The 65747-nt window shown below is 41.6% G+C and overlaps 1 protein-coding gene and 1 pseudogene across 1 annotated transcript; one reads left to right on the top strand and one right to left on the bottom strand.

Moving 5' to 3' along the window:
- The first annotated feature begins 1650 nt into the window (after positions 1 to 1650).
- Positions 1651 to 30226, top strand: LOC149322501 (uncharacterized). The gene is made up of 9 exons (XM_089508278.1): positions 1651 to 1899; positions 8441 to 8672; positions 12639 to 12815; positions 14298 to 16699; positions 16733 to 18549; positions 22224 to 22416; positions 25272 to 25459; positions 26954 to 27142; positions 30172 to 30226. The coding sequence occupies exons 1-9, from the start codon at positions 1651 to 1653 to the stop codon at positions 30224 to 30226; spliced, it is 5502 nt and encodes a 1833-aa protein (XP_089364404.1).
- Positions 30227 to 50182: 19956 nt separating this feature from the next.
- Positions 50183 to 53034, bottom strand: LOC149322502 (uncharacterized; annotated as a pseudogene).
- Positions 53035 to 65747: the final 12713 nt, after the last annotated feature.

Consider the following 65747-nt stretch of genomic DNA (forward strand, 5'->3'; position numbering starts at 1 on the left):
TTGTCCCCAATGGCAGCGCAGCCACATGCACTTGCCGCCACAGGACAACAGGGACTGTTCCTAATGGCGGCATGGACACATGTATTCACTGTCACTGAGGATGACACAGCTTTGAGCATATGCAGATTTTGGTATCCACAGTGGGGTCCAGAATGGATCCCCCACGGATACTGAGGGCCGACTGTAATCTATACCTACTGAATGTTCCATTATGTTCATTTATTAAAAGCCAATTCTGCCACTTCTTAGTTTCTGGGGAAGCTGCATTTAATCCTGTTTTGACACAGCATCAATTGGATACAGTTTATTTGAGGCAGGAGGGGACAGAATTCTAATTGATTCCCACCCCTGTGTTCAGATGTCTACATTCAGATATCAGGTTTATAAAATTGACCATTGACTGTACAAAGGCCTTTCATGACACCTTGCTACAGCTAATACTTCTGGTGAAATGAAACACAATTGTGTGTTCCATGAGCAGAATGAAAAACAAGGGTTGGATCATATTGTTATTGGACCATTAAAATAATAATAATACAGACAAGCTTTCAAGTCCTCCAACACTCTTCATTAGTCTGTTGTTACAGAACTTGAGATGGAGGGGCAGGTGAATAAAAGTCCCCAAATCACCCTAGCTAGATAATCTGTGCTTACACAGAAGTCCCAAGACAAAGACTGCAGGTTTGGAGAATCCAGCTATTATTATGATATCAGGTTTCATCTCGAAACATATAGAGGTTTTCCATTTCTAGAGACAAAGGGCTGCCTTCTGGGCATGCAATAAAGTATCTATTGCCTTTCATATATGACTCCTGTCTCAGTTTGAATCAAAAACATTGTGCAACATAGCCAACTCTGTATCCCAAATTCTATAGCCCTTTATGGAGAGGACTGGAAAACTCACTTGAATGGTCAAGTCAATATTTTAGCGGTCCAATAAAATTACAATGACACTCTGATGTCTAATAACAGCCAAACAATTATATCTTTATTGCACCAACCAAAATGCACAATTGCATGTTGCAAGCTTTCGAAGTCACACTGGCTTCTTCATCAGGCAAACAGGAGAAAGAAATCGAAGATGTTAGTCATAGGCCTGTATTTTCTGTTTCTGGTCTTAGTTCAGATGATAGGGAGGTCTATCTGCAGGCTGGCACCTCCCCCTTTGGCCATGCAGTCACTGGTAGATTTTCAAAGTCCAGGAAATTTAGTGTCCATTTGCAATTCAAAGAAGATGTTTCCTTGGAATCCAGCACTCTAGTCTCTAATTATAGTTCAGAAAGGCAGTGGCTATTGAGTTGGAAGGCTCACTTTCTCTCCTCCTGATATACAACATGGTGCCATATGTACTCTTTTAAGATACTGATGTATTCTGGGACACATTATATAAGGAAATCATTCTTGAGTATGTTGAGCTTACCTTTTCCTGGGCCACCTTTATATGCAAATGGATGTGTTCTGTCCAGTGATGTCATGGGTTAGAAGCTGTGGAATGGCTACTGTGGCAGCAACCGCACAAACAGAATCTGCACATATCCTGGTGATGATTTTCTTCTGTTTAACAGCAGCAAAAGCTAAGCCTGTCTTTCTTCCTCCACTTGCTTGCCCAAAGTGCAAGGAAATTTACATTGCTCATTGTATGCTGCAGTCATGGATGTCTTTAAGTTAGCATGGGAAAATCTGCCATCCCCTGTTCCCAAAAAGGATGAGGCTGAATTGTCAGCCTCATCAAAATCAGGAAGTGAAAGTGAAGGTGAATCAGAAAGTGATATTGATGCCAAACCCAAAGCTCCAATCATGAAACCCGAAATCACCATATCTTCAGTAATTGAAATCCCCCCTTCTGTGAAGAATGTGTTGGAAAAACTGGAGGTATCACAGCTAGAAAGAGCAAAGAAGGTATGTGCCAAAGTTATTTTTTAAATCAACGGAATACTCACTCTGGAGGAGGGAGAGCTGTTGGAGCAGGAGAACAAGTATGTGTGATTTCTGCCTATCCTAGTTCTGTGGGGATTAACTGGAATAAATTTTAACAAATTTTGAACATAACTATTTTTTATTTAATTCTTACCACAGCTACACCAAGTGAAATGCCCATGTAGAGCTAACTATAGTCTATTTCTCACTAGAACAATGCAATCAATAATCCTTTTGTAGTTCAAAAGAAGAAGTATATAATTCTTGTTTGCAATCATCCAAATGCTCTTGTGGTTCATTAAAATCTTGGTGCTAGCTTCACAGACTTCTCTGCAAACCGCTTTAGTTCCAAACAGCACAGCAAAAACATATGCATAAATTGCAGCGAATCACATCTAAATAACAACCAGAACAAATACCAGGAATATAAAAATTGGTTCTCCATGGTCATGACACTGAGAAACAAGCACAGTTTTACTTGCTTGGGGTTAATACCCCTAGGATCCCTAACCAGGCTAGCTCTGTTGCTAGGGGATTCTGGGGGCTGGAATCCAAACAAGTGACTTTTCTAATCTCTGCTTAGCTTTGTACGTTGGAGTCATCTGAGGAAAGCTAGGACTGAAAAAAAAACCCAGCCTCTTCTGCTGGAAATCTCAATTAAAAACAATGAGCTCTTACTAAATTACATGTATAGGTATGCATCTCTTTATATAACTCTGGAGTGGATTTGAAAAACACATTTAAACCGCCCCTTTTAAAAAGGGTCTTAACCCACACAATAAATGTTCAATATATTGTGTAAATTGACTAGAGCTTGAAAAGGATGCTTTTTAAAAAAATCACAACCCCCAGAATCCCCCTGTGAGAATGAACACTGGTTGTACTGGCTAGAGGATTTTGGGAGTTATAGTCTAAAAGTAGCTTTTAATTATTGACAGTTGCTGTATTTGTACTGGTAAGGAAAGGGAGTGGCACTTGTGAGATTTTCTGCCCGTGGTACCAAAATAATTTATCTTGCTTCAGGTAGTATGTACTTTGCTTTGAAGGAGAAGGAAGATTCCATATATTCAGTTTCAGACGGCTAGTGCCCTCTGATGTCTGGAGGAGAAAAGTGGTAAGATGAGCAAAATATCTGAGGAAATATAAATTCCTCAGGCAGCTGACTAAAAATGCCCAGAGGCAATGTACACTGCAGCCTAAATCCAAAGTATTGTCAAGAATAGACCCATCAAATAAATTAATATTGTAGACATACTGACTTACCAAACTCCCATTGATTTAGTGGGTTTGTTCTAGTTGAGTCAACCAAGTACCATATTTTCCGGCGTATAAGACAACTTTTTGACCCTCAAAAATTGGGTCAAAAGTTGGGGGTCATCTTATACACCGGGTTAAGCCCAGCAACAAGAGAGCCCCGTGGCCTAGCACTCGCGCCCTTGGCCGGCTGCTGGCTTCTTAGGCCTCCAGAGGCCTGGGAAGCCAGCAGCCCCGCGCAGGCTTCTAAGGGGCCTTCGGAGGCCTTTTGAAGCCAGCGAGCGCGTGCATGGCCAGCTTCCGGCTCCTCAGGAAGAGGGGTAGCCTAAACTCTATATTTTTATTCAAAAAGTTGGGGTCGTCTTATACACCGGAAAATACAGTAGTTTTAGACTGTTTTTGTACAGAAGTACCTTTCTACTACAAAACCAACCAACTGCCAGTGCTAGCAATTCTTCTTTTAAATAGGTAGCAGTCTCCCCACCATTGTATTGTTTAACATCAGAAAGTACAGTATCCATTTTTCAAACAGAAAAGGACTTCTGGCCAATTCAGGTTTGGGCTGAGAGGGGGCAATTGGGGCAATCTATGCAGCCCCAAGAAGGGCTCCCATCCTAGGCAGAATATGGGGCCCCAGGCCTGCTGCGATTGCCTACTCTTGGCCTAAATATGCCCTCTTCTGCCCTTCAGTCTTAGGCTGCCTCTGCACTGCAAAGTTTGACACCTCTTTAACTGCTATGGCTCAATGCTATGAAATTTGGGGAGTTACAGTTTTCTGATATCTGTAGCCTTCTCTGAGAGAGAGCTCTGTTGCTATAACAAAGTACAAATCCCAGGATTCCATAGCACTGAGCCATGACAGTTAAATCAATGTCAAACTGTGTTATCTCTGCAGTGCAGGTGCAGCCTTAGATTTCTCTCCAGACCCTTTTAAAGAGATTTTCTTTTCTTTTCTTTTCTTTTCTCGTGGTCTTGTTTTTGTGCCGCACAAATTTCATTGTGGGGTTACCTAATAGGGGCTGGGTGAGAGGGAAGTGGCTTCATTCTACTGAACTTGTCTGGCAACCTTTCTTCCTGCCTTCACTTTCAGATGGGCTGGTGCAGAAGGAGGAGGTTAATGTTTTGGGGGGAAATAGAAATCATTCCTCCCTTTGCTTTCAAAGGCATATATGTCATTCATTCATTCATTCATTCATTTATTCATACATTTATATCTTAAACAACTTTGCCGATATGCGTCTACAGAGTTCTGCAACTGTGAATAACATTTCCCCCCAATAAAATTGTCCCTGCACATCTGTAATGCTTTGTCAGGGTGGGATATCGACTAAAAAGGAGGGAATGTAGGGTATGTACATACAGAAGGTCTCTAAACTGAGGACTTTATCACATGGGGGAATCAGGGGTTTTACAAGGTATTTTCCCAGGACAGTCACGTGATCATGGCAAATTTCACTAGGAAATCCTGTGAATGATTTTGTTGCTGGAGCATTCCTGGTTCTTCTTGGGATAGGTCCTCGCTAAGCATGATGTGTGGGAAAATCTTTGCCATGATCCTGTGACTGTCCTGAGAAACTAACTAGGAAAGTCAGGTACTTAACAATACTACAAAAACGTATTTGTTTTTGTGTTTATTATAATAATACATCTAAAGCTTAACAAATCATGAAGAGAACAAACAGAAATAAGTAAAGTAATGTATAATATAATTGAACGGATTGCCAATCGCACAATGCTCCAAGTGCGAAAAACCATTCCTGGGGCACTCGCGCAGTTGGCAGTCACGTGGTGTCACTGTCTTTTACTTTTATTTAAACCATTTATATCCCAACTTTCTCCCACAATGGGATTCAAGGCAGGTCCCCTCCTCCCCGCTTTCCTTCCTCCCCTTGCTGTTTTTTAAAAACCTTTTCCTTCTATTTTTCACGCAATTCTGGAGCTGTGAAACCCCAAAGTTTTAAAAAATTGTTTCGAAAAGTTTAAACTGGGGCCGCAAAGCTCCAGAACTGTGCAAATAATAATAATTATTATATATATAAAAAATAAAACCATTTAGGCATGCTGGGTAAGGCATAAGGGGGGGGGGGAGGCCAGGGTTTTGGAGTGGGATGGGAAGATGCGATGGGGGGGGCGGGCAGCAGCTCCAGTAACATGAATGGAATAAGTGCAGTGGTGGCTGCTCCAAAATCAATATGTCATTGACCCGTTTTATTTTTGCTTGCCTGACTGCAGCGTGAAAGGGGCTGGAGTGATAACGTCCTAGGTCATTGTTTTCTTCAGAGCAGACACAGGGCTGTGGGTTATGTGGGGATCCCAATAGCATTAAAGTGGGACGCAGTGGTTTTGTATCAGTTTCCAGAGCAGCATGGAGAACACATTTCTGATGAAAGGAGGGGAGAATGGAGCACGAGGCAGACTTTATTCAACTTCTAGAAAAATCTCTGATCAAGGCAAGGGTGGGCAGCTACAGAAGTTTCAGGGGATCAATGTTGATCCTTGCAGTAGGTCACATCACTTTCTCTCCTAAATCAGCCAAGAACAAAAGTAGAGGTGAATTACTGTTTTGGTTTCCCAGTGTCTGGCACTGTTGGGGAGAATTAATAGTCTATTTCAGCAAGCCATCACTCCTACAGACCTCCAGTAGTAGTGAGTTTCTTGTGTTGAGTGATTTCTTCCCCGACTACATGGGCTGTCTGTATGTGATAGGGATTTTGGGGGGAGGGGGGACTGGCAAGGTGTGGGCGGGGCTGGCATAGCAGACTCCATCTTGCAAGGAAACAGACTCCTCCCCTTATGTTCTCTCCCACATGCACAACAAACTTACTCAGGCAAGTGTGGTACAACTGTACCTTTAATAAGAAAATAGCTTTGTATCAAGTAGATGATAACTCAAAACATAAAGTCCAGTCTTCAAGTCAGACATTCCCACTTCCCATTATGACATGGCTTGTTTCTCAAAGCTTCTCATGTGGACTCCACCACTCATCCTCCAAATCCTCAAGGTCTCTGGTTGTCCATTCCCCAGAGCCCGCAAAAGCCCAGGCTCCCTCCTCTTGAGGGTTCTGTAGCCTCTCCTCCTCTTGGGGTCTCTGCTTTGGCCGTAGGGCCCTTCTTGGAAGAGGCACAGGGACTCTGTCCCTCTCTGGCCTCCTTAAACCCTGTTCTTTCCCTTCCCCGGCCGCTGCTGCCCGAACAGCTCTTCCGCATCCATCCTCCCTCCTCGCACGCCTCAGCTCCTCCTCCTTCCTCCACTGGCTCCACCTCTGGGTTAACTTCCTCCTTCCCCTCAACCTCCACCACCTGGCTGCCCTTAGCCCCTTCAGCTCTCTCCACCTGGGTGAGTACCTTACTACACAAGGATATAGTGGGTACAAAAAAGTGCCTGCAGGCCAAATGCAGCTGCAGGTCACAGTTTGCCTGCCCCTGGATTAAACTACAGTGGATCTTGGTTAATGTCCGTGAATTAAATTGTGTTTTTAAAAACACTGTGAAGCAGTTGGGTTCCCCTTCCACTTCTGACATACCGCAAGTGGTACAAAATGACCTCTGGCTGAAATCCTGCTACAAAGTTATACAACTTCTATCAATTAACTTTTCAAACGACCTCCTACTTCTCCTATAATTACAACATATGAATTGGCATGTGGCTTGAAGTGCATGATAAAGACCGCGGATACAGCACTGTATTCATTAGCATGTGCATACCTACCAACAATCGCCTTTTCAGAGGAGAGGCAACACAAAAGGCACTCCCATGGAACGCCGAGTCAAATTAGATCCTGTTCTTTATTTGTTTATGAGTCTTCACTGCTGCAATATTTGATGCCTCTCTAGCTCTTGCTGTGTGAAAATGGAAGAGTGATGAGTTCTACCTGCATTAAGAATATAAGAGCCCTGCCAGAGCAGGGCAAAGATCCATGTAAACTAGCGTCCAACGTCCCACTTCCCATAATGGCCAAGGAGGTGCCTCTAGGAAACCTACAAGCAGGTCACAAAGGCAGTAGGCCTCTTTGCCCATGGCTCGAATAACACACATTGACAGATACACTGCTTCTGAAACTGAAGGTTCCACCTAACCATCTTGATAGGTGGACCTATTTCCCATTTATTGGTCACATCTCCTTTTAAAAACTATCTAAGCTTTTGGCTATCACTTGGCTTGTTTAGTTCACAAACACACACAACTCCACTTTGTGGCTGGATCTGCACTGCAGAAATAATTCAGTTTGACACCACTTTAACTGCCACCGCTCAATTCTATGGAATTCTGGGAATTGTAGTTTGTTGTGGCACCAGAGCAGATCCAGGATTTTATCGCACCTGGAGAGAGAGACGCAGGTTGTAACTGACAGATTTTCTCAGACAGCCTCATAGGTGGGCAGTAGGCAGCCTATATCCAATCCGGGCTTCTCCCACAGGTTTTCAAGAAAAGATTTTCCCATTCTTGAAAAGTTGTGGAAGAAGCCCAGATTGGATATGGGCTATCTACTGCCCGGCCATGGGGCTGTCTGATAAAACCCATTTGTTATGGTTACAACCTGTGTCTATCCTGGCAGGAATTGGTGGTGCAATAATCTCCCCACACTGCAGAAATAATCCAGTTTGACAAAAGTTTAACTGCCACAGCTCAGTGCTATGAAATTCTGGGAACTGCAGTTTGTCGTGGCACCAGAGCTGCAGCATCAGATTATTTCTGCAGTGCAGATACAGCCTGTGATAGGTGTTTTAAGCATACTATCCACTAACCCTACTGCTAATTTAAACAGCTACGTACATACTTACTTTCCTGTTTGCCTCTGAAGAGCCTTTCCATGTTCCTTGCCTCTCCTCACTCATCATGCCCAATGAAATGGAGAGGTCTTTCTTCTTCACACACCACACAGCTCTATGCCTACTCTGAAGAAAACAAAATTTGGAATCTCTTGCAGTAGTATGAAAGACAGGCAGAGTGTTTTTGTGATGGTTTCCACAGGAGAACGTTTTATGAAAGAAGGGGATAGGATGGAATATGAGGTGGGTAGTATGTGCCTCAAGTGGACAGCATGTTAAGAAGCCCTATCAGAATAATACCAAGATGGAACATATCCTAATATTCCAAATTCTTATGTATTAATACTTTCCTCCAGAAGCTAGAATTTACTGTTGGGATGTTTCCAGCAAGTAGAGGCTCAAAGAAGGGTGAGGGTGTCGGATAACTGAGGCCTGGGCTCTCAGGTCACTTCTCTAGAAGTCCACTTGCATCCATCCCATCTCTTTTATGTCCTTCTAGGAGATCGCTAAGAAACTCTGCCGCATTGTGGACAATGTGAACCATACCTATGAACGCTACAGAAAGGATGAGGGAACTGACCCTGAGACAGAAAGGGAATACCAGCAATCTCAGTCATGGGAAGAGAGAAGTCGCCGGTCTCATTTTCTAAATAAAGTTTCTGAAGTGCTTGAAGACAGTGTGTTGAAAGTACAGGACTTACAAATGGTGTTGGAGTCATGCAAAGGCTGGTGTAAGTTTCAGGATGATGTGAGGCTAGGCTTGCCATATCCCGGTGGGGGGCGTGACTTTCCCAGTTTTGGACCATGCCTCACGGTCACGGTCCGGTTTTGCCTCTCTCCCGGGATGGGTCTCCCCCCCCGGTTAGAGCGCAGCCGCTCTTACTTGCCACCGCCATTTTTTTTGTTTGTGCGGTGGCTCTTGCCGCCACCGCCAATGCGGCTGTTGATGTGGCCCCCCCTGGCCGCCGCCGCCACCGTCGCGGCCTTTGGCACCCACCCGGGCCCTGTGCCCCGCGCGCCCACACTCCCAGTTCTGCTGTGGCGCGCGCAAGGCTCTATCGGAGGCTGGAGCTCCTCCTATGGCTGGCAGGCTGGCCACGTGGGCCGTTGAGGGACTGAGGCAGTGGGCAAAGGTGGACAGCGAGAAGCAGCCGCAGCAGCAGCAGCAGAAGCAGCTGACCACCCGCCTCTACCTCCTCCTCCTTTGCTGCCTCCTCCGCACGCTCCCTTTCCATGGCCGCGGCTGCTCATGCAGCCGGCCGGCTACCCTCTTCCTCCTCCTCCTCCATGCCCTTCTTTCCACGCTTCACGCGCCGGCCTAAAAAGGGAGCTTGTCCCCTTAAGGAGGCAGAGCCTCGGAGGAGGAGGCGGAATGGAGGAGGACTCTGGGCGAGGGGAAAGGGCTCTTTCCTGGCCCCATATGGCTCCAAGCAGCAAGAGAGTGCTTCCTACTCATTTAGGTTTTTAGGACTTCAACTCCCAGAAGCCTCAGCCAGTTTAGCCAACTACCAGGGATTCTGGGAGCTGTAGTCCAAAACAGCTGGAGAGCCCAAGTTTGGGAATCACTGACAAGACGAAAAGCAGGAGGAGGAGAGTGGTCATTTCCGGTCAGCCTTCTTTATTTATTTCTTTTTTCAGGGCAGGGTTGTGTAAAAGAGTCAGTCTGGCTTCAGTGTATTTATTTTTATTTTATTTTATTTGTGGTTAATTTGATTACTAAAAATATATAAGTTTCCCTTGGTTTTTTATTTTATTTTTGGTTAATTTGATTACTAAAAATATATAAGTTTCCCTTGTTTTTTATTTTATTTTTGGTTAATTTGATTACTAAAAATATATAAGTTTCCCTTGGTTTTTTATTTTATTTTTGGTTAATTTGATTACTAAAAATATATAAGTTTCCCTTGGTTTTTTATTTTATTTTTGGTTAATTTGATTACTAAAAATATATAAGTTTCCCTTGTTTTTTATTTTATTTTTGGTTAATTTTATTACTAATAATATATAAGTTTGCCTGTCTAGGAATAATGCCAAAATGTCCTCCATTTTGATCACACCTAAGAAACATGCATTTATATTAACATTAAAAAAAAAATCATCAAATTTTTCGCATGTCCTTCATTTTTAAAAAATGTGCCCTACATTTGAAAATGTTGTCCTACATTTGTCCTACATTTGTCCCGGTTTAGAGGTCTTGACTTATGGCAACCCTATGTGAGGCAGGAAATCCCAGGATAGCTCAGATGTGTTTCATTTTCCGGAAAGCTAATAAATTATTATGATTTCTATCATCATTATATTTATTTATATCCCACCCTTTTCCCAAAACTGGGACTCAGGGCGGCTTACAATATTAAAAAAAAGTACAGTGGTCCTTCCCCATTCACTAGGGTTAGGGGTGAAGGATTCCCGTGAATGTGGAAAAACTGATATAACTTTTGACCTTTTAATTTTTTAATTAAATATGACATGTAAGATAAATACTTAGATGGGGAAAAAAAGCTTACTTGTATTATATTGTATATGGTTACTTCTGCAAGGATCTTGTTTGCTAAATATTGGGGGGAAACCAAGCTCCATCTGACGAGGAGTAGATAATTAAATTGAGAGAAGCTATGGACCTGGATATTTTGACAATGATTATGGGAGAAACACCAAGAAAAAATACGGAAAATGTCTGGAATTGTCTTAAATTATATGGGAATAAGAGAGGTTGGAACCTTGTTTAAATAGAAAATTGAACAATACTTTTGAACAATTTTGAAATACCGTTCAATGTTTACTTTTTTCTTTCTTCCTTCTTTTTTCTTGTTTCCTCTCCTGACAATAATGAAAGCAAGGGAAAATATAAAATAAAATACCTAAGAACTGATATTACTAGATAGACATATTCTTTATGTATAGAGACTAAATTAATGACTATATAGAATATTGAGAAAATCCAGGACCTTCTAGACTTCAAAATGATTTAGAAGGTATATGATAGAAGAAAATTAAAAATTATATTATTATTATTATTATTATTATTATTATTAACCTTTATTTATAAAGCGCTGTAAATTTACACAGCGCTGTACATACAATCTTTTAATTAGGCAGTTCCCTGCCCTCAGGCTTCCTCCAGAAGTGGTGCTTATGTTTTATTTTGTAATGTAAATACATTTTTAATGTATATGTCTATGTATGTAGGTGTTTGTATTTGTATTTTGTGTTACTAAAAAATAAAATAGGTAAAATGAAGAAATAAAAAGTAAATCAAAAAAATCTGAAAATAGAATAAAAATAAATTAAAATTAAAATATAACATACAGTATAACATATAAAATAAGATAAAATAATATAAACACAGAAATAAAAAATTAAAATAGAATAAAAATAAAATAGTTCAATAAAAATATAAAATAATAAATAAAAATATAATAAAATAAAAGTGAATAAATAAATAAATAACACATTATATTAAATTAAAATAAATTAAATTAAAATTAAAAACAAAACAAATAATAAATAAAAATAAAAAGTAATATTATTAAAATAAGAATACAAAGAACAAAGAAATAAAATTGCATTATACTCAGTAAAAAATTAAATTAAAAATAAAAATGAATCAAAATAAAAGAAAATATAATAGAAAATAAAATAGAAACAAATAAAAATAAAAAATAAAAATAAAGGATCAATGCAAATAAAACAATATATTATATTAAATTAAATTAAAAATTAAATTATGTAAAAAATAAAATAAAATAGAAAATAAAAAACAAAATGAGAAATTAAAACCAAACTATAATAAAATTATTAAAAGAAAAAATAAAATATAAAATATATAATAAAATAATATATGAAGTATAGAATAAACTAAAGTAAAAAATAAATAAAAATAAAGATTTAATTAGAAAAAAATAATAATGTACAAATGAAAAATGAAATACAAATAAAATAAAATATAAAATTACATAATAAAAATATAATGCATAAATAAAAAGAAAAACAACATGAAAAAATAATAAAAATGAAGTATGACAGTAATAAATAAATAAATATAAAATAAAATTGAATAAAAAGTAAAACAAATAACAGTAATAACAATAAATAAAAATAAAATTCAATTTGAAGGCTATAAAATAATAAAATAATAAAAGTAAATTATATTAAAATAAATTTAAAAATAAAAATACATGAAAATAAAATATATATTAAAATAAAAATAAATGAAAATAAAAAGCAAAGGAAAAATAAAATAATATAATATAATTAATATAAAAATAAAATGCAAAATAAAAATAAAAATAAAAAATTAATATTTAATTAAATAAAAATAAAATAAACAATCACATAAATAATGAAATAAAATGTAAAATAAGCATATAATGAAATACAAAATATTTTATCCCTGGGACCTTCCAAGGTCTCCTGCGGGAAGCTAATGCAGCCCTTGAGCTTTCTATAGTTGCCCATAGTTACTGAAGGAGCCATATAGTCAGAAATTGTGGTACTTTGCCTTCCCCACCTATTTTAGACATGGAAGAGGGCTCACTCCCAGAACGCAAGGTAATTTGACATCACTTATTTATTTATTTTTAAAGGGATAGGGAAATAGTTTGCCCCTGTTCCTCTCAGACTGTTGTATTGCAGGGTCGTCATTTTTTAATGAATATTTATGTTCCGTCTCACTTGGATGTAAATGTTTTTCTTAGATGATATGCTGAAAACAATTGACTGGAAAGAAATGGAGACTCCCACTGATAGAATGGTTGAGGATTTGGAAAAACGCCTCCTGAACTTTATTAACTCAATTGAAACAAATATTCACCATCTAATCAAGATATTCCACCCACTCTTAGAAGGGAAAGACAAGTCAAGACGGAAGTCAGGTATCTATATCTAGCCATTATAAATTTCGCAAGGAAAGTGCTGTTACAAAAGGGCCTACATTTAATAGGTCAGACCAAGAAATGGAAACAAAAGCAATCTCTCAAAAACCCTTAGGCAAATAAGCCAATTAGCAACATTTGCAAAGAGTTAGACACTTGCCAGCGGAGGGGCAAATCTCATTCAGGTTTTTTTGTGTTGAAAATGCTTACTGATCTTTTTCTCCCTGTCTCCCCCCTGCCCTTCACTAGTGCAACAGTGCCAGCTGTATGCTTCTCTGATTTCCTTGCTGCCGTCATTCAGGGACATTAAGGGGTGAAACAGATGGGGAGAAAAAAAGTGGCTTACAGCCACTTTGAAGGACAGACATTTACATGAAATATGCCTCAAAAGCAAACCGAAATTAAGCCGTAGTCCATGGCTAAAAACAGAGCAAAAAGAAGCCAAAATATTCTGGCTAAGCAAGGGAAATGCACATCTTCATGCCTGCATATACACAGCCCAGTGCCAGTGTGGGGCTGCAGCAAAGCACATGAAAAATGAAAGTGGGACAACTCCAATGGATGTAATTACAATGTACAGAAATCAGACAGTCCAAGAGGGAGGACATGTATGGGGGGGGGGGGGGCTCTATGACTGTGCTTTGCCAATTTATTATTTGCACATTGATTCACCAATGCCCTGTACCAGCCCACCATTGCTCATGAAACTGTGTGGCCAATCAAAAGGGTGGCCATGCATTGGCTTGGCATCTGGGTGGATGTGAAAGGTATTTTGAAGTTTCAGCAATGTGTTGGTCTGACAGTGCACATACATGGTGGGAAAGCAACAACAACAACAAAAATACACAGTAGCTTAGCTTGACTCCATACCGTGTGGTCTGCCCATGGGTGTTCAACCTGTCTTGGGAGCTTGCCATGCAGACAGCAGGGTTTCGACCTGCTTTTAAGGTATAGAATTTTTTATGGTTGTGACAATTCACAGAGTTTACCTGGTCTACAGCGGAGGAGGGGAAACTCTGGGTTATGTGCCTAATCCAGTCCTCCCACATCCAGGGGATGTCCCCCTGCCCCTCCCTGAATCCCTTTCCATAAAGCCTTGGATCCTGGGTCACTTTCTTACTACAAAGGTGTAGCACTGTGATTTCAGTTTAATTGCCATGCAACATCCTTTGAAACCCTGGAGAGGGCAATTTAGAACAAGGCGTTTATTATTCTCAGCCAGAAAGCTCCTTTGGTGCCTTTGACCAAGCCACAGGAGACAGCCATGACAGCTGAAATGGAATCATAGCACTATGATTCTGTTGTGTGAAAGGGCCCTTGCAGTGGGGGAGATTGTCTTTATCTTTAGTCATTAATGTCAGAATGTTTGAAGACTCTCACTGTGATACTAGTTGAAATTTGTGGTCTAGGACTCTTTTATCTTCTGGGCTCATGTCGTTCTGCATATCTTCTAGTTCCTTGTTTTTTGTCTCTTTGCCTCAGCTCCACGATCTGGCATGTTTAAAGCATGGCGAGAGAAAATGGTAGAAAAACCCCATGATGTTGAGCCCTTGACCCCGCAGCAGATGATGGAAGATGAAGCTCTTACTTTGGCACGCTGTCATGAGGTGAACAACATGATACAGGAAATTATAGATTCTACGCTCTTCAGCAAAGTAGAAGCTCTTGGCATCAAGTACATTGAAGCCATTATGACAAGCCTCACAAAGGCTTTCAGCCATCTAAGTAAACAATGCAGAAGCCTTAAAATCAAATGCGAAAGTCTAGCAATCCTAGAAACCCGGAAGCAGGACCCTCAAATTGGGAGCCTGCAGAGAGAACTGAAGATGGCCCTGGAGAAAAAGGCAGCGCTGGAAATACAAGTGCAGAATGTTGAGGAAAGATGCAAGGTCCTCCTCATCACGAATGAAATGATGCAAAGGGAGCTGCAGGATGCCAATGAAAGAGCACTGGTGGGAACTAAAGTCATTTTCCCCAGGGCTCCTCCTGCCAAAGCTCCCACCAAATCTCCCTCAGATACTCAAAAAGCAGTGGTCAAGTCTCAGCCAGATGCTGAAAAAGCAGTGACGACTCAAACAGAGGCTGCAAAAGAAATAAAATCTAAGCCAGATGCTGAAAAAGAAGAGAAAAGTAAAATGGATGAGAAACCATTTACAGAAGTCCCAAGTGGTCTGCCTCAAAAGAAGCCAAGTGTAACCTTTCAAGATAAGGACATTTTTTTCAGTATGCCGGAGGTGAAAACCAGAAGCCTTGAGAAGCTGCAGGTGGTGGTTCCTGAAGAAGAACAGAAAGAGGCTCTTACCCTTCTGGAAGAAATTCTTCCCCCCTCTGAACCATCATTTACCCCCCTTGAGGAATCACTTACCCCCCTTGAAGCAAGGCCTCAAGTGAGCAGAATTTCATTGGCTGGGACGGCTGAAGAGACGGCAGTAATCCAAATGCTGCCAGAGGCAGAAACAGCTCAAACATTGCTGGAGGTACCACTAACTGAAGCACACCCTGACAGAGAACCATCCTCAGAAGAGCCACCACAGGCACCCTCAAAGGAAAAAGCCATAGGTGTTTCTACCAGCACAGAGGATGAGCAATCTTTTGAAACAGAAGTGCTACCCAAAGAGAAAGAACATGTCCACAGTGGCCGACTGAAAGCAGCTCAAATGGCCAAAAGGACCTCCAAGTTAGGTCAGTGGAAAAAGCTGCAAACCTCCCTCTTAAAAAAACCCATAAAATCCCAAGAAGGGCTGCCAACAGCCCCACCTGAAGAAAGTGCTCCTGCAATCATACCTGACAAAGTGTCTGAAATGAAGCCATCACCCAAAACCTTAGAAGATGGTGGTGCACATAAAACGGAGGCTGAAGAGGAGTCCATTAAGGGCAGTTCTCCAGAAGCAGTACCTCCAGTATCATCCAGACAACCTGAAGAAGAAGTGTCACCCACACCCTTAGAAGATGATGGCTCCCCAAAACCTGAAACTGAAGAGGAGTCAGTTAAGGGAAGTTCGCCTGAAGTGGAACCTCCTGTATTATCAAAAGAGTCTGAAGGAGAAGTATTACCCAAACCTTTAGAAGACAAAAGTACCCCTAAACCTGAGACAGAAGAGGAGTCTATTAAAGGAAGTGCCCCTGGAGTGGAACCCCCAGAATTGCCCAAACCACAAGCAGAAGCCTCAGCTCCTATCACTTCTCCTGAGGTGACACGTGGAAAGCGGAAAACATCCATGAGAATCAGCGCAGGGAAAGTTGTTACCACTGTAAAAGTTAAAAGGCTTGTCAAAGTCATGGGAGACAGCATGACTCCGAAGCCTGCAACAGCTCCAGATAGCCCAGAGAAAGGGGGCATAGATTCCTTAGACATTTCACAACCAATTTCAAGTGAAGGAGTCGAGGATTCAGCCACTGAAACACAAGAAGCTGTTCAGGTACTGGTACCAAAACGGTGGCTGGGCAAGACAAAAGAAGCCAGAGAAAAGAAAGAAACGAAACGCACTGGTAGAGTGCTAGCAGATGTACCACATCCAAAGCAAGAGGAGAAGACAGAAGAGCTCATCCATGGTTTAAGTACAAAGTTGCAGGAGGCTGCCAATGAGAGAGGTGGTGTGATTGATGTTGAAACTATTAAAGAAATTTTTGCAGAAATGGGCATAACAGATCGTGGTGCTTATCTGGGACAAGTATCAGGAAGCCACTCTGCAGACAAACAAGCCAAAAGCAGTGCTGCAAAAAAGTCTTCCTTGCCAGTCCCTGGAGCTGAACAAGCATCTAAGAAGGAAAAGAGAAGCGCAAGTGTTGAAGAATCACCTTCTGGGCCGGATGCCAGCTCTCTACTGCAAGAATTCCAAGCGGCTATCCTTGCTAGCTTAGAACACAAGCTAGAGAAGGCAAAGGCTAGCTTAGAGGACAAGCCAGAGAAGGGAAAGAAGGGTTCCCAGAGCAGTCACAAACACTCAGTCCGATTCCAGCCTACAGACCCACTCTCTCAACAGCTCTTTCAAGTGATAGAGAGAAAGCTAGAGGAATGCTTCTTACTGAAGCAGAGATCCCATACTGGCAGAGGTAGGCCAAAGTCATTGAGAAGCACACATAGTAAAGGAGAGCTGGGAGATGAAGAGGAGAAAGAAATCAAAGTTATTACACCATCCTTTGAAAGTCATTCTGCACTGGACCTATTGCCCTCACCCAGTTCTTTCAGTTTGTCTCAAACCGAAAGGGAGAAGCCCATGCCACATGAAGAATCCTCACATTTAAAGGCATGGCCAGATCAAGAAGAGGAAGGGGAACAAGTGACAAAAGGCCAAGAAGAGCTACCAAGTGGGAAAAAATCTTCCTTCCCACGCCTGCCCAAGGTGGAATTGGAAAAGGAGGATTCTTTGGACAAGATCTCATCTCCCAGGGAAGAAGAGCATCTGCCTGAGGAAAGAGATGTGCAGCGCAAGGAATCATGGAAGGAAGGGCTAGAAGAAGGAAGGAAAGGGCCTTCTGAGGAACAGCTCAGGCACACCTGGGGGAGAAAGGAGCCGGAGCGGAAAGGGAGCAAGGCAGAGCGGGGAAGGAGAGGTTCGCAGGAGATAGACGATCATAAGGGGGACTGGTACATCCAGTTGCAGGAGCAGCTGCAGCGGGAGAAGGAGCAGCTGCAAGAGGAGCAAGGGCGGTTGCAGGAGGAGCGCCAGCGGTTGGAGGAGGAGGAGACGTACCTGAAGCAGTGGCAGGAGATGTTTGAGGAGCAGCGGAAGCAGTGGGAAGCACAGGAGGAGCAGCGGCAGGAGCAGGAGCACCTGTGGCAAGTGCAGCTTCAGCACTGGCACCACCTGCAGCAGGAGAACGAGGAGCGGGAGCAGCACTGGGCAAGGCAGCAGGAGCAGCACAAGGAGCAGCACATGCTCCTGGAGGAGGAGGTGGCGCGGATGAAGCAGGAGTACGAGGAGTACCTGAAGATGCGCGGACAGCAGGCGGAAGAAGTCTGGCACTGGAACCAGCTGAAGGCCTGGCACGAGGAGCGCCAGCAGTTCTGGCAACAGGAGGACGAGGAACGGGAGAGAAAGCAAGCTCAGTGGCAGGAGCAGCTGACACGCCACAGGGAGGAGATGGAGACCTTGCAGCAAGAGCGGGAAGAGAAGGAGCGGGAGCTCAAGAAGTGGCAGCAGGCGCAACAGGAGTGGCACGGAGAGCTGGAGCGCCTTTGGGAGAAGCGCTGGGAGCAGCAGCTGCAGCGGTGGCACCACCAGATGCGGAAACAGCGGGCCCAGCAGCTGAAGTGGCAAGAGCAGAGCAGAAGGTTGATGGAGAGGCAGCACGTAGTGCAGAGAGTTCAGTCTCTGGCTCCCAAGATGAAAGTGGTGGAGGGTTCCATTCTGGATCAGTTTGCCAAGCGTTACAAAGTTTCTCCAGTCCCCAGGGAGAGACGTCTTTCTACCACCCCCCAGATCACCCCCATCCCTAGCAGGGAATTTGAGGAAGATTCCTGGGAGCTGGAAACCACTTGGTTCCCTAAGCTGTTCTCCAAAGCGGAGGAGTTTCCTGCACCTGGTGTCACAGAGAAACGGTATTGGATAAATGTCGAGGCACAGAGGAGAAACCTGGAGCTGTTGAGGGAAGCTGTCCAGAGGTCTGGAATTTCAACAGATCTTTACATCAAAGCCGATGCAATCATCCACCAAGTATTATACAGCAATGTCGAGAGGCTGGCTTTGCTCTTCAGAAAATATGCATCTTTCAGCCATCTCCAGCAGGCCAGGTAAGATACAAAGTCAAGGCAGTTTACTAGGAATCTAGGCATTGATGTTCGGTGTCATTAGGCTACCTTAACAGAGATTGGTAGAAGAGAATTATCCACAACTTTCTGCCCTTGGAAAGGTCCACAGTTGGAAAGATGTATTGTGCTAGGACTATGAAAAGTTTGTGTGTGTATATGTGTAAAATGGATAAATATAAAGGGGAACAGTTTTTCTATGCTTTTTCCCTATGAATTACATCCTTCCATATTTTTTCCTTAACAGAAAAATTGGAATGTTGGCAACACTGGTGATGTCCATGTGTATAGTCTCCTTTCTGGTTGTATGAAGCATATATTTGTAATCAATAGATGGTTGGCCATGCAAAATTCTATCAGTCACTCCCCTGCTTTATTTCTTAGTTTGAGTCTGCCCTTGTTTTTGACTCTTCTTTGCTGTCTACTTTAGCATTCCAGTCACCTATGATTAGTTTGAAGTCTTGTATTGGTATGTTGTCAATTTCTTCCTGGAGACCTTCATAGAATCCTTCAATTTATTCTTCCTCTGTGGTTGGCCCATATACTTGGATTATGGGAATATTTATAAGTTTTCCCTGTAACCTTATTGACATTACAGACAGTCCTTCTTATACACGGATTTTTTATACACGGATTTAAGCATACACAGTTTGAAAATGTTCCAAAAAAGTATAAATTTACCTTGATGTTCCATTTTTTATTAGGGACACCATTTTGCTATATCATTATACTTAATGGGACTTGAGCATACACGGATTTTGTTATACACGGGGGATCTTGGAACCAAACCCCAGCGTATAACAAGGATCCACTGTATTTAATCCCTTTTTGCGTTGTATCCTTCGACTGCTTTTGCTATATCTCTCCTTAGTATAGATGCTACCCCATTTCTTCTTGTCTTTTCATTTCCTGAGTAGAACACCATGTAGTTGTCGAAGTCAAAGTGGCCTATTCCTGTTCATTTTAGCTTGCTCTGTCCTAGTATAGCTATTTTTATGTGTTCCATTTCCTTTTTTACTATGTCAAGCTTCCCCCAGCTCATGCTTCTCACATTCCATGTTCCTATAACTGTATTGTTCCTATAATATGTATAGTGCAGCTTCATTCAAGCTTTGCCTTGTTGAATTTGTCTGCTCCTTGTTGAACTTTGACTCCCCATCTTTGAGTTTATCTGTGTCTCTGGTTACTTCTCTGTGCCACCTCCCAGTATTGCTCCTTTCTATCACTCTGTTTGTGTGCTAGTCTTTCCTTTTGTTTTGTTTGGATTGTCCCATCACAGGTTTTCTTGGTGAAAGGGTCTCTCAAGGAGATTCATATTTTTCTCCTTTCATGCAGTGCTAACATGTATTAGCTATGATCACTGCTGTTCTCTCTGTGAGATCTTACATCAGTGTCACACAGCACTATTGCTTCTGCCCAGTAGTTCTTTATTCCATGCACCCCCTTGTTTTTTGAGTCAGTTGTTTCCTCTCCCAGACTATTCAATTTACCCTCTCTTTATTTTTCAGTTGGTCTGTCTGTCCTTTGTCCTTGCCTCTTGCTCTTCCTTCCCTCATTGATGACCCCCCCTTTAAAAAAAATCTCACCTTCTCTCTCTTCAGAAATACAAAGTTTGGGGAAGCAGTTATATAAAACTACTGGCTGATAGCTCCACTCCCGAAGAAGTCAGTCCCTCAGAAAGCACACAGTCCAAAACAAACTAAAAACCCCACAGAAGCCTTTAAAAGAAACAGTCAGAGTCAAGGATGACTCCCCAATAAAAGCTCACCTTCTTCTCTCTCATATAGAAATTATCCAGAACTGAAAATACGCAAAGCATCTAGAAGTTCATTGCTTGCTAAAAAGAGTAACTGCACTAGTTGTTAATGAAAAGTTTACTACAAAAATGAGATTTATCAGAAGCGGGATAAAAATGGATAACTTTATAACAAATTGGTTTTGTTTCATTGAATAGTTAAACAACTCTGCAGGTCTCCTTTATATCCTATTGCTACAACGGGAATTCTGGGGAGATATTGTTACTGAATAACTGTTGTTGTACTTAAATTTCATCCACAGTGTATTAAATATTGTCTTCCAAATCTCAGATAATCTCAACAGGACTCTCAATTTTAGCCTGGTTTTGTTTATCATGATTTTGTTTGCAATTTATTTTCTGCCTTTACATTTGTGTGTGTGTGTGTGTGTGTGTGTGTGTGTGTGAATTAATCTTCTAAAGTAGGCCCTTGGTATCTGTTGGGTTCCAAGACCCCCATGGATACCAAAATCCATGGATGTTCATCCCATTAAATACAATGGCATAGTAAAATGGTGTCCCTTATATAAAATGGCAAAATCAAAGTTTATGTTTTGCAATTTATATATTTTTTTAAAATATTGGGTCATTAGAAAAGAATGGTGCAAGCATAAGGCTGTTCTTATTCAGTTTTGCACCATTCTTTTTTAATCACTCTGTATTTTCCATCCATGGATGGTTGAATCTGTGGATAAAGAACCCATGGATATGGAGAGCTGACTGTACTTCGAGCTGTTACTTGTTTATCTCCTAATAAAGAAATAAAGCACTAAAAACTGTTTAAAGTAGTGGGGAAGAGAACAGATTGCCCCAATAGCCATAGCTTTGTAGCTTGATCCCAAGTATGTTGACTCAAAGGTCTGTGTTGCTGACTTCAATGGGACTTGTTTTCTAGGTAGAGGAATACAGTGTTAGTCTTATTAGCCTAACAGATAAGATAGAATTCACACAGCCTCCATAAAGGAATGTATCATACATCATTTTCCAGGTCGGTGTAGTACAAAATCTACATGGGATACCACTGTAAGTGGAAGTAAGGGGAATGACCTGCCAGGTGTATGAATATATTTTAAACTGTTTCTTCACCAGGATTTAAGGTGTAAGACATTCAGAAGTGGTTTGCCAGGTCCCACTTTCAGTGAGATACAAACAAGAATTAGCTAAAGTATCACTGCCATTGTCTATTAGTGATCCACTACCAGTGTTACTTTCCAGTACTGCTGCTGCCCAAAAAAAATGGGATCCCTTCTAGAATTTATCCATACATACACCACCGTTGGAACTAGAAGCCATTGTGATCTGTTGCTTCAATGATAGACTGAATCTTCTTGTTGGAATTTAGGTCTAAACACTAAATTTTCTTCCCCACTACCTTGTCATACTATGTCCATACTTATTAATAAAATGGCTATTTTTCCTGCTCTCCCCATAACAACCACTCCACAGAAAATAATAGAAATAGCTGGTTTGTAGTAATGTGCCATAAAACTGATTTTAAAAAAAAGATTTATTCTCCTGCCTTGTGGATTTTATTTTATTTATTTGCCAGCTTTCTCCTGGAGTGGGACCCAAGGTGGCACACAAGAGGATATTAGGATGTTAACATGACTCTGGTGTTCCCTTGATGTTCTGTAAATGGCTGCAGAAAACTGGATATTCTCTCTTACTGAGAAGAAACAGTAATATTATTTGTCCTTACCATTCTACTGCAGTTGTCATATAACTTTAAGAAACTAGAAAAACAATTTAATAATAAATAAATCCCTCACTTATTTTATTATATCCTGTTCAAGCAAATAAACTCTCAGGCTTTAACGTACTTGTACTAAAGGAAGCATTTGTCCCCTTCTCTTTCCATTTGCAGGAGAAGTTTAATTATCCAGCTGTATGCTGCCAAAGATGCTCAGGATGGGGTTAAAATGCAGAATTTGTACAAAAAGATAGATAAGTTGGATACCTACTTTAAAAAAGTTCTGGAAAGCTGGACAGTTAAGCAGAATGCAGTGGAGAAGAAGCGCCGGAGGTGCCTTGAAAAGATGATTGTCTTGTTTGCTCAGGTGAGCCCCTGAGGATGGATTGACAACTCACAGGAGGAATACACTTTACTTTCTCTATTTAATGATCCACACAATGCTCCACACAAACAACCCTGCCCATATTATGAAAACTTTCCTAGGGTGACAAGAGTATGTGGTGAGACTATTTAACCAAAGTCTGTATCAGTAGTGGATCTGTGAAAAAACTTACTGTGTGTGACAACTGCAATTCACACAATGACATCTTCTTGGTGGCAGTTTTCAAGGAAATAGCTATGTTGGTATTTTGAAGCATAAAAAAGGAAACGGAGGGAGGGAGGGAGGGACGGGTGGGTTGCAATGTGAAGAATCTAGCAGCATTTTTAAGAATAATTTATTTTGATATGAGCTTTTGTGGTTTCCAACCCACTTCTTCAGATACGCTGATGGAGGTACAGTCTTAAGATGCATGTATTTTAGAATGATTTCATGTTTGTGATGGTGGGATCAAGTATGATGGGATACATAAAGATGCAAATTATGACTTTCTGTAACCTGTCACATTCTGATCCTACCTCCACAACTGTTTATGGCTTCAAACTAATTTTTTTTTTCCTGGCCCATGTAAGGGATGTTTCAAAGGGAAATTGATAAAGGGCCACTTCAGTACGTTCTGAACTCTGAGCATAAACTAGAACTACCAAAAAATTGGTTACTCCATTTCCACAGGACTGTCCTGGTGAAGATTGATGGAAGATATAACTTCTATCACTATGAGCAGAAAGAAAACCAGATAGGGTGAGGAAGCAAAGTTTTGAGCCAGTGTGTACACCTTGTAGCACACACAGTTGTATTCCAAATAGTTACTACAGTCTATAAGGGGAGAAAAATTAACAGCATGAATGGAGGCAAAAGGATCTGTAGTCACTGGCTGCAGTGTGTATGCAATGTTTGTTTTCTTGCCAAAAAACCTCTCTTGCAGCAAGTGCAAACTGGTGACTCTCTTGGTAGAAAAGACCAGGATACTTTAGCAACAGACAGACACTCTTCAGTGCATCAGAGAACTTGAGAACTTCCTGAACAGAGCAGGGAAAGAACTGATTTTTCAAAATAAACAAGAGAAACTGCCAAGGAAATTGAAGAGAACTGTGTCACTGAGAAAGCACCTTGGAGGACAGTCACAGTCAGGAACAGACCATAGCCAGGGATTCAGAACCACTCCAATTAAGCAATCGCTTCTTACCTTGTCCCGAGGATAAAGCAGTGAAGATGCCCAAACAGGAGTCCAGCATAAGTGACACTGCAAGCTGAGGAAGGTGTCAACTTAAACACGAACTGCAGCAAGAAAAAAAGGAAGGTGCAGGTGGTAGGGGACCTATTTCTCAGGGGTATTGTTTAGGGACCTGTGTGCCAGCCTGAAAAGATGAATCAGGAAGTTTGCTGTCTCCCTGGTGCATGCATTCAGAATGTCACTGACAGCTTGCCGAAGCTCATCAAGAACACAGATCAGTACCCCTTTCTCCTCATCCAAGTGGGCACCAGTGACACTGTGAAAAACACCTTTGACCAGATCACCTCTGACTGTTAAACCCTGGGAAGGAAGATTAAGGGTGATATTCTTGCCGGTTCTACCACTGAAAGACAGAGGGCCACATAGTGACAAGAAGATACTGCAAATGAATGGCTGGCTATGCAGATGATATTGATGGGAGAGGTTTGGCTTCTGGGACCATGGCCTTCATAAAATCATAGAGTTGGAAGAGACCGCACGGGCCATCCAGTCCAATCCCCTGCCATGCTTTTCACTTTTTAGACAAAGGACTATTGACTAGAGATGAGTTACACCCCACAAAGACTGGGAAGAATATATTCCAACTGTATGATTCTATGTGTCTGAGTGCACGGGCCAAAGGGACCATGTTTTCATTGGTCTAGCATCATCCTGTACAGACGACACAGACCAATAGCCCTGGGCCAGAGCACATGTTAGTCTGGTGATGCCAACTCACCCCTGTTCCCAAAAGCTTTGCAATAGAGCTTCCAAGTTTCCACATTGCTGCATGCCCCCTTACCTGCCACCACCATGTTCCTTCCAAAGGCCCCAGTCCTGGTCTGTGATGTTGAAAGGGGGTGCCAGGCCACATGAGTGAATCCAGGCACCCTCTTCTGCCCTTATAGACCATGGTTGGGGCCTTCAGAAGGAATGCAGTGGTGGCAGCAAGTAAAGTGTGCAAGATAGTGGCAGCTCCATTGCATGGTAGTGTGTGTGTGTGTGTGTGTGTGTGTGTGTGTGAGAGAGAGAGAGAGAGAGAGAGAGAGAACACCCACCTTTCGCCATGTTAGCCCAGAAACAGAAACAAGCTAAAACTGTGGACAGGATACCATGGGACTAGCCCATGATACAGTATCCTGCCCAAGTGTCTAGGCCCTATTATTCTATTCAATGTCTTTCCCTTCCTCTTAGTCAAAGCTTGCCTTCCTGTGATTTTTTGTTGTTGTAGTTGCTGCTGTTTATGGAGAACAAGTGGCCCTGAAGATGTCCTTGAACTCTCAGCACTATAGCTAACATAACTAATAGTGAAGAATCATAGGAGTTACTATTTAACAATACCTGGATAGCTACAAGTTCTGTTTTATATCCTCCTGTTTGAAACAGCTCAGTAATATGGGTTTTATTAATTTGCTTGAGTTTGTTCATATCACAGCTTTCTTCTATCATGGAGCTCAAGATGATACACATAGGACCACTAGGCAGTCTTCCAGCCAAGCACTGGCCAAGCCCAAGCTTTTCTCAGTCTCCTCTCTCTTTGCAACACATTTCTTCAATCTGGCTGCATGGTGGATCCTCTCCTTGATGGAAGGAATTGGACTGCTCTTTTTCTCTGCTCTTCTTTTAGCTTCGCTTGAGCACCAAACTCCCTCTCAGTGACCCATGCCCACTGATGGTCAAAGCAGGAGATCTAACAAAAGGGGAGACCCTCCATGTACCCCACATTGGATCTGTTGTCCTGAAGCCCAAAATCTACCGAAGCCCTCTGATCACTGTGAAGAAGCCTCAAGATTTCACATTCTCAGCTGTAGTCAGGTACAGTAATGACAGAGGTTTATAGGACATTCCATTAAGTTGAAAACATAACCATTATTATTATTATTATTTCTCAATCTGTTAAATATTACAGACTTGAGTTCTGGAACATCAGTGATTTGGATTCTATATCATCATCATCATCATCATCATCATCATCATCATCATCATCATCATCATCATCATCATCCCCTTAGTTTAACTGACAATCAGCTATTACTGTTTGGTTTTGAACCATCAGTGATTTTGATTCTACTCAGTAATCTAGGAATCAGTGAAATATTGTTGCCTAATGTGTTCCTGCTGTCGTTGTTGATATCATCATCATCATAATCATCATCATCAGACAGGCCATCAAGGTTGACCATAACACCAGTGCGATATGTAGGGCTGGCCAAATATATTTGGCTGCCTTAGGCAAAGGAGAAAATTCCCTCTTCCCTCCCAGCTTCATGGACAGAAGCAAAGTGGATGGCAATTGAAATTTACTCCTATGTTGTCAATGAGACAATGTCTTCCATCTCACTTGAGGGCAGCAGGACTGTGGATCTGACTGACACACAGTTCTGCCATAGAGAAAAAGAAAATGTTCAGGAAGATGCTACTGCTGACTCTCTGACATCTGACACATGAGACTTTTGCTAATGGCAGGGCCAGTCACAACAATATATAATTTCAACAAGAGATACTTTCCACTAAATTGTATAAAAGACATCCACAACACTCAAAATCTACAAGTACTGTATCAGAAAACCTAGATCAGTCTCCGTAGGATCCCCTTAGAAAGGAAGATTTTTACTTTCCACCTGCATAAATGTTCTTTTGGTGAGCCTCACTGTGAAAGTTGTTCCTATAGTTTCCCCTGATCTCTGCAAGAGCTCCTTCTTTAAATATTTCAGGTGAGTTGACACATCCATCTGAATGTTAAGACTTCTTGAGATCCAAATATCACAACAGGCACATTTATATCAAAGGGTAGACCTAGAACCATTTTAAAAGAGAAAAAGGTGCTGCTAATGGAGCAGAAAAACAGTGTGAAGAAGGAAGCATAAATCCATCCCCCCAGCTGCTCTTTTCCATGCTCCCAGTGGCTTTTCCCCTCCAAAGAGTATCACTGGCCCTTTACAAACAGGCCAAAATAAAGCTTCTTCAGGTCACTTTGGAGGTATGGTGTTTCAATGATGCATGCATCTTAGGAGTCTAGAAGCTGCACCAAAGCTGCACTCCAGTCCTTAGGACTGGAGTGCAGCTTTGGTGTAGCTTCCAGACTGGAGCGTGGCTTTGGTGTGGCTTCTGGACTCTTAGGATGCATATATCATTTAAACAGCATACCTCCAAAGTGACTCGAAGCAGCTTTATTTTGGCCTGTCTGTATCAGGCCAGAGATATGTTTTTAGAAATGCAATTACTGGTTTGGCACTTCTCTCCAAAGTAGTAGCTTGCTCCAAATTATTTTTTATTTGATTATAGTTTTATGTTTCCTCCCCTCTGCAGAGAGCCAAGCAGTGAACAGATAGATTCATTGTGGAAGACAGATATTACAGAACTCAGTATCCCCATCGGACCCAAAACACCTGTGTCTTTATTATGGTCTGAGTCTTGTGGTTTTCCAGATGTCCCTAGACTTTTGGAATTAGACATTTCCTCCATTAAGAAGAAACCTCTTCAAAATATAAAGACTCGGTAAGTAGCCCTGCATTATGACTTGTTTTGACACCAGGCCAACCAGCAAAGGAATTAGTGTAAATAATTCATTCACATAATTTCATTCGTATAATTCATTGTAGGATTTTTCCTGGTATTAACTACAGAATGTTGATATTGGACAGAGACATGCTTTTATTTATCTAGTTTTATGCTTCTGCCATGATTTCAGCCTTGACTTTTATCAGCTGCATTTGTATATGTCCATCTAAGGAAGTCAGAAGAAGATATCATGAGTAAACTGTACCAAGAAATGAGGAAACGAGAGATCCAAACATTTTGGTGCCCAAGACCAAACAGTCAAATTATAGCCTCTCCCAAAATCTAATAACTGGTATCTGGCTGTTCTTTCATAATGCCTTGTACTGTGGTGCCTAAGAGCAAGCTGTCTTGCTCTGCTTATTGGTAAATTTGGCCCCACTTCTGTTATCCAACCAATGTGTCCAAAATAGGAAGAAAAGACTTGTGTAAGTGAGTGCCATGATTAAATGGAGACCCTGAAAGCATCAGATTCCACCTGATATTAAAAGCTATGCAGGTTCAGGCCCGGTTAGTACTTGGAAGAGAGACTGCCAAGGAATACTAGGTGCAGTAGGCTATATGCAGAGAAAGGGAATGGCAAATCTCCATTGAAAAAATCTTGCCAAGAATATCCCATGATGGGATCATCATATGCCACAGTGGACTTGAAGACACATAATGACAATGTGAACACACCCTCCAGCTGCATATTACATAATGGCAGCCATCTTATGGTCTTGAATGGTTAAACGTTAACACTGGCAAATAAGACTCTGGAGATTGGACTCCATAATCAGCTGAAAGTTTTCTAACTCCGACTTAATATTTTTGTAAAATTTTGTAATTTTCCTGTTTATTAAGGAATAGAGATTTTTCCACCATTCTCCACCTTCATCCCACTGGGTTCTTGATGAGCTAATGGAATTGGACACTTTTCTGGCAGGCAGTGTTGGAATTACAAGAGCAGTGACCCCTAAACACATCTTTCTGATACTCATGGCCACGTTAGCTACTGTTTTAGAAGACCATGGAGGCCATGATTCCTGTCCCTGTCCCCACCCCTGATTTATCCACTATGTCTTGTGCAACCTTTCAGTGTTTTGTTTACTAAGGCTGTCTACCCAGATATATTCATGTTATTCATGTTATGTCCCTAGGCAGAATCCCTCTGAGATCTATCTCTCTGGGCTGTAGGTTACACTGTAAAGTTCAAACTGCACCTCACCTTTTCTGATGGTCCCCTTTGTAAGTGTTTCTAGAAAGCTATGTGGAGGGGGGAGTGATTTGCCTAAAACTGCCCTCATAATTCCAATGAGGCTGGCAGGGCTCTAATACGCTAACAAGCTTAGAACTGACTAGTCACAAATAAGTAGTTGCTTGCAATTAATTATCTTTCTCTAAGACTAAAGTGTAACTATATCACATCACAATGTCACTACTCGGGGGCATGAGTGTCACTTTTTAGTTACTCAATTTGGTTACTATAGGTATAGACCTGTAGAAGAGTTGATCACATTGTTCAATGACTGAGTCATGCTTCTGTTTTCTGTTTATGATTTTTTTTTTTTTTAGAAAAGTCAAGTAACTGCAAGTAAGCAACTTAGTGCTAAGAAACTGAAATAGTAAAGATGTGTCTGAGGAAGTAGACTTATGTCTATGAAAGCTCATGCTGCCCACTTCTTTCTTTCAGTTATTCTCAAGAGTGCTACAAGATCTCTCTACATACTGAAATGTAAAGAATCATTTTTTAAAAAATTGCAATCACAATATTAGTTAACTGTTTGGGGGCACGTTGGAGAAAACAACTGCAACTTATTATATTTCAAAAAGTAATTTTTCTGAGCTTTACCTGAGCAACCTTTAACAGTTGCTTGAAACAAAGAAATTCAACATGTGAATGCAATGGAGGCTTAAAAAACAACAACACAATAGCAAGGGCAGTCATAACTACAAAGGACAATAAGAACTCTGTTCAAATTCCAGAAAGACTTTTCGCAGATTCAAGGATTCTTGCTGTCAAAGATCTTGAAACAGAGTTTATTATAGCAAAGTTTGGATTGCTTTGTCTCTCATACACACAGAGACTCAGTCTGCTTGTATACCACATTTTGTTGCTGTTTTAAAAAATGCCCAAAGACTAAGACATTAGTTATCATTGCCCTCAGGTGTTTAGTAACTGAATAAACAACTGAATAAACAAAACATGAGGAATTGGTTCATGAAACTTCTCTGTAAGGACAATCTCCTCAAATGGTTTGTATCAGCCATCCCTAAATCAGTGCCCTCCACATGTACTGAAATGCAGTTCCCATCATTCCCAGTTCTCATGGCCAATGGTTCCCACATTTTGATAACCATGATAGCCATATTAAAGAACATTTGGCTGCACATAAACTCAGAGCTAACTACAGGCTTTTGGGGAAATGTCCTGCAGATGTCGCTGTTTAGTAATACAAACCTGACTTCTTGCTTTCAGGAATTAGGGAACCTGAATATTAGAATGAATAGGAAAGAATTATTTAATCGGAGCCTTCTCAGTCTTTTGTTTTGTTCCACTATCCACTGAAGTGACATTCTGCTGTATTTCTCTGCTCCACATTCATACTGGTTAAATAATTCATCTTCTCCCATCACCAAGATTGTTGTTGCTGTTGTGTACTTTCAGGTCATTTCTGACTTACGGTGACCCTACCATGGGGCTTTCTTGGATGAATTTGTTCACAGGGGTCTCCCCTTGCCTTCCTCTGAGGCATAGAGACCGTGACTTGCCCAAGGGCATTCAGTGGGTTTCCATGGTCAAGTGGGGATCTAAATCCTTGTCTCCTGGACTCCTAGTCCCACATTGTAAAGGCACCTTGCTAACTGGTTAAGGGTGCCTTCCACATAAAGAAATTTCTTGAATTTTTGGGCAGAGAGGAAAAGTTTATGATATTAATGAAATATAATTTTGTATTATACTTAAACTCTCATTCTTTCTTCCCTTGTAGGATTCAAAATATTCCGAGGTGGAAAATATCTGGATATAATTTTATGCATTTGTAAATTAGATAGTAATCTATACATTATTTCAATATGTAAATTACTCCAATAGGTTAAAAAAATATAGATAATTGACTGGTAGTATATTTTTTTAATAAAGGTAAGATATATTCCCAAGTTTCTCAGTATTCTTATTAAGTGTTGTAAAGCTTATTAGGGCCTAAATACCCTAAAGGCACAAGATCCCACCTGATCTAGAAAGCTAGGTTGGGTCAGTCCTAGTTAATACTTGGATAGGAGACTGCCAAGAATACCAGGCTAAATTTCAGAGGAAAGAAATGGCAAAACCAGCAATAAATATGGGGTTACCATAAGTCAACAGGCAGCTTGAAGGCATGTATACACACAGAGACACACAGGTCATAAGCTGCTGGAAGCTGCAGAAGCTATTTATTTATTAATTTACTCCTTGTCCAATAGACAGAGGAGGAAACTTCAGGCATTTGGAATTAGGCATCCAACAAGGTTTTGTACACATGTGTGCATAGTAAAACTCCCACAGCTGTTAATGTTACCAAAAAAGAAAAGGGGGAGGGTCCTTTCCAGTGAGTAACTGGGTGGGCAACTGTGGCAGGGGCCACACCTATGCTAACAACTCAGCTGAAACATAGCCAATTTCATGGCCCAGACATGACCAGAGGTCATTTCCAGTTTCAATTCCTGTTTTTAAAGGCTGTGTTTGTGTGTTTGGAGTTGAGTGACCAGGTCATTTCTGACTTACAACAATCCATAGGGTGAACATATCATGGAGTTTTCTTGGCAGAATTTGTTTAGAGGGGGGTTTGCCCATGCCATCTTCTGAGTATGCCACTTGCAAGGGAAGCATCATGTCCCACTTTTAGGGTTTACTAGAGACATCTAGTTGGGTCACTATGGGAAGAAGTCTGAATTAGATGGACCTCCAGTCTGATCCCCAGGACCTAATCTCTTACATTTTTATATTCATTCCTGCTTTTGGAGGTACAGTTTGCTGTGTAGATAAATGTAATGCCCGTATACCTAAGCAAGAGAAGACTGAGCTACTAATGCACAACCATTGCTGGCTGGGGACAGCTAGCTTTAAACACTGATGTAAGAACAACAGTTGTGCCTAAAGACAACTGCTAATACCTAGGTATCAGAGCCTCTAAACAGCTAGCAAAACTGATTGGTTCATGTGACTGGCCCATGTGGTTGACTCTCACGATAGACCTCAAAATCTATTCATTACGCTGTTGTCCACTGGGTCACACAAGCATTTCCAAATGTCTTATTTATTGACTTTTCCAGACATGTTAATTTGCTGCTTCAGATGGATTAAAAAGAGCCATTTATGATTCCTAATTCTGTGTCTGCCTAGAGAATCTTCAGCACACCACTGGAAAAGAAATCTGCTGGTTTCTCATTTCCCTACAGAAATAAAAAACTTCATTCTGCCTGACACTGGTGCATTTTGCCTGTTCTTTTCTGAAGCTTTCCATATGTGTCAGCACAGAGGTGGGAGAGAATACACCTTAGAACTTACATAAATCTGAAATGAACCAGCTCAAACCGACTTTGAGTGATGGAAAAACTGAACCAACCAAGTATATTAGAAAAATTTATACACTAATAAATAAAAACATACAGTGGGCCCCTGGTATCTAGGAACCCTGTGGATTCCAAAATCCATAGATGTTCAAGTCCCATTATTTGTGATGACATAGTAAAATGGTACCCTTTATATAAAATAGCAAAATCAAAGTTTGCTTTTTGGAATTTATATATTTTTTGGAATTTTTCAAGGTGTGGATAGTTGAATCAGTAGATAAAAATTCCACAGATATGAAGGGCATACTTTACACACAAAAACACATGCACATTTTTATACAGGAAAGAAAAAGAGTCTCACTCCTTGACAGAAAACAAGGATGGAACGAAAATGCCACTGGGATTATGAGAAATGCAATGAGACACACAGATTTTCATATTCATGTACATAAACAATGACCACCACTGTCAGAAAACGATAAAAGTCACGTGAAGTTGAAGGCTTTCATGGCCGGCATACATAGTTTTTGTGGGTTTTTCGGGCTATGTGGCTATGTTCTAGAAGAGTTTCTTCCTGACATTTCGCCAGCATTTGTGGCTAGCATCTTCAGAGCCACAGTTGCTGGCAAAACATCAGGAAGAAACTCTTCTAGAACATGGCCACATAGCCCGAAAAATGCACAAAAAATGATTAAAGTCATGTTGGAACAGGCCTACTTAGTTCAGCCTTCTGCTCACCCAGCAGATGCTTCTGCAAGGTATGAGCTCAACAGGATACTACTGCAGCTGGTATTAAAGGGCATACATATTCAGAAAGTGCAGATAATACAGTGGGCCCTTGGTACCCTCTGGATTTGGTTCCAGCACTCCCTGTGAATACCAAAATCTGTGGATGCTCAAGTCCCATTATATACAATGGCAGAGTAAAATGGTGTCCCTTATATAAAATAGTAAAATCAAGATTTGCTTTTTGGAAGTGGTATCTTTTTGGAATATTTTCTACCCATGACTGATTGAATCTGCGGATAAGGAATCCGTGGATACGGAGGGCCAAATGTATTATATACCCCTTACGATCAATAGCCAAATACAGTCATTCCTCAACATTTGCGGTTTTGACACTTGCGGTTTTGATTATTTGCGAGGTCAACGCTGCTGCACACACACTCCTCCTCCTCATCCCTCCTGGGCTTCTCCCCTGGGGAGGGAAAAAGCCCAGGAGAGAGAAGCTGGGAAAAGTGCACACACCAATCCCACCCCTTTCCAGAATGGAGAGCTGCCTCTTTCCCCATGAATGTCAAGGGTTGACTGCATTCCCTTAATATAAGTTGCTGGAGGAAATAATCAGAAGGTTGCTATCTCCCCACTACTCACTGTGTGGACTTTACACTGGGGCCTTTGGCTGCCCATTGTGGGAACAGAAAGTTGGATTAAATAGGCCCAGGGGTATCACTAGATGGTGCAGGGTGTTCAGGCAGCACCAGGTGACCCCCTAAGGGGGTGACACCATTGCTCCCCAAACATCTGTTTTCTGGCAGAAATTGGCTGTGGGGTTTGCCTGCATCCCTTTAAAACACTGAAGAGATGGCGTGAGTGGGGTGAGGCTCAATGGGAGGAGAAAAGAGAGGCCCCAGGGTTTTTAAACATTAAAATTTAATTTAAAAAAATTTTTTAAAAAATTACTTTTTTATTCTTTTAAAAAATTCTTTAAAAACATCACATCTTACCAATTTTTTATTTTAACCACATGGAACTACAGTATGTACATTTAAATACATTTAGGCTGTGCATATGATATTGTAATTTAAAAGTATAATTTTAATTTTGCTAATTGTTTATGTCACAACTATTACTATTACATTCAGTGTTATATGGGAATTACAATTTATCAGTAACACCAGTATAAAAAACATTATTGAGGATTCTATATGGTGTGGTAGAGGAGGAGGTCAATTGGGGCAGGGGGTTCCTAACACCATGAGTGACTACACCAGGTGATGCCAATCCTACTGATGCCACTCTTAGGCCCTGTCTAACCCAATATGGCTTTTCTGATGTTCTTATCAGCTTTCTTTTGCAAAGAATTCCAGCCAAAAAATACAGGTGTACAGTACTTGTTCGTGTGCTATACTTCCTTAACAGAAACTTTGGTACCAGAGGACCAGAGGTAGAAATAATACAGATAGATTCCTGCACCATGCACACAAAAAGAGTAGTTCAGCATGTTTCAGCAAACTTTGAATTAAAAACTAACATTATGCCAATGTGAAATGAAGCAACCAGGTTATCTTCTAAAGCAGTGATTCCCAAACTTTTGTCTTCCAGGTGTTTTGGACTTCAACTGCCAGCTAGCTTGGCCAACAGTCAGGAATTATGGGAGTGGAAGTCCAAAACATCTGGAGGACCAAAGTCTGGAGGACCACTGTTCTAGAGACCACTTGAAATCTGCTTCCAAAAGGCATCCCAGGGTGTTCTTTCTTTCTTTCTTTCTTTCGCCTCCATTTTGCTTACATGCCAGGGTAGCTGGCGGGGCAGGCTAATCTGCTTTTCTCTTTTCTTTCTGTTTTTCTCTCCACACATGTTCAGTGATTTTGCAGGCAGCTGCTAATCTTGTCTGTTATATGTAAACACACAACTACAGTAGGATCATTTAGAGCAGAATGCCATTCTTTTCCAAGTCAAGGTTCATTGTATTGTTTACTGCAGATATGCTGCTACAACCCAACACTGAAAGTTTATTTTGATCCAACTGTCCTTCACCATCCTCCCAATACTGGCAGGGGGACCCCTTTTACCTAGACAGAGGTAGAAAAAAAAGGGGGGGCTTGTCTGGGCTCCCATAAAAATGGGAGCTTCTCTGTCATTTTGTTAACTAAGGTATGCCTATATTTTTAAAAGGAGATTTTTTGAAAAGATGTAGCCAAACCCTGGGCTCCAACTTCCTACAAAGTGGACACGGAAAGCCTTGTCACCATAGTCATCATTCCTTCATCACATTTCTGGTGCCTCTTGGTTGACAACTGGACTAATAAGGGAACATAGGACCTTACCACACAGGGATTTTTTGAGCACAGAAGTAGGGTCAGTTCGCATTGGTCGATGCGTAGTCACATTATATCGCATCGTTCATTCACACCCCGCTCTCTGAATATGCTTTGCCAATTCGTATTCGCGTCATATCACATTGTTGTTTCACACCTGGGCGGCCTTCCGAATCGAGGTTTTGCGAATCGGCCAATGCGTATTCAGGCAAAGTGAGGCAAGTGCGGATTACCACACCACCCCAATACAATGTGTATTGGCCGATTCGCATCGGCAGCCTTGCACATGCTCTGTGGGGCTCTGAATGGGGCGCAACATTTTTAACTTCCGGGGTGAAGAATTAGGTCACTGTTTAGCACGTAATATCGCGAGAATTGCTGCCTTTAGCCACTTACGAAAGGGGTATGCACCACCTGTATGTGTGTGTGTGTGTGTGTGTGTGTGTGTGTGTGTGTGTGTATGCACACACATAAATACTTACATACATACATACTTATATTATTATTATTATTATTATTATTATTATTAAGCTTTATTTATAAAGCACTGTAAATTTACACAGTGCTGTACATACAATCTTTTTAATTGGACGGTTCCCTGCCCTCAGGCTTACAATCTAAAAAGACATGACACAAAAGGAGACGGGAAAGATGGTGGGGAAGGGGCCTCTCTAGTAGGATAATACATATAAAATACATAGCAATACAGGAAGTGATTCAATAAAACAGACAACAAAAGAACATACATACTTATATATATACACATAGTGGTACAGCCAAAAGTGAGATGCCTTTTTTTATTTGTACACACACATTTGTATGAGTGTTTATACACACACACACACACATATATGTATATAGATATACACACATATACACATCGTGGTACAGCCAAAAGTGTGATGCCTTTTTATGTGTACACACACATTTGTCTGTATGAGTGTTAATACACACACACACACACACACACATATACACACACAAACACACACACATATATACAAAAACACACTGTGTCACAGCCAAAAGTGTGATGCCATATTTATATGTGTACACACACATCTGTCTGCTTGAGTGTTTGTATACACACACACACACAGATATACACACATATACACATATTGGTACTGCCAAAAGTGTGAAGCCGTATTTATATGTGTGTGTGTGTGTGTGTATATATATATATATATATATATACACACACACACATATACATATATATATATATACACACACACACACACACACACACACACAAACTGTGGAGCAGCCGAAAGTGTAATGCTGCATGTATATGCTTACACACACATCTTTGTGTGTGTGTGTGTGTGTGTGTGTGTGTATATATATATATATATATCCAAACACAAACATACATGAGCCCCCACACACAAACACACGCACACACATACACATTTGCACATGTGTAGATGCAAAGAGACATGTCAGGAAATTTCAGCATATTACGAATACACACACACACACATATATATATGCGCATAGCAATAGACCTAAGTGTATACATATATGTACACACACACACATGTTGACATGTATACTAACGAGGAGAGTTAGCAGTATATGCCTGCATCTGCTTGCGTCTTTCCATGTATAAAAAAAATTCATTGGTACAGACCAAGACTTAATGCTTGACACATCTATCTTTATATCTATCTATCTATCTATCTATCTATCTATCTATCTATCTATCTATCAACATATATATATATATATATATATATATATATATATATGCAGATATTTGTATACACATACATGTATGTACACGTGTGCACATTTGAATATGCAAGGGGGCCTATATGGATATGTGTTTGTGCCTGTGCATGCATATGTTTACATGTATAGACAGATACATAGATACATGCGCCGGAGTTATAACGCGACAATACTAATGTAATAAAAACGCTGAATGCTTATTCCCTCCCCCTTGACACAAAAGGTTTCCGTTTTATCTCGTTCAGTGGAAAAACCGCTCCCCAGCCCCGGCGGTTGTCCTGAAAGGGGAAAGGGCCAACGGAAGGAGATGGGGGAAATTCCAGCGCAGCATCATGGGAAATTTGTAACCCAGTGGTCTTCAGGAGAACCAGCGGATTGGATGTACACACCAGCCAAAGCAGCAGAGGTTTCGCACTGGCCATCAATACGGATCCTGTGAATCCACTAATTTTGCACACTCGCAAAACGGAGGAGCCGGCCAAAGCGTATTCACGTTATATTGCATTGGTCAATACGTATTCTGAGCTCACAGGTGTGAAACACCAATGCGATATAACACAAATACGCATCGACCAATGCGAACTGACCCTATTTCTGTGCCCTGTGTGGTAAGGTCCCTTGTTGGGAAAAGAAATGGCCATTTTGCCTTTTAGTCTTGTTTTTATTTCATTAAGACACAAAGAGTGATTAGAAAAGGAACGTTCCTCCTGTTGAGGAGATGAAGAGCGGGACAAATATGGTCAAGAAACCACAAAGTGTGATCAAGTTGGGAAAGATCATTAAAGAGGAGGAACACACAAGCTGGGAGAGTCTGCAACAGTTTCTTTCAAAGCTTCCCAGGAAGGGCAACATTCACCCTTTACCTGCTCCCCCCATATTGCATTAACTGACTGAAAAGGGCCTTGGCACTTTGAACTCAGTTTGCAGCACCTGGAAAGTGGGAGAAAGAAAGTGGGAGGAGAGGGAGGAGGAAAGAGAAACTGGGACCTTTTTTTAATGTTTTATTAAACAAAAAAGATAACAAGGCAACAGAAGTGACGACAAGCCAATGCCAAATACTACAATTAAATGCTTTACCAAACTTTTGAATATGGAAGGACATAAATATTTAAAACATAGTTAAATAATAATGGCAATCATCTTGGACTAACTAGTGTCTAAATCAAATAAGGGATATCTTCAAAGGACTGTATTTTCTGAGACTTTTTTTTAAAGCAGTTGAAAAAGTGGAACCATACAGAGTTGACTGGCACTGCTCCTGCCAAATTGGGACTGTTTAAGGGCATGTGCTGGGAAAACCTTTAGGAAGTCCTGTGCCCATTTACTGGGGAATAAGCCCTCTAGAGCTGAGTGGGATTTAGGTTTGGGTAGTCATAAATGCATGTATGGGAGCTCTGGTGGCACAGTGGTTACATGCCAGTACTGCAGCCATTCACAGCCATAAGGTTGTGAGTTCGATACCAGGAAGGGCTCCAGGGTCAACTCAGCTTTGCATCCTTCTGAGGTTGCTAAAATGAGTATCCAGATTGCTGGGAGCACTTAGCTTACACATTGTAAACCACATAGAGAGTGCTTAAGTGCAATGATATGCAGCACAGAAATGTACTTATTATTGCTCTCTCTCTCTCTCTGTGTATATGTATATATCTATATATATCTATATATATGTGTGTTTGTGTATGTATGAAAGGTTGAGCCAAGCTGCTGAGACCAGTTCTCTTTTTCTTCTGGGTGCTGCTAGCATGCCTTTACTTACCTACATGTCAGGACTCATTGCCTCCAGCAATCCTTCAGCTCTTCTTTCGCAAGAGCTTTGTTTCCCCACCTACAGGAAACTCCACCTCAGAGGCAGAACATCAGGAATTTGCTTCCTAAAGAGGCCAAAAGTTAAAGAGCCTGTCTGCCAAGGCAGGGCTGACAAAGCCAGTGACTCAGCCCCATTGTAATGCCTTTGAGGGCCTTCAGAGGGAGGATCTCAGCAGGGAGAAGGAACCACAGGCTCAGTAACCACAGGCCCAGTCACACACCAGGCAAAGATGGTTCCCACACAAAATTGAGAAGTGCCCAGTTTTCCCAGGGCAGTGCTTGGTAAAAAGTTAATACAGTACACACACACATAGCACACACTTGTCTCTTTCTTATATTTCTCATTGTTGAGTCAGGACTGGCTGGTAGCTTTTTTTGCTACCTAAGGCAACTTTAACGTTTCTTTACTCACTTTTATGTCTCATGCGCTGAGTAAGTTACCAAGGAATTTTCTTTCTTCCCAGAATCTGACAGAAATCTAGCTTTTCTAAGCTCTTGGGGTTTTTTACCCTGTTAATTTTAATGCCTACCACTTCTTTACCTCACTGCCCCCAAGGTGACTAAGATTTCATAGCCACAAAGGACAAGGCATTGCAAAATGTAGAGCGTTCCACAAAAATGTTGGACATTACCAATTCAAAAATGGAAAACGCTAACATAAATATAAATTCATGCCTCTTAGTCATGCACAGAATGGAGGACATTTTGAAATTCCTCTTTGACAGAAGGTTTAAGTGTAGGACATGTCTGGTTATCCTATCCGCCCCACTGTTTTCAAAGGAAGTGCTGCTCCATGTGTCCCTCACGCATTCTTTTGCTCATGTGTAGGAGTCTCTCCCTCCCAGTGCATTGTGGGAAATTAAAATGGTTTTAGACCCAGATACCATTTTTGTTCCCCATAATCCCTCAGAGCAACAAGCTAAGCCAGGTACCCAGCATTACTTGGGGAATTAATTGTGCTGGGGGGAAAATACAGGAGACTTAAATGTGGCAGTGGTGGGTTGTGTCAGGTGCTATCAACTGCCTAATCCCTGCACATAAACAGAGGAGGAAAGATTGTAACATGTGAGGAGCTGACACCATTGTATGGCTTAATAGGGCCAAGACACTGGTTTCTTTCTCACATCTATGCTGTCTGATGTAAAAGGATTTCTAAAATTTGTAATAGAGCCACTGTTTTCTTATTACATTTTTTATTCCACCCCTTTCCCAGTAAACTTGATGTCTTCCCCTCCCCATTTTATTCTCGCAGCAAACTTATGAAGCGGATTTGCCTGGGATTCACAACTTATTATAAATCTGAATATTTCCCCAGTCCAGGTCTGATGTTCTTTCTACCATACCACATCATCAAAATGCAGTGTTCTGGGAATTATGTAATAATGCTCCTCTTTGCTCAAAATTGTGGGGAAAGCAGAATTTTCCATCGGCCCAAGTTTACTGAAATGTGTAATTACACCCCAAATTACAGATCATTCTGATTTAGAGATATGCCACCTGTGGGGTGTGCTATAAGCACTTTTGTCTAGTAGTCCAAGGTTTCTCAACCAGGTTCCCTGAAATCCTTAGGGTTCTATGAGAGGTTGCTATTGGTTCTGCAAAAGATCATTATTTTAAAAGTTTTTTTAAAAAAATTGAGCTGTAGTTATCATAATTTTTATGCAGGGACTCTCTGTGACCTGTAAATTATGTCAAGGTTTCCTTCAGGGTACAAAGATCAGAAAGGCTGATCTAGTCAAAACCAAGAATTCTGAGACTTGTAAAGACCACATCCAGTGCAAATGAAATGAATAAATGACTAAAGGTTTTTTTTACCACAGATTAGCTAAACAAGCCAAACACATAGCAACAGGGCACCTGAGGGCCTGGTGAAACCTTTACATACAGACAGATTCTCTACCAAAAGGCAAACTCATGAGGTCCAAAGTAATTCAAGCTACTGCTCAGAGCAACAATAATTATAGGGCTACTTCAGTGATGCAGCATTTTAGTCCAAGGAGTTTATCAAACGGGACGGGAGGCTCTCAATTTCGAAAGAGAAGATAGTGTGGGCAATTTGAAAATTCACGCAGTGATGTGATTACTTATCACACCTTAAATTCGCTGTAATGGCCTCCTTGAACGCGACCCAGATTCTGTACAAAGTAAGCCATCACATCAGTGGGTTCTTAATTGGAATTTATCAGATGTGAGTTTTTGGCGATTTTTCCTGCCTATCGTGCAACGTTGCGCAATAACGTGAAAGCGCGATGTTCTTCCAGACGCCATTCATTTCTATGGGAGCCTGTTGCGCAATGCTCCCGTAGTTTTAGCGTCATTCCTCCCCTTTTTGGGCATTATGGGAAAAAAGGGAAGTCAGGCCTTTGTCTCCCGTTATCCTTGCGAATGTGTTGCGAAATGGTTTGGTGTGGTAGGCAGCAACGCAACGCAAAAGTTACTGATTGCAAAGTTCCCATGAAGCTGGGCTGCTTTTTCACCCCATTCCCTTCTGGTGGCCTTCCTTTTTCAGGACAACCCCGGGGGAGTGGGGGTTGCTCTGTCCTGCATGAACACCTAGGAGGCTGAAAATTTAAGGGACCTCAAAGGGTCATCCATTCCAGCCCCATTCCTCTGCCCTGCATGAACACCTAGGAGGCTGCAAATTTAAGGGGCCCCTAAGGGTCATCCATTCCAGCCCCATTCCTCTGCCCTGCATGAACACCTAGGAGGCTGCAAATTTAAGGGGTCCCTAAGGGTCATCCATTCCAGCCCCATTCTTCTGTCCTGCATGAACACCTAGGAGGCTGCAAATTTAAAGGACCTCAAAGGGTCATCCATTCCAGCCCCATTCTTCTGCCCCGCATGAACACCGAGGAGGCTAGGAATTGAAGGTGCCCCTAGCGGTCATCCATTCCAGCCCCATTCTTCTGCCCCACATGAACGAGGAGGCTAGGAATTGAAGGGGCCCCTAGGGGTCATCCATTCCAGCCCCATTCTTCTGCCCCACATGAACGAGGAGGCTAGGAATTGAAGGGACCCCTAGGGGTCATCCATTCCAGCCCCATTCTTCTGCCCCGCATGAAACAGGAAGGGGCTTCTCCCCTTTCCCCTCTCCCCACCAGAAGCACAAAGGTCAGGATGCCACCAAAATCTCCAAGGAGCATGCGCAAATATATTGATGCGAAATGTTCAAGACAAAATGAAGGCGCTGGTGTAGTAAAAAGTTCCGCTATGCATGGTTTCGCATCACGCAAATCGCAACTTTTGCGCAGTTGTAGCACTAACATAATGTTATGGGGGAATGACGGAAAAGCAAGCAATGTGGTAGAACATCGTGTTATAGGGTCATTGCGCAACGTTTGTTTCACTTCCTTAGCGGAATTGAGGGTCCAAAACCTCGCGTCTGATAAACTCCCAAGTTTACACATGAAGAACTGACAAACTGTTGCTGTTAAAATTCCTCCTTTCGAACAACTCTTAAAGATACAAGTTCCTGGCATCTTGTAAATTTGGCAACCTCAATACAGTGCATCTGTACCAATGAGGATTTTCATATGATTAAAGGACATAGGATTGTGCTGGAATTTTTGACAAAATGGTTGTGTATCACCCATCCCTAGGCTCTTGGAGGAATAAACATATTAAAGGAGAGGCAAGTCACTTTCAGCTGTTCAGCACTGTTATTCAGTAGAGCATGGATCTCTCTGTAAGGCTGAAGTCCAAGGAGCTAGACACACTGTGCATGTGATGACATTATGTATATTGGGTGGTAGTCCCAAGTGTTGCATGTCTGGTCCAGAAAGCAAGTGCTATGAGTCATTTGCAAACATCTGGCTTCACTCAGCAGATCTCAGTGGAAGACCTAAAAGTTGTCCTGAGGCAAACATTTGCCTGCTTTTCTTTGGAAGTTCAGCAGCTGTGATGAATGGTAATTGGGAAACACTGATCTTCATTAGAGGGAAGAGGTCACTAAAGAGTCAGGAGTACATGTAGTGACATAACTAAACGGGAAGCAATCTTTAGGTTGAATGTGTGTGTGAGAGAGAATGGAACAAGGTTTAAATTGTGCAAGATCAGAGCTTATCCCCAGAAAATATTTTCAGTGCCTGGAAAATGCAAAGAGCTTCTGAGTATGTACAGAGTGTATTTTCTTTGAATCAGCTTTTTCAAACATATATAGAACTACAGAGCTTTTCTCCTGATGCCAGGGTTTGTGTTCAAGGCAAATTTTAATTGCAATCTCTCTTTTGTTAGAGCGGCTTTCTCTTCATCAGTGATCCTCTTCTCGGGAGGAAAGGAGGGACTAAAGTCTCCTGGTATATTGGTGGAACACTGTTTGGGATGTCAAGGTGATGTTATGACAACATTAGGGATATGTCTGACTCTGAGCAAATGTTTCAGTGACATCGTGATGACATGAGTTTTGTTTTCAGATGTGAATACCATCGGGTTGTGAAATGAAGCTACACATGTAATGTCATTGAATATTCTTTTGGAGAAGGCTAGAGTGGAGGGGATTCAGCTGTGAGTCAGGGTCAGGAGGAAGAATGGGATGCCAAATGACTTCACCCTCTCCTTTGCCTACACAGAAACCTTTGCACAGCTCAGCTGCATTCTTGCACTCTAACAGCCATACTATGACAATTCCTTGAATATACACTACAGTCCTAGAAGTTGGGAAAGTTAATTTTTTAGCATAGGTAGCATGGTCACTGTTGCACATATGAGGAGTGGGTCGCTATGATTGTATTGTTACTTTTCTGCCTTGGTTACCCTAATATTCTTAATGCTGGAATCATATTGCCCACTGGCATGAGTTTATACTGGAGGTTTGCTCTCTGAACTGCAAATATGCATACTGCTAGAATGGGAGATGGATCTTGACAATCAGTATTTATCCATTTAGCAATACACTGTGCCTAATGTAACAGCCTAGGACAAGGAAAATGGTCAGGCTGATAAGTAAATATTGTCCTTTTCTTCCCATACTTACCTTTTATATCATCTTGCATACTCCAGATTAAATGAATCCTATACAAAAACTCTGGTTTTCATTGTTTTTTTTATAGGGGGGGGGGGTTATTCAATAGTGTCTCCATTGTTGAAAGGCAGTACCTCTACTAAGAGATATATATAAGGTGGCAGCAGGTGGTTTAAACCACTGTTAAAATAGATTAAAGACGAAAAGCTGAGTAGCTAATTTTTAATAGGAACCATATTCAAGTTTCCAGGTGGGGTAATTACTTCACTAGGCTCTTGATTAAAGTGCAAATAATGAACAAATCTAATAAACTGATTGTTTGGCTATGCGTACAGACACTAGAGAAACAGCATACTTCTTCACATATGACAGAAGGCCCAACTAATTTTTAACTCCTACTCCACTTAAATATAAATACAGAATAAAAATGAGGATTTAAATTAATGTTAAAATTTTAGCATTGCTGTGCTTGATATAATAAAACATGTTAGTATGGAAACATTATTATGGTGATTATCTTTAATTCAGCAATCCTGAATATTTATAGGAGGGCTTACTCAACTACACTGGTTACTTCTAAGCATATCTTTACAATCCTTTTGTCCATACAATAAAGGTGATCATAGCAGTTAAAAGAAAACATTGTCACTGCATGTTTTAGTATGGCATTATTCATTCTGTTTCCAGCCTAATATATATGCTGAACAAGGTGTAGTAGTTACTAGAGATTAATTAGATCACAATTAATGGGTGCAATTTAATGACCATCAGAGGCAATCCACAATTCATTTCGTTCTTCTAAAATTAATTACAATATTCTGGCTTCAGGCAAAATGAAGTTCCCTTAAACCTGGAACCAGTATCCAGCCTTATGACCTCTGACCAAACTGACAATAATGCTCAAGATATTCATCAGGCAACCATACTGAGACACTTCCTATAAATCCCTGTCAAGGTACACCCAGCTACTTGGCAAGGCTGATTAGAGAAATCAAATGATGACAGCTGGATTATACTGGGTTGCTTATCTCATAATTGTCTGCACCCTTCCCTCAAGATCTGGAACCCATACAAGGTTGGGAAGGTCACTACACACTTAACTGTTTAATAAAGCAAGACACTGCAGCAACTCCCTTTTCATTTTTGCCTATTTATTTATTTTTGATAACAGATATAGTCAGCCCTCTGCATCCATGGATTCTTTATCAACGGATTCCACAATGAATAATCTGAAAATATTTAGAAATGATATAAATTCCCAAAAGCAAATCTTGATTTTGTTAATTTATATAATGGACACCTTTCACTACACCATTGCATTTAATGGGGCTTGATTAGGGTTGCCATAGCGCCGGACCTCCAAACCGGGAAAATGTAGGACAAAATTTTCAAATGTAGGACACACCAAATGTGTCCTGCATTTGAAAATTATGTCCTACATTTTTCCTCGTGATCGCGGCAGGGAGCGGAGGCCAAGCGGCGAGGGAAAGCCTCCACTTAAGGAGGAGACCGGGAAGGAGGGGAGCAGGCCGGCGGCGATCGCCGCGGCCTCGCCTCGTTCCTGGCCCCCGCAGGGACCGGGAAGGAGACGAGCAGGCCGGCGGCGATCACCGCGGCCTCGCCTCGTTCCTGGCCCCCGCAGGGACCGGGAAGGAGGGGAGCAGGCTGCAGGGAGGCGGGGAGGTTGGCGCGGCTGCGCCCAAGAGGTGCCACCTCCCTGCAGCCTCCTCCGTCCCAGGCCTCGCTGCCCTCCTTTTCCTCCGCACGGCCATGCGTGGTGGAGGAGGAGGAGGGCAGCGAGGTCCCAGGGTTGCCTAGCAACCCCGCTGCAACCGGGCTTTTCCCGGTTTTTGGCGGCACCCGTGCCGTGACCGGGCAGGTGCCGCCAAAACCGGGAAAAACCCGGTTGCAACCGGGTTATGGCAACCCTAGGCTTGATCATCCATGGATTTTGGTACTCACACAGGTCCTGGAACTCCAGTGGACACCAAGGGCCTACTGTACATACATAATATTGACTATATGCAGATTTGTCTGTTTGTTTTTTTGTTTTTTTGTGGGGTGTCTGTGTGTTGAAGTATAGCCAACTAAGCATGCATAAGCAAGACAGACCTGTACAGCTAGTGCAGCTATTAGGTGCAGCTATACCTGAAATGCTAGACATCTCTCTTACTGTTGTTTCCCCGGCAGAGAGATTAACGTACCTGTTGTAACGTGCACTTGACTTTGTGAAGGGCTTGTGGCCTATGGGATGATGAAACAATGCCTACGGCTCTCTCCTGTGCTTTGTCTCATGGATATTTTATGAGCCCAGGTAGTGTGGAAAGGAAATGGACCCTATCTCCATTGGACCCATGTTTTGTTTACATCCAGAGATGTTCAAAACACTATGTATGGGGTTCAAAGATATGCCTTTCCTCTAGCATAAAGAATAATTGCACCACCTAGATTTCTTCCTGTTCAATCATATGTGAAGAAGTCCTCAGACTATGTATAGCTTACTGTTCCATCTGTCTTCCCACAGAATAAAGCTGTAAATGACTACTAGTCATGATGGCTCTTTATTATTTTCAGTATCAGATGCAGCATCCTTCTCAATGCCAGTTGCTGGGGAAAACAAACTGAAGGTTACTATTGACTATAACCTTGTTCAGACTGGCCTGAAAGGTTGGCCTGGGGGTGAAGTCGGGTTGTCACATCCACATGGCGCATGCCTCGACTCTGCCCCCCAGGGCACCATGATGCCACGCACTACTCCACATGGTGTGCAGCATCATGGCATTCCTCCAGTGCTGTGTCCACCCTGTAAAGGAGCACCATATAGTTGCAGCAACACGACTATGGTGCCCTTTCCAGGGTGCAAAAGCGGCTCCTTTTCATGTCCTGGAAAGGCTAGAACGGGGCCGCGGTGTGAGGTTGCTGCGGCCCCAATCCAGCTGAAGAAGGGGCAGCTGGAGGCCGCCCTACAGCCCTTTTGTCCTGCTTGTAGGCTTCCCATTTAGTGCTAAACAGGAGCACAAAATCAATCAACATGCCAAAATACAATCTGAAGAACATCCCAGAAGAATTGAAAGATAAAGTGAAAAACAGGTTTGCACTATTAAGCCTCGTGGTCTGGGAACCAGAAGAACTATGGACAGAAACCAGGGCCATAGTCAAGGAAGAATGCGGAAAGATGATATTCTGTGACCAAAAAGAAAGGAAGAAACAGTGGATGACTGACAAAATGCTTCAAGCTGCAATAGAAAGAAGTGAAGCTAAAGAAAAAAGAAGCTAGAACCAGAACTGTTAATGCAACTGTTCAGCAACCAATATGCAAAGACAAAGGATAATGAGAAATAGAAACTGACAACAAACAAGGAAGAAAAAGAGACCTCTTCCACAAACTATGTGAATTCAAAGCTAAATTTAAACCAAGGGTAGGGATCATCTATGATCAGAAGAGAAACATAATAAATGATCAAGATTAAATAAAAAGATGATGGAAACAATACACAGAGAAGCTATATAAAAGAGATGAAAAGATGAATGACTCATGGGGGAAAATAATATGAAGATAAACCCCAATTTTGGAAAATGAAGAGAAAACTGCACTCAAAGCAATGGAGAAGAATAACTCATCCCTAGATCTAGATACTATATTTCTATTGATGCAGCCTAGAATCATATAGGCCTTTTTAGCTGCTGCATCACACTGTGGACTCATAATTTGTGGTCTACCAGGACTCCTAGATCCCTTTCATATTTAATCTTTTTAAGCTAGGTGTCCTTCATCCTAAAACTATGCATTAGTGCTAATCATAGTGCTATAATTGTGTACCTGAAAGAGCCCTCAGAAGCAATCTTAAGGTGAGTAAGGAACAACTGCAAGCAATGTGACAGGTTTCTGCATATAGCATCTACTATGGCCCACTACCAAATTCTCAGTATAGCCTTTCTTACAGGGTGGTTTTACACCTTGAAACACAGTTCTCAAGTCCTCAGAGTAAAGGCAGATCTTTTTTTTAAAGTGCAAAACAAGTGGCTCTCCTCTTCCAAAAGTGTCCTCCCTCATATATTATAGTATTTATTCTATGCATGTATTTTTTCTTCTCTGCCTAAGGCTCAGAGACAGTAACAATTATGAATGTACACATTTATAATTTAAAAAGTAGAAGGGGATCAGATGATAGCTTCCTCACAAGGCTCTAGGAACAGATTGCAAATACAGCAGTGCTTCAGAGAGTTACTGCTAGTTTTTACATCATTTGACCTGGAAAGAAGGTGACCCAGGCTCTCAGCAACTATTGGTCTTCTGGCTAGTGAGTAGGAGCACACTTTCTTTGTTGTCTCCTCACAAATGAATTTCTTGCTGAGAGAGAACTACTACAATTTCTTGTCATTATTAGTTAGTCCTATGCCTAATGAGGTGGCTAAGCCCAATGGGGCTGGCTTTTTAATTACTTTTGGGGGAAATCAATATGGATGGCAGAATTTTTTCTCTGGAAAGAAAGGGCCAAACAATACCCTTAGGGCAACGCAGCACACCAGTTGCAATGTATTCTCACTCTTCTTTCCACTTGACATTCACCACTTCCCTCTCCTTAAACCCTCCAGATGTTGTCAGATTTTTGACTCCCAGCATCACTCAACCTTGTCTGTGCCAACCAGGGCTAATGCAAGTTATAGTCCGACAACATCACACAGTGGTTATAGTCCAATAACATCCCGTGCAGAAACTAGATGTAAAGTGAAAACAACCTGCTTTTGTGGTTTGTTTTTCACATGATGTTCGGCGTTAACCTGTTAACTGAATAGAAAATAGAAAAAAACTGCAAATGTGGGTTGTTTTTCGGACGACGTTTGCGTGAAAGAGAAATAACACAAAAAATAACCCAAACGGAAAGCCAACAAAGCCCCTCTTTTTTACTTTTGAGGAAATTCCGAGAGTAGAAAGGAGTGGTTTTTGTTAACTTTCCATTCAGGTTATTTTCATGTTATTTCTCTTTCTGCCAATACGTCTGAAAAACAACCCACAATTGTGGGAGTTAGCGGATTTTAAAATCCCGTTTCTTCACGGGATTTGCATCCATGTGCCTCTATGTGATAAACTCCTAAGAGGTTGATATGTTGCCTATTGCTGCCTTAAAGAGTCCAACAGAATGGTCAAAGCTAAATGTGGATAAAACACCAGTGTGGGCTTGACAATCCCATGGCTGCACTTACTTGGTTTGTCAGTATGCGTTAAAAATACAGGATATACTATCTTGTTACACTGATGTGTCACAGGAAATCAGAGCCAGTAATGAGGCATTGCAAAATAACCAACAAGGAGCCTCTCTTGATAGTAAATTAAGCAGAGTAGGAGATTATAGATCTGAAAGCTCGTATCAAATAATGCCATAGGTTTGGCCTGCAGGTGACATGTATCTCCTCCAGATTAAGATCATTTTGGCCTATATTGTATGAGTGTCTCATGTAATCAGAAACTGCTTTAAGTTCAGCAGCCCTGGTGGTTCAGGGAGCAGGGTACTAATTTTGATCTGGAGCAAGAATTATCAAAAGCAGGGATCTTGTCAGAGGAACTGAAGAGACTTAGGACTTTTATCACATGGGGAAAATTGGTGTGTGTGTGTGTGTGTATGTTAAACAACTAAAATGGTGTGAAAATCACGCAATCATGATTAACATCTCCACACACATCGCGATTAAAGAGCCATTATTCTGGAAAAAAACAGGCAATAAACAGCAACAAATAATTCATGGGATTTATTGCTGTTTATTGCCTGTTTCGTCCTGGGATAATGACACTTTAATCTCGATGTTGTGTGAAAATGTTAATTGTGATTGTGTGATTTTTCACACTATTTTTGCTGTGTAAACCCCCGATTTTCCCTGTGCGATAAAGTCCATAGTTGCTGTGGAGGGAAGCTGAAAGGATACCTGAGTTGCTGAGATGGCATTTGGCTCTTCCTCTCAGCAGGTATTGTTAAGGCAGACATTTTGCCAGCAGTGCAAGCTGTTTACACAAGCTTGAAGAACACTATGAGAGCACAAGGGCTCTTGCCCTGTAACTCTTAGCCTGCAGTCACAGCTTGTTTTGTCGAATCAAGATGGAATGGGCAGAGTACAGTAGTAGGACAGGCTCCTATGTATTGCCCTTGGTAAGCTTTTCCCTGAACAGGATATTTGCTCTCTAAATAAGAAAATGGAGCACCTACTGAGCAGAATCCCACAAGGCTAGGTTTGGCTAAGTACTGGGAGTTCTTCAGACTATGCTGACCTGTGTGTTTGTTCATGATTGTCTGTTTATTCTGTATTTCTGATCAGCCAAATCTGTATTCCAAAAATACAAAGGGTGCTGCCTTTTCAGTCATAATGGGCAGAAGGAGCTATGGCGTTAGGGGCAGAACAAGTGAGAGGAGGAGAAGGAGGCAGAGATACCATCCATCTAATAGATTCCTGGCTAGTGTAGCAGAACCCAATCAGATAACAAAGTACTGCTGCTAAAGACCAGGCCATTGAGTGGGAAGAGCTGTATGGTCCAGAACATGATCCTAGACAAGCAAGCTGACCTTGCATGCATAACTGAAACCTGGTTAACTGAAGAGTTAACTTAAAGAGGAACCTGGTCAACATGCCTACTTATGCCAATCAGGTTTCCAGGAGTTGCAGCCATCTAGCATGAGTCCATTCCTCTATTGAGGTAGCCTTTTTGACAGTCTCCAAAGTTTGAGTGTATACACATGGCAACAGGGCAGTATAACAGGATGGGGATCCAGTTGGTGTATTGTCCAACCCGCTGCCCAATTATCTCCCTGCAAGAGCTGCTGGAGGTGATCTCAGAAATGGTGTTAATCTCCCTCAAAGGATTTTAATGTCAGTACTGAGGTACCCTCATCAGGGCAGCTCATCAGCCCATCTCAGTTAATATCTGACCCTACACATGTAGTAGGCCACAATCTTGGTCTGGTTTTTGCTGGTCAGGATGATGGTGATCTGGGGGTAAGATGATTTGAAAGAATTCAATTGTCATGGTCTACCTGATAGAGTTTAGATTTTCTAGGACTTTTAACCTCTGTATTATTGTTGTTGTTGTTATTATTATTATTATTATTTTCTTTTCTTTATCTTGTCTTTCTCCCAACACAGGGACTCAAGGCGGTGAACAACATGCATAAAACAATATAATTAAAAACAGTATACGAATATTAAATATATAAATAAAAAATTTAAAAAATAATTAAACAATTTAAGGAGTTAAAACAGTTATAAATTAAAATATAAAAATCATTAAAATTTGTATCATACATAATGTACCCAGCCCTTCTCAGTTTGCAAAGGCCTACTGGCACAAGAATATCTACTAGCCACCAGAAGGACAGCAGGGATGGAGCCATCCTGGCTTTCCTAAGGAGGGAGTTCCAGAGCTTGGGAGCAGCAACTGAGAAGGCCCTCTCTCCTGTCCCCACCAAATGTGCCTGAGAGGGTAGTGAGACAGAGAGAAGGGCCTCTCCCAATTATCTCAGTGCTCTGGGGGGCTCCTACAGGGAGATATGGTCCTTCAAATAGCTTGGACCCAGGCCGTAATAGGACTTTATAGATACAGTGCGCCCGCACCATACGCGGACGCACCATACGCGGCCTTGAGGATATGCACTCAAGCCGCGGCCGTTGCGCCCCGCGCGCACCTGTGCCGCCGTGCCGCCACGCACGAGCCCCATTGTTTCCAATGGAGCTCGAGCATAGGCGGAATTCGCCTTACGCGGAGGGATCCGGAACGGATCCCCCACGTAAGGCGAGGACGCACTGTAAAACCCAACACTTTGAATTGTGCCCAGAAACGGACTGGCAGCCAATGGAGCAGTTGCAATAAGGGAGTTGTATGGTCCCTGTAGCCAGCTCCAGTTAACAGCCTGGCTGCAGCTCTTTCAACCAGCTGAAGTTTCTGATCACTTTTCAAAGGCAGCTCCATGTAGAGCTCATTACAGTAGTCCAGATGGGATGTAATCAAGACATGTACCACTGTGGCCAGATCTGACTTCTCGAGGAACAGGAGCAGTTGGCCCACGAGCTGTAGCTATGCAAAACCTCTCCTCCTCAGTGCTGAATCCAGAAGTACCCCTAAACTACAAACCTGAGTTTTCAGTGGGAGTATAACCTCATCTAACACAGGTTGAATCCTTATTCCCGGATCTGTCTTCTGACTGACCGGGAGCACCTCTGACTTGTCTGGATTAAGCTTCAGTTTGTTTGCCCCCATCCAGTCCATTACAGCAGCCAGACACTGGTTTAGGACAGAAACAGCTTCCTTGGAATTAGATAGAAAGGAGTGATAGAGCTGAGTATCATCAGCATACAGGTGACACCTTTCTCTAAAACTCCGGATGACCTCTCCCAGCGGTTTCATATAGATGTTAAAAAGCATAGGGGACAGGACTGAACTCTGAGGGACTCCACAAAAACAAGCTTCATTTATATACCGCTTCATACCTCCTAAGCAGTGTCTAAGCAGTTTACAACAGGCCAATGGCCAAGGAATTGAACAGGTATCCACCAGCACCCCCTTCTGAGAATGCCCCTCCAAGAAAGAATGGAGCCACTGTAGAAAAGGGCCTCCAAGCCCCATCCCAGAGGGCCACTCAGAAGGATACCATGGTTGGTGGTATTGAAAGCTGCTGAGAGGTCCAGCAAAACCAACAGGGACACACTCCCCCTGTTGAGTTCCCTGAGTAGTTCATTCACCAAGGTGACCAAAGCTGTTTCTGTCTCATAGCCAGGTCTGGAATGAGACTGACATGGATCCAGATAATCTGTCTCATCCAGAAAGTCCTGGAATTGAGAGGCCACCACATGTTCCAGCACCTTGCCCAAAAATGGAAAGTTGGAGATTGGCCTGTAATTATCTAATGCAGTAAGATCCAGGGAAGTTTTTTTTCAAAAGAGATCTTACTACAGCCTCTTTTAGGCATTTTGGGACCCTGCCTTGCTGTAGAGAGGCATTAATCAATTTTCTTACCCACTCCACCAGTCCTCCTTTGGCCTGTTTCATAAGCCAGGAAGGGCACAGGTCTAGAATACATGTGGTGGCTCTCCCCTCTCCAAGGATCCTCTCCACATCCTCAGGCTGTACTAATTGAAAGGTATCCATCAACACTGGACAAGCAGGAGCCAAGGTTACATCCATTGTACCTGTATCAACTCTGACGTCTTAAGTCAGAACGAATCCAAGCAATTTTATCAGCAAAATGGTGGGCAAATTCCTCACAGCGAGCTGTTGAGTGGCTTACATTCTCCTCAGGACCAGATTGTAACAGATCTCTGGCCACTCAAAATAGCTCAGCTGAATGATTCTGTGCAGCCCCAATAGTTTTAGTCAAAAAAGTCTTTTTTGCTGCCTCTATTGCACCACCATATGTCTTCAGGTAGATTTTAGCCTGTTTTCGGTTGGATTCACTCTGAGTTTTCCGCCACTGTCGCTCTAGTCTCCGTCTTGTTTGCTTTATTGCTGCCAGCTCCTTAGAGAATCAACGGGCTGGTTTAGCTCTATTCCGTGAGACGGGATGCTTAGGAGCGATCGTGTCAACTGCCCTGGTCATTTCTCAATTCCAGAGATCAACCAGAGCTTCTACAGGACCACCTGCCAAGGCAGCAAGAAACTCCCCAAGAGCCATCAGGAATCCATCCAGATCCATAAGCCTTCTGGGGTGGACTGTCTTAATGGATCCCCAAGCCCTGCAAAGGCTCTGAGTTCCAGCAAGTCCAAACCTGGCCAGCATCCTCCTCTGTACAGAACACAAGGTCTAGAGTGTGCCCAGTGGCATGTGTGGGGCCAGATACCACTTGGGACAGCCCTATGGTTGTTCTGGCAGCCATGAAGTCCTGAGCTGCTCCCAACAGGGTAGCCTCAGCATGGATGTTAAAGTCTCCCAGCAATATAAGGCAAGGAGACTGCAACACCACCCCCAAGACTATGCTGGCCAGCTCAGGCAGGGAGACTGTTGTGCAGCGGGTTGGACAGCACACCAACAGAATCCCTGATCTGTCTCAGCTGCCCACCTTTACATAAACACACTCAAACCTTCAAACTGAGGGATAGGATGCCAGGTCACAGATATAGTATCCTGATAGACCACTGCAACTCTACTTCTCCCCCCCAGGTCTTGCTTGCTGCTGCACAGAGAAGCCTGGTGGGCAAAGGTGAGAGAGATTATCCTACCCCAGCTTCATCCAACCAGGTCTCTGCAATACAGGCCAGGTCAGCATGTTCATCTAGGATCAGGTCCTGAATGGTAGTTGTTTTACCATTAACTGAACTGGCATTCAGAGGCCCTTGAATAGTGTTCAGAAGCTGCAGCTAGTACAATATTCATCAGCCAGACTGGTGTCAGATGTGCATTTTAGAGACCATATAACACTGATCCTGCAAGAACTACATGGGTTTGCATTTGCTTCCGAGCTCAATTGAAAGTGCTGGTGTTGACCTATAAAGCCCTAAATGACTTGAGGCCAAGATATCTGAAAGATCACCTCTTTCCACATGAGCCTATCAGAAATTTGAGATCTTCAGAGGTGGTCTTGTTGCATGTCCCAACAAATCTTAAAGTTAGGTTGGTGGATACATGTAACAGGGCTTTCTCTGTAGCAGCACCTTCACTGTGGAACTACCTACCCATGAAGGTAGACTGACCCCATCTCTTTTAAGGAGGCCAAAATAGTGCTGTTTCACATGGGATTGTTTGAAATGGCTATTTTAACTGTTTTAAAAATGGATTCTAGGAGTGTTTTGGACTGTTTTTAGAAATGTGTAAGGAGTATTTTAATGTGTTTTAAAATGGTTTTTTTAAAAATCTTTGTCATGTTTTAATTGGTTTTTATTTATTCATTTCCTCAGGAGTCCTTGTGGTTCAAAGGTGATACATAAATAATAAACTGTGGCTTTCCAGAAGTTTTTGGCCTGCAAATCCCATAATCTCTCATAACTATGGCCCGTTACAGACCGCCCAAAAGGGGCGGTCTTGGGCCGCTGCCAGTTGCAGCGCGGAGGAGTCGCAGCAGCCAAACCGCGCGACTCCTCCGCGCTGCAAAGAAGGAGTGCAAAAATCGCACTCCTTCCGGCAACCCGGAAGAGACGCCGCAAGTGCCAAAGCACGCATTCGGCGCATCACTTCCGGGCCGCGACGTGCAGACGCAAAGTGTCCATTACATCAAAATGGCGGCGGCCATGTGGAACGGCTGCCGCCATTTGTTACGGACTCTGTCTGTAACAGGGTAAGGGGTGTCTGGAAGAGACGTCGCTTATGGCAGTATGTAACGCGCCTTTGTTAAGACATTCGAGTTGCAGTACAGAAACATCTGGAAAGACCCTGATAGCTCTGCATCATGGATCCATTTGGGTGAAATCCATATACAGTGGACCCTTGTTATACGCTGGGGTTTGGTTCCAAGATCTGCCGTGTATAACAAAATCCGTGTATGCTCAAGTCCCATTACATATAATGACATAGCAAAATGGTGTCCCTTATAAAAATGGAAAATCAAGGTAAATTTATACTTTTTTTGGAACATTTTCAAACCGTGTATGCTTAAATCTGTGTATAAAAAATCCGTGTATAAGAAGGGCTGACTGTATTTCAATACAGGAAAACTCAGGTATTGGAACAAATTAGTGTTGGAGTGAGGGAATACATTCCTGTCCCTTCAGATGGAAACTTGATGGTGCTTAATACTTATCCTCCATGGAGTAGGCATAATTATAGCATGGTCTTTGGCTGAAATCTATGGAGCAGGTTGTAAAGGTGTGCTTGCAATTAAGCTGGCCTAGAATCCTTACATGAATGCAGGGTGGTGTGTTTTGAAGTACAAAAGATGGATAACAATGTAAGATGATTGTACATAATGCTAGCCCAACCCTTATAGGCCTAGCCCTGTCATTTATGGACTGCTTTGATGTCATCGTGTTTTATGAAGGACAGCTGAATTAAATCATTATGGAAAATATAGCCCCACCTTCTTGTTTGTTTAGTTTTTTGTGTGGCACAGTGCCAAGAACTAACTATCATCCCCTCAGGAGAGAGACAGTATATGTCTATTACAAATATAAGCTCCTGTCGCATGATCTGGGAGGAAAAATTGCTCCTGCTTCTCTAAAGATTTCTTATCTTGGTTCCTAATTCAAAAAGTTCCACTGTGATAAAGTATGATCAGTTCAAATCCAGACCATGCCACACCTCTGTTTGTTTTTCTTGTTTCTTCCTGTGAAGAAGGAAGTCAGGAACGTAGGTGAATTCCAGTGTAGTACTGATGAAAGCAAACTTCTCTCTGGGATGGGTTTTTATGATTTGAATAAAATGCTGTTAAAAAGAAAACATGCAGTAGCATCTGAAACCCACTGGTGTTACAGGACTGGTAGAGTGAAAACTAGAAACAGTTCCTGTACCTTGAATGGTTATGTAGAAGAGAGAATTTCAGCAAGTACTGCTTATTACCTGGTTGTATGACAAGCTAACATTCCCTCTTCTGGACAGTCATTAAAAGTATAGGAGCTGTCTCTAGTTTTCCATCTTCCATATAAAGATAGGGATTGCAATCATGTGGCCCTCCAAATGTTGTTGGATTGTAACACCTAGCATGTCCCACCATTGGCCTAGAGTTGCTAGTATTCTCACCCCTGCTATGGAACAGAAACACTTGCTAGGAGAATTGATGGGATGGCTCAAGCCCTCAAAGACCTCCTCAGCTCTAGGATAATTCTCCTGGTTTGGGGGATATGAATTTGGCATAGTAAGTAACATTTCTTCACTATAAGCCTCCACATAGCAAAGTTCAAATAGCTTCTAGGAGCAGTGTTGCCAACAAGCCTCAAAGATATTCCCCGGAATGTTTTACCAAAACCCCAAATCCCTGGAATTCCCCAATATTTATTATTATTATTCAGTCAAAATCCCCAGAAACTGGCAACACTGTCTAGGAGATATAGTAACCTGCACCCCCTGCTCCTGTCATCCATCTCCCTCCGCTGCCACCACCTTTGCATTCAGGTTCTCCTGTTCTCCAAATACCATCTAGCTGTGAAGCATCAACCTCCTCTATCTACACTCCTTCATCCAAGCTGAAAAGGACTGGACACGCAAGTAGTTCCTACTGCCATTGAAGTATTAGGCCTGTTCCTTGCAGCTTCGTCACTGAATGGAGAAATCTCAATAGTTATAGAGAGATAACAGCAGCTGCAGCCCCCTGCCTTCTGAAAAAAGCTAGCAATAGAGTGCCTGATCTCAAAGCAGCTGAGCTACAGGGAAAAACAGTGGTGGGCCAGATGCACATGCGCTTGCTCCCTTTCCTTTTTTGCTCTCTAGTGTAAAGACACCAGATACTGTCTGATTTTAGAAGCTAAACATGGTGAGCTGTCCTTAGTACTTTTGATGGGAGACAGGTCAACAAACATCAGGTGGTGCAGGCTGTATTTCAGAGGAAGGAACTGGCAAAACCACCTCTGAAGATTCTTTGCCTGAGAAAACCCTGTGAAATTAATGGGGTCGCCATAAGTCCACAGGCAACTTGTAGAGACACACTCATATATACACAGACTGCAGCAGCAAAGATTTTCCTTCCCCTTTTTTACTCTGCACTTTCACTGGTCTGTTCTAATTTCTGCTTTGCTTGGATGCCAATCTCATGATTCCCAACAATTAGTAGTTGATTTTTTTCTCTTCTGTTTTTCCACTGAATGCAGGAAGAGGCAGAGATCAGTAATTAAGGAGGGTGAGTCACTCCATAGTTATTGCACTTTGAGCCTGCCTTAACTGCCATGGATTGGTAGTTGAAGGAAGGGCATTTAGAAACCTCAGACAGGGAACTGTTCTGTTGCATCTAACCAAACTACAAACACCTCAGGATTTCATAGGATGCAGCCATAACAGTGGTATAGTTGTGTATGTGAAAGGGTCCTAAGCGTGTTCTTTCTGCCTCTTTTTCCGTGATTAAAAAGTTACAAAACCATTTCACTCAATTGATGGGAGAAGATTGAGATGAGTGTGATGTTGTGTACTCACTGATTTTGTTGAAAGCACACTGGATATGGCTTAAAATAGATAAATATGGAAAAGCCAAGTTGAAATTTTATCTTCCTAAATTTAAATCCAAAATTGAAACATATAATTATTACTGAAGAAGACTATATAGTCAAAACAGCTTCATAACTCTGGAAGCAGCCGTTTGCTACCTGTGTTACTACTATTACCATCTGTATTTTTGCTACTTGTGCTGCTACTACCAGCGCCATACTGCTACCTTGCTTCTCACCTGAACAGAATCACAGAATTACTGGGATGTTTATCCAATATTGACTACCTTGGATTTACTGGTTTGAGAAGAGGTTATTTTCATCTCTTCACCTCATACCATTCACAGCAATATTCGTGCAAGGTGTTCCAGTTTGAACTCACAATTACATTTATTGTTCTCTATTATCATGATAATTAAATATTCTGTTATTTTTTGTTAACTGTTTAATTATACTTGTAATTGTTTGAGAAGCTATTTGATTTTGTGCATTATCTCACTATCCATATTTAGTGATATATAGTGTATCCACATTTTGTTTTTTTCTCTTGTTCTCCCCAGTTTTGAACAAACTACAAACACTCCAAGATTTCACAGAATAAAGCCATAGCTGTTAAATTGGAAGAATAGTGCTATAGTTTGGTATGTGAAAGGGTACTAAGGATGTTCCTCTCTGCCTCTTTTATTTACAAATGTTTGGAATCACCATAAGTGGGTGCAGGATTGCAATAATTAACAATCATTTGAGGAAAGAGCTGGTTGGTTTTGTACTGAATGATTAATGCAAAGCAAACACCCAGAACTTGAGTAAAAGCCACCCAAAAACATTTTAAAACTCTACCTGTTTTCCCAGTGGTTATGCACTCAGTTGGGTAGGACTCTTCTTAAGTTCCTTTCTCATTTGATTCTATCCCATTTTTAACCTTCGTCCCCCTTTCTTTACATTGATTCTGTACTGGCTGTATTTTAAACTGCTTCCTGATTAATCAAAAAGACCAGAAAGTCTCAGATTTTTTTTCCTGTTCATTTAAATTATATTTTTTATTTTGGAGATCATACACTTTTTTGTTGTATCCCAAAATATTTTCTGTCAGCTCTCAGTACGATCATAGACTTTTAATACTAGCTCCCCAGATTGGTTTATTGTAACCCAGTATAAAATTGGAAATAACTGGAGCAAAATCTTTTCAGTCAGTCTGGATGTGCCTTTTTGTTTCCTTCTAAAACCTAGCAATTATTCTTCAGGGTGTGCTTTCAGCCCAAACTAGAGATGTTTAGAAAGTTTAGCATTCTTATATGTATAAAATGCCACATTCCATATTGCATAGTTGTAACTAATGACATGAAGTATCATAGAATCATAGAACTGGAAGAGACCCCCAAGGGCCATCCAGTCCAACCCACTGCCATGCAGGAACTCACAATCAAATCACTATGACTGTCTAGCCTCTGCTTAAAAACGGAGACTGCACCACACTTTGAGGCAGCATTTTCCTTTGTTGAACAGCTCCATTACTCCAATGCCCATTTACTTTACAGGAATATAATGTTAATATTTCATGTACACTGCTAGGTTTTATTTTGAAAATTCCCCTTGCATCTTTCTGTTCACCAGTTAACAAGCTGATAAGCCAGATCTGGTTTGTAGATTGGAAGTTCCCCATGCTGTGTCTATCTCTGTGGGAAGGTATCATGGAGCCCTTGAGATGTTGGTAGACTACAACTCCCTGCATTCTTTAGCATTGGTATGCTGTAGAAGGTTTCTGGGAGTTGTAGTTCAACAACATATAGAAAGCTGCATGATTCTCAACCCAGAGCAGTGCTTCTATTGACTCACCTGCCTCTCTTGGTGACAAAATCTATGTATTATTGGCCTCATTCTCACTTACAAATAAATCGCTTTGCAATCTGAATTGATTGATCTGTTCAGCAGCGGAGCGTGGTTTACATTACATTTGCCCCAGTTGCATTTTCTTGCTGTAAAATAAAATAAAACAATCCACTAATTTTATTTAGAACTGGAATAGGAATATTTAGAACTGGATGACTTGGCCCTTTCTCTACTTGTTTCCTCCCAACTCGATTCAGTTTAAATTGTTTCCTGCGAGAGTCTCTCAAAATTACACACTTATAGTTCACATTGGCAAATGAATTGGTTCAATTTGAAGCATTTTCAGCGGGAATTTTCTCTCTCTGTCCATCACTGCAATTGCATTTACATACTTCCGTATGAGAGTCGAAGGGTGGGTGAACACAGGTTGTTACTTTCTGCTTCCCCACCTGGTGGCCCCTTATCACGTCATAATAAATCGATTCTGATCCACATCTCGTTCACACTGACACTGAATTGATTCGTGAATTCAATTCTTGAAATCGATTCCGATCCGCAACTGCGCGGAATCAATTTTTTCCAAAAAGAATTGAAAAAAAACAGGATCAAAAAGACGCGGGTTAAATAGGTCAAGCGCATGGCCCCCCCTCTCCAAATTGCTTCAGCAATTTAGTTCAAGAGTGAACCAGGATCATTTAAACCGCTTCAAACCGATATGCAAACCAGTTTAAAATGTAGCGGGAATGAGGCCTGCTACATGCATACCCTGACTTCCTTCCCAGACATGGAATTTGTGGTACCATTTATTTCTGAGGTGGCCAGAACTAGTTTATGGGAAAGAACACTGGAACTGGAAGGAAATCTGTCAACAGCCATTTTTCAAGCCATGTATGTTCAGTTAATCAGTCACAGTGAATGCAAGGGTGAACAAAGGGCAGCCCTAAAAATGTTGTTGGACTGCAGCTCCCAGCATTCCTCACAACCAATTACACTGGCTAAGGCAACTAGCACTTGCAGTCTGAAAGGATGCTTGTTTCCCACCCTGGGTTTAATAATTTCTACTTCTAAATAAACATGCATACAGTTGCATTCTTAATTTTGTAGAGGGCAAGGTTAATTCTTACTCAGAAATAAATCCCGCTGTATTTGGGGGAGCTTAAGCCCTATTAGGATTGCAGTATGAGACTGCAAAATACAGAAGCATAATCAGTGTGCTATTTCTGCAAACTAAGCAGCTGCACAGCAACAACAAACAGAAGCTATATTGTGTAGTCTTGTACTTTTAGAATAGATTGACAGCCAGTGATCCACCTACACTGCAGAATTAATGCAGCCTGACACCACTTTAACTGTCATGGCTCAATGTTATGGAATTCTGGGATGTGTAGTTTTGTGAGATATTTAGTCTTCTCTGCCAGATAGCTGTAGTGCCACAACTGACTACAAATCCCAGGATGCCATATGATGGAACCATAGCAGTTAAACCTGTGTCAAACTGCATTAATTCTGCAGTGTGGCAACAGCCGCAGCCACCATTTCTACAGCTTTTAATTTTCTCACTGTTTTACAGTAATAACATGGAGAGGGAGGGAGGGAGATTGCTCTCTTTTATATGATTTTCTGACTTTCTTTCTGGGTGTTTAGTTTCTAGTCTTAGGAGATTATTACATGGAGGATAAGGACAGGAGCAAAGCGCTCCCATACTTATGCTGTCATTATCGCACGATTGAGCAAAAGGTTATCGCACATGTCGCACGTATCCTGTCATTATACTGTCAATGAAATACAGTAGAATTGTCTTGTCAGTTTTCTATTAATGGAAACTTCTGTTATTGAAAAATGACAAGTCAATTCCACTTCATTGATGGGATAATGATGGGATAAGCACAACATCAGAAGAGTCCTGGTGGTGCAGTGGTTAAATGCCTGCACTGCAGCCACTCACTCACAAAACCATAAGGTTGCGAGTTCAATCCCAGCCAAGCGGGCTCAAGCTTGACTCAGGCTTGCATCCTTCCAAGGAGGTCACTAAAATGAATACCCAGCTTGTTGGGGCAATTATATTACACTTTGTAAACCCCTTAGGAAGTGATTAAGTGCACTGATAAGCGGTATAGAAATGTATTTGCTATTACTATTGTTAAGGTAGTCTGATAATCTTTTTGCGATCGCACGATAAGGATGGCATAAGGATGGAATAACAGAATAAGTGTGACATCGTCTGATAATCTTCACTCCCATCCTTTTCCCTGTGTGATAATCCCCTTTGACTATGTAAACCCACTGGATGACCTTGGGCAAATCAAACTCTCTCAGCCCCAGAGAATGGCAATGGCAAACCTGCTCTGAAAAAATCTTGCCAAGAAAACCTCATGATGGCCTTGGGATCATCATGAGATGGAAATGACTTGGAGGAACACAACAACAAATTAGGCTATAATCCCTTTACTGAGAAAAGAGGATATGGACGGACATTGTGGGTAAACAACGTGGTTCCCAGGTCTCAGCATCTGGCACTGAGTTTCAGAGCTTGGAACCTCTTCTTCAGTGAGGGGAGGGATCTCAGGGTGACAGTGCTGTCTTGAAAGGTGTGTGTGTGTGTATTCCTTGCTTCTTAGACTTGGCGTGTTTTATTTGAATGGCATACTCTGTGCAACTATAGTACTTAGCATAACTATGAAAGCGCCATGCTTAATGACATCACCAAGGGTTGCTTTTGTGACATCACTGGGGACAGCTCCTGTGACATCACAAAGAGTTACTTCTAGATCATATCCTTTATGCTGAATCTTAGGGCCAGGGATAAAACCCTGACCTGAGAATCCTAAAGCAGACATCAAAATGACACCCAACAGTACACAGTAGATGTACTCAATTACTGACTTAATCATTGCTCTTACTGTTTTCTGTACTTATAATTCAACTACCCAGACAGCCTGTGAATAAGACACACCTTTTATAAGTGTGTGCCTTTTAAGAAGGGATGGGAATAAGTGCTGAGTATGAGTAAGAAATAAGTACAGTGACTACATTCCTGCCCTACAGTCTTTTATACACAAAAATGTTCAACCTGCTTCTAATGTCAGTCTTTGAAATGATATTTTAATTTGAAGGCATTTATTATATGTTTTGTTAAAGAATGCTGACAGAGTGTAAATTTTATTTTGTTCTGTTGGATTTTTGTTAAGTTCTGTTTCTGTCAATAAAAGTTTTTTCAAAATGCTCAGCTACAGCGTCAGGATCATTATACTACAGCTATACAGAATAGGTAATTTTATAACAACAATAGCGTTCTAGTGGCGCACAAACAGAAGGTTCCTCTAAAAGACCAGAGTCCTGTTTGGGCAGTCCAAAGTCCAGTCACAGTGGGTAGACCCAGCATTTCTGACTGCACAGAGGATCAGGTGAACAGGGTTTTATTCTCATTCCCAAACTTCCAGTTTCAAAATGGGGAAGGTTGGGCCAGTATGCTTGTCCCTTCCTATGATTATCCCCAAGCGGGGCTAAATAAATCAGAAATGAAGTAGGAATTATCCAGCAGTAGAGATAGTAAATCTAAATACTAAACAACATGTCTTAATGTTTTGCTTTGTTTGCTGTACTGGAACCAGGATTGCCTCATTTAACTTTTAATTTCTTCTCGTCAAGAATCTTCATTCCAAGTTCTGTGTGTACCAGATGAGAAGTAATTGCATTTTGGAAAGAAATACATTAATGTTCTGTCTGCCTGATTTGTACATCAAGGTGTGTATGTGTGTGTGTGTGTGTGTGTGTGTGTGTGCAGAGACTAAAGCTTTTTTCCTTACTGTAACTAAAATTATTTGATATATGTAAATAAATTATATCACCAACATTACCTTAATCAAAATCAATGGGATGTGTTTCAGAGAATACCTGTTTAGGATGGAAATACCAATGTGACATATGCTGTTATTGCTCTTTCAGAAATCAAACATGTGGGATGCAGCTCACCGACACAAAAGTGAACTTTGCCTTTCTTGTGTTCTTCTGTCTGCCCACACATTCTGCTGCCACCACAACCTGAAGGCCTTGGCCATTGAACACCCGACAACAACGACTTTATAGAACAAATGAATGACAGCCTGCATGTTATATTTGCATGTAGAAGTTCAAGGTTCAAATAAATCCTCAACCATAAAAGTGATCTAGGTGGGGTGAGCATCAGGATGTTTCTCACATCGTAAATGCTGTCAGAGGTGATAAATGGGATTAGAATTATAAACTGCAGTTTATGTTCACTATGGAAATATTACAAAGCCAGGCCAGATGTGCTATTATTTAATAAAGATGGATTCTTCTTCACAATCTACATTCATTCTTACTCTGTAAGTTTCATGGTATTGTTTATGTAGCACTTGGCACTAACAACTAATGATAAAAGGATATGTGGGGCATATGTTGCCCTCTGGGTGTTATTGGACTAAATTCCCATCAGACCTAGCAAGAATAATTGGCACAGTACTGTAGTAAGGAATCATGAGAGTTGCAGTCCACTAACATCTGAAAGGCCAAATGCTCCCCATCCCTGAAATGTACATGATAACAAGTGTCTTTAAAGAGACATAGGTCAGATTTATAATACTGTATTTATACAACAAAGTGAAGAAATTGAGGAAGTTGTAGCCTGACTGAGTTTGTGACAGTTAATTTATATTGCCCATGTATATATTTAGTGCTGTGTAGTATAAACAAACATGTATATGGGTGGGGAGGAGGTAAAAAAAAATACTAGTCCTATGGCAAAGCAAGAGGAAGTGCTTGTAATGAGATTCAACGTTTTACATGGCTTGTGACCTTGACACCTGAAATAATGGTTTGCCCCAGATTTTGGGTCTACTTGAGGAACTCTCCTTTGTGTCCCATCAGTCAGGGCAATGTGCTGGGACAGGGCCTGCTATGCTGCAGCATGAGTTAGGGAGTAGTCTCTCTTTAGAGGCCTGATTGGCTCCAACACTGCTGTTATTACAGTGCCAAGTAAAATATGGATGCTTACTAAAGCTTTTGAGGCATGATTGATTTCCTCCAAATTTGAATATGTGGGTAGTTTAAACATGTTTTCACTATTTTAAAACTGTCCTGGTTTAATTCTTAATTGGTTCAATATGTGTTTAGTTTTTAGTTTATTTCCCCCCTTGTATTTGTAGTTGTTGTTCTTGTTGTTGTGTGCCTTCAAGTTGTTTCTGACTTATGGTGACCCTATCATGGGGATTTTCTTGGCAAGAGTCATGCAGAGGAGGTTTGCCATTGCCTTCCCCTGGGACTGAAAGTATGTGACTTGCCAAAGGTCAACCAATGGGTTTACATGGCCAAGCCAGGATTCAAGCCCTGGTCTCCAGAGTCATAGACCAACACTGAAACCACTAAGCCATGCTGGCTCTCATATTTGTAGTTATCTCCTGTGAAGTTCTGGTTATATCTCCATTGCCATCAGATGTGAAGATATCCACTAGTTTCACCCACTGCCACCAAATGTGAGGACTTTCCCTCATCCTCACCTCTGCCACCAATGTAAGGCCCTCATCTTGTCCTACTGCTATGGTCACCAACTGTGGGACCTCTTAGATGCCTTTGTGGTTCTTGTGTGAGATATTAATCGACTGTCCCCACTAGACACCACCCCTCTTTATTAGCTACTGCCACCACAGACACTGTAGAGATTATCAGACAGGGGACAAAGGATAGGAGCAAAATGGATCGCTCCCATCCTTATTCCATCCTTATCGTGCAAAGGAATATCACATACATCACGTTTATCCCGTCATTATCCCATCAATGAAGTAGAATTGTCCTGTCGCTTTTGAATAATGGAAACTTTCATTAATGAAAAATGATGGGACAATTCTGCTTCACAGGTGGGATAATGACCACATAAGCACAACATCGTCTGATATCTTCCACGCGATCGCATGCTAAAGATAGCAAAAGGATGGAAAAAGGATGGCCTTTTCCCTGTGTGATAATCTCCTGTGTCTGAATCCAAGCTTTCTAATATTATCATTCCAGGAGGCCAAAAGTGTATCATACAAAATTAACATTTTATTAACAGAATTTGAATCTAACAGAGCAAATTAATTATTTAATATCATTAAAACACATATCTCAGTCTTATCTCCTAGCTAACTCAGACCCTCTCTATCTCTTGTAACTACTCAAACTTCTAAGCCCAACTCACTAGGTAAAGCTGACAGATATCTTCTCTTACTAACCCAGAAAGACTATTTTCTTCATTCCCCCTCACCTTTATACACCAGCTTTATTCAAATTCCTCAAACGTTCCACTAATTACCACTCACTGGGTCACCTTGGGTAAGTTGCACTCTCTCAGCCTCAGAGGAAGGTAAGGACGAACCCCTTCTGAGCAAATTTTATCAAGAAAACCCTGTGATAGGTTTGCCTTAGGGCTACCAACTTGAAGGGGTTTTTGTTATTGTTGTTGTTGTTTTTAGCTGCCTTTGAGTAGACCTTGGCTCATGGTAACCCTGTGAATGAGACGTCTCCAAGCCCCCCTATCCTCTTCCTCTCTGCTCAGGTCCTATAGACTCAGGCCCATGGTCTCCTTGATCAAGTTTACTCGTCTGG

This window comes from Sceloporus occidentalis, unplaced genomic scaffold, assembly GCF_023333645.1.
Source record: "Sceloporus occidentalis isolate IW3139 unplaced genomic scaffold, rSceOcc1.0.p SCAF_1, whole genome shotgun sequence".
Taxonomy (NCBI): domain Eukaryota; kingdom Metazoa; phylum Chordata; class Lepidosauria; order Squamata; family Phrynosomatidae; genus Sceloporus; species Sceloporus occidentalis.

Bases quoted from the DNA above. Each gene is read 5' to 3' on its own strand.
- LOC149322501 (XM_089508278.1), top strand. From the start codon at position 1,651: ATGGATGTCTTTAAGTTAGCATGGGAAAATCTGCCATCCCCTGTTCCC. The intron at 12,816-14,297 runs GTATCTATATCT...TCTTTGCCTCAG, and splicing joins CAAGTCAAGACGGAAGTCAG to CTCCACGATCTGGCATGTTT. The intron at 18,550-22,223 runs GTAAGATACAAA...TTCCATTTGCAG, and splicing joins AGCCATCTCCAGCAGGCCAG to GAGAAGTTTAATTATCCAGC.